Source organism: Mixophyes fleayi, chromosome 3 (genome assembly GCF_038048845.1).
Source record: "Mixophyes fleayi isolate aMixFle1 chromosome 3, aMixFle1.hap1, whole genome shotgun sequence".
Taxonomy (NCBI): Eukaryota; Metazoa; Chordata; class Amphibia; order Anura; family Limnodynastidae; genus Mixophyes; species Mixophyes fleayi.
In genome coordinates this window covers 132,937,933-133,010,021 of record NC_134404.1, presented here as the reverse complement: position 1 = coordinate 133,010,021, position 72,089 = coordinate 132,937,933, and the positions used below count along the sequence as shown (strand labels likewise).

General features: G+C 39.9%; 2 protein-coding genes across 3 annotated transcripts; both read left to right on the top strand.

Annotated features, from left to right (window-relative positions):
• Nucleotides 1–6,659: 6,659 nt before the first annotated feature.
• PRSS56 (serine protease 56) lies at nt 6,660–34,066 on the top strand. The gene is made up of 15 exons (XM_075200600.1): nt 6,660–6,799; nt 7,469–7,522; nt 7,985–8,174; nt 10,494–10,602; nt 12,566–12,725; nt 13,456–13,598; nt 17,014–17,173; nt 18,253–18,441; nt 19,925–20,086; nt 26,301–26,400; nt 27,975–28,143; nt 29,684–29,801; nt 30,002–30,076; nt 30,939–31,045; nt 32,528–34,066. Exons 1-15 carry the CDS (start codon nt 6,763–6,765, stop codon nt 32,699–32,701), a joined length of 1,947 nt encoding a protein of 648 aa, XP_075056701.1. The 5' UTR covers nt 6,660–6,762; the 3' UTR covers nt 32,702–34,066.
• Nucleotides 34,067–36,505: 2,439 nt separating this feature from the next.
• LOC142142782 (acetylcholine receptor subunit delta) lies at nt 36,506–70,444 on the top strand. Of its 2 annotated transcripts, XM_075200598.1 has the most exons (12): nt 36,506–36,626; nt 45,131–45,276; nt 46,515–46,559; nt 49,446–49,555; nt 51,486–51,641; nt 53,843–53,958; nt 54,666–54,866; nt 56,369–56,480; nt 58,148–58,262; nt 59,128–59,338; nt 65,575–65,693; nt 70,008–70,444. In XM_075200598.1, exons 1-12 carry the CDS (start codon nt 36,566–36,568, stop codon nt 70,188–70,190), a joined length of 1,575 nt encoding a protein of 524 aa, XP_075056699.1. In that variant the 5' UTR covers nt 36,506–36,565; the 3' UTR covers nt 70,191–70,444. The 2 variants fall into 2 exon arrangements, with proteins under 2 accessions (XP_075056699.1, XP_075056700.1); XM_075200599.1 differs by lacking the exons at nt 36,506–36,626; nt 45,131–45,276; nt 46,515–46,559 and adding an exon at nt 47,750–47,799.
• Nucleotides 70,445–72,089: the final 1,645 nt, after the last annotated feature.

The following is a 72,089-nucleotide window of genomic DNA, read 5'->3' as shown; positions in this document are numbered from 1 at the left end:
GTTATAGTGGCCCTTGTAATTTTACCACAATTGTGACTACCAGCAATATCAAATCACTGATCTTATCAATTAGCAGAAGAAATGTGTTTATTTTATACAAATGGGACATTGATGAGCTTGTAGCTAAGGAACTCTGTGGTGATGGGGGAGAAGGAGAGGCAGAGCCTGTCTTTCTTTTGTATTTATCTCCTGTTACAAACCTTCTGGCCGTTAGGCCGCCCTGTCTGCCCATCTGTCTATAGGAACACCATACTGCAGTAAAAGTATTGCTTTGAGGGCCTTAGCAGAAACTTGAATTCCTATATCTAATTCTTATCAAATTCATTCAGATCACATTAGCACACTATTTTTCTGACTGAACATTTTAGTTTTAGAAATAATTTGAATTACTAGTTCCTATTGCACTCAGAAGCTGCATTCTCATTAATTGGTTCAACACACAATGGCTGTCTCCACTTTATGCTACAGTTTAAGACCCCAGATATTTAGTGACAAAAGGGTCAGAGTAAAAGCAGTTTTGCAACTATTTCAAAAGTTAGTAAACTAATAATCAGCAAATTGTTAGCTCAGCAAAATAAGGAATTATACGTTACTGTATTCTGGATATCTGTAATGTAAGATAAAACATGTGCTTGCATCTCTTAATGGAACTCGGTACATGGATTTTTAAGCTGCTTATTAACAGATACTTCTTGATTGGTATGAGCAACTGTGAGATATATTTGTGCTATGTTTATTTCATGCATTGTGTTAATGTCTCCTTTCATGAAGTGCCAGGGAGCAGTTCCCCCTGACTTTGCACCGCCTGCTTTGGTTCCTGTCCCTAATTTTTATCATCTCCACATCTTCAGCTATCTGTTTTTATGTTTGTTTCAGAAGATCCGGCTTGTGGACCAAAGGGATCTGAACTGACAACATTTCACTGGAAAGGATGAAAGCGTGAAAATGATCAAGAGCAGCGGCTTTCCTCTGATCAGTAGGGCACAGCTTTGATAGAGCCGCCTGCTCTGGTCCCGACTACAATGCTCCCATTCAGGCAATGCCGAGCACTCATAACCCCTTCCCGATTTTTCTTCTTTCTCTTCCTTTTTTCTTTCACAAGCTCAGTTAGTGACAGTCAAGTCTTCCCTAGGAGCATCCTATTTGTGTTCTCTAATGTAACGTAATTAACCCCACTTTATCCACTATTTAGTACTGCTTTCTTCCGTACTACAAGTTTAAATGTTATTTCTAATCTGTCACTTTGTAAAACTCTTATGAAAGTCTATCAATTATTTATAAATGTAAAGAAATTATATTTAGGTATAATTATATGTTCCGGATATGTGAAACCCACCGACAGAATAGGCCAGTGTGCACAGAGGAAGAGCAGACAGGGCATAATGCAGACAAGACTTGCACAAAATGAGAGGACTGAACATGTCCCAGGGGCCAGACTTTAGTTGGCTGAAAGAAACTGTACAGACTCTGGGACCATTTATGGGCCATGCACAATACAAATACCTGATTGATAAGAGTACGAGACATTAAGATCCTCCAGCTTACCCTTCTATTTATGTCAGGAATAGAGTATATATACATATACGAATGCTAAATTGAGCTAAAAGACAACAGTATTTAAAACCGAGGTATTTCTTCTACTTTCTCAGCCTCCTTGATGGATTTGATTTCTGATTTTAGTATTAAAGAAGTGTGCTTTCTTCCAGCTTCTAGTCCTGTAAAAGTCGCATTATGACAGTAACAGGTACCATTTAGCAGATTACAATTATAGTAAGCAGGGGACAATGGATGAAACAGAATAACATTTTTAAAACTAATCCTATTCAATGTTTTACTAAAGTATATCACCAAAACACTATCTCTAAACACAATATTCAAACACAGTTTTTGTAAATCTACTTCTGCAACGCACAGTATGTTTAGCATCCCTTAAAAACATGAGCTCAATTAACAGAATGTCTCACCATAGAGCATAGTAGTATATCAAGTTTACATTAGGTAATGCTTTACATGGGTGAGTGCATTTACAGTAGAGTCCAAACAATTGTTCATAACGGGGGATGATGTAGTGAGGCTTAAGAACAACCCTGGTGCTAATGAACACAAACCCTTCTTTTCTCACCCCATCCAGCTTGCTCACCCCCTCCCACCGCCTCCTCCTGTCCTGGCATCTGTGTCAAAGCATTAATGAATTGAGCAGTTTATCAAAAACGCTTGGGAACTGTCCTTTCCGCCCCACAACCCCCTCCTGTGGTCCTGGACATATACAGCTTCGCTAACCATGCTGTGTATTGTTTAACTGTCATCTTCAGAAGAGGCTGTAGTGAGACAAAAGCAGAGGGGAGAGTGAAAACACACAAACAGAACATTGCCCACAGAGAGATAGAGAGGTAAAGGGAGAGACTGAGTCAATAGTGTGAGCAGCAAGTATATAAGAAGAAGAAAGAAGAATAGCGAAGGACAGATACTGAGGGAGAGGTATACACTCTCAGGTACAGTGGAGAAAAGACAAGGGGACTCATCTGAATGAAGATTGGTTCTGACATCAAGAAAGATTAAAAACAAGACGGAGACACATTAAGTTTCCATTTCAAGTGGTAAAAGTTGTGATTATACAATGCAGCTCCTTTGCTGGACTGTGCTTGCCATGTCATACCTGACACTTCAGCAGATTTACTGTGCTCCAGTGAGTAAGGAGCAATACAGACTACCAGCCAGTGTGCTGCAAGGTGAGTTCTGGACAAGTAGATACAATACATGGAGCAGCGTTTGGTAAAACACAAGTGCTGGACTTTTCAAAGTTCAACATCTGCTGTTTTGTTGATATTTCTCATTATATAATCTACTATTTCTTGATGTCTAAGCGAAACCAATGTGACTGTGCTAAGCTGAGTTCCATGCTAACCGAGGCAACACTGGGCAGAACTTGGTTATGCTGCTCAATATTAATATTTGTGGCATCAGTTTGAAGCTGTTTGCTAGATCTACCTGTAAATCTTACTGGCCTCATCACACACTAATATTTCTGTATCCTAAATCAAGGATCAGAGTGGCGTTTCGTACCTAAAAGCATGAAATTGGGACTATACTGACTGCATATTCGGCATAATTAACTAATTGAAGTACTATACGGTATAAAAGTTTGATGTTTTAATGTGTCATTATATCTCATGTTCTGTTCTTGACAGCTATTTCAAACAGAGGGACTTTAATTCTGGAAGCTGCACTTAAAACAGCACTAGAGGCTTTGGATGGGGCTGTGAAAGAAAAGAATCGCCACCAACAGGAGTGTTTAGGCTGCATCCTCTGTCTGTTCCCAGAATGTACCAGCCCAAGTGCACAGTGTAGAGGTCAGTGGTATTATTTGCAGTGTATTCTCTACCTATGACAATGACCTGCTTAAGTAGAGGTATTCAGTACATTATATCAAGGTAACACATAATACAGATAATAAACACATTTCAATTACAATTTATAGTGACCTCATGTGTATAGTAGAGAATAAGCAATGTGCTAAGGAAGACTATCTGGGTAACTGGTTAACATTGTTCTAGCTACAAAATTGCAACTACAAATCTCACAAATATAGCATCGCAAGCAATTGTTCTTGAAAACTGTGTCTTCCTCTATGTGTTTGTGTGTGTCTTTTTCTATAGTTTGTGTATTTTCTTGTATTTGGTTACATGTGTTTATCTCTTTAAACATATGACAAATGTCTGTTTCTATTCTAGTTTAAGTATCTTAGTTTGTGAATGATGTGTTAGGTCCAAGCAGGTGTGAACACTGTAGACACTGTAGGGAGCTGTCCCTTTAAATGTGAGACAGCACGGTACTACATGTGCTTTGCATTTTAAGCCATACACTATTGTATTGGGTCTGGGTGCAGATCAATAAGTCATTTTCTGATTTTTTTAGGTGGTAGTTCATGTTTAATCCTGCATCACTAGCTAATGATCCAGTTTATCATAGTTCTAGAGAGGCCCAAAGAAAAGAAAACCAATAAGAGAACACACAATGACTCTATGATATACAATGTGGGGGTGTAGAACATAGACTGAAGTAGATGTTGAACTGATTTTTGTTGTTAATATGTTCTCCCATTTGCCAGTAAATTTAGTAATGTCTGAGAGTTCCTCTATATAAAGACAAAATGTCATGAAAATTGGGCACATCCACAAACTGAGTTTATCCTGGCGCACAAACACTAAAAGAACATGGTTCAATGCAATAAAAATGAAAGAAAAAAAGGCATGGGTCTTCTCAAGTTTATAAAGTATACAATACCAAATGTCAGCAGCAATGTTTTTGCTCTTATGGTGGGTAATATCAGTTCTAGGGAGATATGTTTTCCAAATAAAGATTAATAAAGTCAGTTTTCTGGGCCAAGAACCTAGGAAAGACTAGAAAGTCGGGCAGGCTGGCAATTCCTCTCCCTCCTGTCCAGGTATTTGGCTGATCCCCAATCAGAAGCACATAGAGAAGCCATCTCTGCATAGGTTAAAAATATGCTTGAATTATGAGTAATTGAACAGTTGAAAGCTGAGTTGTACAGTCATATAGTGTTGATCCTGAAACCAAATGGTACCTGGCTCTAAAGTAATGACAATAAGATGGAAGCCTATCTCATGCCAAGGGTAGGTCACTAGAAAACTACTGAAAGGAAATATCACAACTCTTCTTCTCATAAGGTTATACTGGCAATTACCTTTAACTGAAGAGGTGAAACAAAATCTGCTTTCTGTACTCTAGAGGGTTTGCTTCAATACACCATACTGCCTATGGTATTTCAGAGGTTCTGACCTTACTGTAAGGACTTATCAATGTCATTTTAAGTCAGATTGGGAAAATCATCTCTGTAAAGTAGAACAGGTTTAACCACAAACTTAGAAAAATGTGCTATAGGGCTAAGGGGTTGCGGTACCTTGGCTACACCATGGGGGAAGCATAACTAAGCCTCAAATTCTCAGCTTCTCTGCTTTTTGGCTAAAATAAAGTGTAGTATCTGATCTCGGAAGTCTTAATTTGAGACAGTGCTAGGCTGCTCTACAACTCTTCCCATCCACTTCAATTAAACAAGCAATGATAGCCAAATGTCCTGATTCTGACGGGGCAGTCCCACTTTTATGAGATTGCCCTGCTCAATCAGGACTTCGTTCTGACTGCAAGGATAGTTGGGATGGATGTCCTGGTTCACAATGTACTGCTTATTAAGGTGAGCTTGTTGAATCTAAGGGTAGTGCATGTAGCTTGCCCTCAATAAGCAGTACAGTGTGATTAGGGACATACATCCCAACTGTTGTTGCAGTCAGGACAAAGTCCAGATTGAGTAGGGCAGTCACACAAAATTGGGACTGGCCCACTAGAATCAGGATAGTGGGCAGACAGTGCTGCTCACTCCTACCTGGTCTTCCAGCTCAGTTGCTGCTTGTCTTGATACTGGAATGTTAGAAAAAAGGGATAGATTCTGTACATAAAATATGGAGAGTCTAGTAATGAGTGAACCATTTAGTGAACCAATTTCCACCCAGCCAACCCTGAGGTTGAGTCAATAGTACATTCATTTAATAATTGAAACAAGCCCTGACATTAAATTAATAGCATTCACATTTAATAAAGTGAACTATTTCCCCCAAATAAGCCCCAACATTTAATTAATAGTATTCAAAATTAATGTAGACCTACCTCCCCCCAACATGCCCTGACATGAAATAAATGGTACTCACATTTAATAAATACACCTATTTCTCTCCAAACTTCCACAATATTAAATAATTAGTATTACCATGTAATAATTAAACTTGTTTCCCCCAAAATTGCCCCAATATTAAATAATTGATATTCACAATTAATCAATAGCCCTCATTCTCTCTGAACTCAGCCCTATATTAAATAATAATCCCAAACCACCCTAGCATTATTTAAATAATGCCACTACACCACAGTAAAAGTCATTACTATTACCCCATTATTAAATTAGATAGTCCCTATCATCAAATAAATTGCACCCCATCAATAAATTAATATTTCCCACCCACAATTAAATGACTATCACCCACCCTTATCATTAAATGAATACCCAGCCCCCATGTCTATTACAGATAGAGCCCTCCCCCCATACATACCTTCTACCATCCGGCTCTGTAGATTTCAGAGGCAGGCGCTTCTGTCTGCTTGTCTACTTCCTGCACATGTGGGACTGCACTGCCATATGTTGTCTGCCCCATAAAAGAGGGGGACGTGATGTACAGTGTAGAAGGAAGGGGTGGAAGAGATCTGTAGATCCGCTGCAGTAAAGTGGCTGGTTCCTCCCACGGGACCAAAACTATCAATGAATCCTGGATAGAGGGTGGGGGGTTTCTGGGCAACTTTAATTAGAACACAATATAATGTAATGAAGTGTCATATACACAAGAGAGAATAGTATCTTGACAGTGTTATTAATAAATGCAAACTTTTTTTCACGACTGATTCCCTTAACAGTTGATATAATTTACTCTTGAAAGATTTGTTTTGTTGAGCTCCTCAGATCCAGCTATTTTAGAAAGTCCCAAGCTATAATGTAATTGCAGATATTCACACTTGTTTCTGCCTCTTGCAGAGAAAGACATGAATGCAGATTCTGAGCCAACATGTGAGACTATCCTGAAAGCAGGAAGTGAAGCTGATCTCGTGGAAAGAAGTTGGGCTCTGAGCCATGTGTGTGGCTTTTACCGAAGGTTTTGTACTGACGTGAACCACACATCTGAAATTTGTATCAAGGCCATGGCTGGACAGTGCCATCTCAAGCTGCAGGAGTGCAGTAAGACTGAGGCTTTAACACACACCTTTTTTTTTTTTTTTACAAAAATACTAAGTAGATCTGTAGAAAAGGATTAGATAGAATAGCTGTGAATATATAGCCTATATTTTCGTACCTTTAGAACATATGAAAGTGTCCTCAGTATTTAGGGAGACTCAGCTTCACTTGAATTTCAAACTTCATGAACATATATAACAATAACGTTAAGTAGAATGAAAAGTCCCTTCTCTTCCATTGAGATGACTGTGCCCTAGTCATTGTGCGCGAATAAATCCTAAATAAGTGATTGACTTTTATTTCCTTTCTATTCCTGGATAAAAATAGACTCAGTAGCAAGTAATACACACATAAAAAGATTAACTGCAAAAGTAAATAAAATCAGCATAAAATAATTTTCAAGAGCTCTCTGCATGGGAAAGTCTTTTCCCTGCTTACCTAGACATGCCAATATGGTAAACAGAGGCCGGACAATATAAGTGATCTTTTACATTAGAGCATACTGTATTATTGGTTTCAATGTTCCTGGATTGCTATGTATGTTCATGACCTAGTAAAAAAACATTTTATCTTCACAAACTTTAGTGGATCATCTCCGATGATGCTCAGCCATCTACTCTCCATCTTTATGTGGGGTGAATATCCTACTCTCATCTGTGCTTCTTTTGGCAGAGTTGGAGAGTGACATGGATTATCTGAATACCTCACCTGAAGATGAAAATCCATGTGAGTATATTGTCCATTTAGGCATCATCTTAACATTATGTAATAATGAGAATCACCATCTGTATCTTCATTCTAATTACATAGTAATATAGTTACTCAGGTAAAAAAGGAACATATGCATAAATCCATAAACAAATGCATAAAGTTGAACTGCTTAATCCAAAACAGTCATTGTCAGTTAGGGAAAGATTTGTACTGGACTGCATGTGAGATCATACTTTACTCTTTGTTAATAGTTTTATCCGTTGCTTAAGGTTAGGTTAGTTGTAACTTTGCCAATATGTGCAGGCATTCCTTATAATGTGCGTAGAGATCAGGGCTGATGCCAAATGCCAGTTGGTAATGTCTGTCAGGGATCAAGGACGTTAGGAGGCTTGGTCTCCGGGGCTTTGGAGGTTCTATGGGATGAAGTAAAAGTAATTCAGAATGATTGGCTCATTGCTGTGTTTCTCCCATTATCAGTGATTTGTGGACAGACTATATCACCCATAGCCAATAACACAGAACCCAAAGGTCGCATTGTTGGAGGAAGCATTACAGCACCAGGGTCTTGGCCATGGCTGGTCAACATTCGACTTAACGGGGAACTTATGTGTGGAGGAGTTCTGCTAGGTGATGTGTGGGTCCTAACAGCTGCACATTGCTTCAATGGGTATGGAATAAATTACATTTGTCATGGTTCTATTACATGGTCACTACAAACATTTCTTGATTCTGTAATATTAAGGACTTTGTGATATTGTTTTCCATAGTGCCCTGAAAAAACTTCTCCAATTGATTGATGTCCCAATAGGCAAACTGAAACAGCTGCATTTTCTACTAACATCATCATTATCATCTATTTCTTTATATAGCGCCACTAATTTCACAGCGCTGTACAGAGAACTCATTCACATCAGTCCCTGCCCCATTGGAGCTTACAATCTAAATCCCCTAACACACACAGACACATAGACCGAGAGAGACTAAGGGCAATTTAAAAATGACTATGACTTTAAGAATAGCAGTATTCAGTATTATTAATATTATTTACCTTTCTGTACCATCCACATATTCAACAGTTCTGTACAGTCAGGAAGGCAAACTTAACACAAATGATATTAATACAGGGACAAACAAGGAAACAAAAAGCACGAGGACCTTGCTTTCTATATTCCTAAACAACTGAAAATAAATCCAAGCAGTGGTGAAACACATACATTCTTTAATGGATGAGACACAACATCGGGAATGTTTTGGAACTTATTTTTTACTATAGTTACAAAAAAATTCCAAAAAACAATTTCAAGAGACTACCATTGTTTGTAAATATAAAGAAAGAAAGTGACCAGGCTTCTGATCTATGGTGAATGATCCTTGAGGAGATAAACAGTAACATACAGAGCTGAAACAGAACAAGAAAGTTACTACAGAGAGAAAAATTTGGATACACTCATTAAATACAGCCTTTTGCCTTAAATGAAAGACTAGAGAAACCCGGCAGTAACCGCTTTAAATTAAAGTGAAATGTAATGACTAGATTACTTTATCAACAGAATTCAATAACTTTTTTATATACTACATTACATGTAGACATTTTAGCAATGGACTATAATGAATAAATAACTATATTATCAATCACTATATTAAAGGAACTAAAGAATTTCTTTATACACTACAATATATGTATAAGTTCTTCCATCAAAGTTACATTGCTGGGCATGGTCCCCGCAAGATACCCTGATATATGTGGCTGCAAATAACTGTCACAGTTTCCAGACCCACCCAGCAAGTGTACAGAGAGAGTTCACTAACTGTCACAGTTTCCAAACCATCCAGCAGGTCACCAAGCAGGTGCACAGTGAGAGTTCACTAACTGTCACAGTTTCCAGACCATCCAGCAGGTCACCAAGCAGGTGCACAGTGAGAGTTCACTAACTGTCACAGTTTCCAGAGCAACCAGAAGGTGCACAGGTGTATTGCCAACTGTCAAATTTTTGGGAAATAACTCAGAAATTCAGAGAGATGGAAAAATATAAAGAGGCGTACTGTTCAAAAGTATTAACATTAAAGTCCAACTGTCAATCACATTCATACCACATTTTTCATTCACAGTAAAGTACTGCTTAGTTTATTCACATTTAAAGCTTTAATAAGAGACAAGTGTCGGGGGATATAGGGACTGTTTTTATTATATGTGGCACTTTTCTGTGTGTGAAGCTTTTTAATACATTCCTCAGAAATGCGCTTCCCCACTGAAATGCATCACTGCACGTATACATATGTTTTTTTTAAGAACCTCCTCACTTCACCCAACCCCTTCCTTTGGCCTGTAAAACATGCTGCACCTCTGTAAGCATTGGACAAAATCTAGGCTTCCTTGTGCAAATCAAGGTACATAGCGATTTTCCACAGTGCATTAGACATTTTGCTCTTCCTAAATGATCTCCTATAACATTACTTTTTTCTGTTCCGTTTGCTCTGGTGTAAACATAACACCTTTTGTGTGTCTCCTACATAGTGATCTCCTACATAGTGATTGTTTGCATCAATGCTGTCAGATTCTGACAGCATTGAAAAAAGGAGGAACCCACAAAAAGATTTCTGATGTTGTATCTCACTTATTAGAGAAGTTGTGTGTTTCACCACACCTTTTCCTATGATGCTGGATTAATTTTATACAATAAGGGTTTAAAAGCAACAGGGGCTTTCCATGGTAACGGCAACCCTTGTTATCCCATGTTATTTATTATTTGAAGGTGGCTCTTCTCTGATTTTCATTAAATGCCATTTTCTTCAAGAGTACCTGTCATCTCCATGACAAGTACAAGCTTTAAATAGCTTAAGGCAACAACAACAAATCTGGAGATATGAGAGGTCCTCTTTAAATGCAGGTTGCATTCTCTGGAAGCCGTAGTTATATAGGAGTCTTAGACATTGTGATAGCTTCACACCACTGTGTTATCTAATCATCAAATACTTTGTTTACTAGAAATGTTAATGAGCTGCATTGGACAGTGGTAGTTGGACAATATGACCTCAGCAAGAAGGAAGATGGAAAAAAGGTCTTTCAAGTGAACAGGATTATAATCCATCCCAAGGTACTAAAACAAAAAGCAAAATAGTATTTGCAGTGAGAGCGGATGAATACTCCTGGTTGAATCACATTATCCAACACATTCAGCCGAGAGGCTTAGCAGGGGCCGGGAATATCTGGTTAAAAATTGCATCGCTCATGACGCTTCTTCAGCCATGTAAACCTTGCTGCTGGGCCCTCCCTGATGATTACTTTAAATAATGCAATTTGGCCGATAGTATTAATTCCCTTTAACAACAACAAAATCCCAAGCTATATAATTATTGACTGTAACAAATTTTGTGGATATACAGTTTATAAGTATTAATTAAAAGCAATGAAGCTCATGAGATTTAGGTGGTTTCGAGTGGAAGCATATAATCACTACATGTAACAGAACTAAAGGTGTTCTGCACCTTTTCATGCATTATGAATGCTCACTGAGCAGGGGCATTCTGACAAGGAGAAAGGTCTCACGTGATTGGACCAGGGCCTTAGGTAGCCAATTACAGGCCACCACAATCCCTTTGCACTCCATGGGAATACAACATGAGGGTGGAGCATCCTTTATTGATGTCACTGACATCTACATGCATATATTTATGTCTAGTAGTAATGCTAATTGTAGTGCTGATAAAACAACATTACAATTTCAATGAGAGAAATAGGGACAGTCAGAAAACATGTACAGCGATGAACAAAGGAATTTCATGGTTACAGAGAAAAACAATGCTGGGAGTTGTAGTCCTTCATTATTTACACATATAAATTGGACCTGAATCACTGGGATACACTGTATTTACCACTGGGAAAGCACAGTGTATTTTTTTGCTATTAAGCACATAAAATGAAGTTACTTGACAACATGACCAATTTCTCCAGGGATATTGGTTCTTTTTGCACGTATGGTAGAATGACAATGTAAAAAACATGAATATTTTATATAGGTTTGAAGTGTGGTAGGGACACTTTTTCTGTTTTGATATAAGCAAACTATCTCTTTAGTGCTTTCTGCCAGCTGTGTACATATAAGTGTATAATACACGTGGAATGCATATACGTAAAATATCCTGTAAATGTATCTTTACATTTGTTGAGAAGTAATATCATCACTTATATTTAGAGAGAAGTGATGTCACACATCTAAAACATATTCTTATATTTGGTCAGCAGTGATGTCACTGGTTTCACATGGCTTATTTTGAAATTATTTCATGATGTAATAAATCCCACTACTGGAAAATAAATGGAATATTACAAGTCACTTCGGAATTCAGTGACTTGTATAACAGTGTGGCCTTTTGTTATATACATAAAACCATGAATTGCTGTGTTGCACCTTAAAGTAATAAGGGTTTGCGCCGACACCTCATGGTTTTATGTATTATAATTTTGAGGCTTGTGATTGCCACAGTGGGATCCAGCAGCCTCTCCATGTGGCCATATGGGCTCTAACTTAGTATAATGCCAGGTTTCAAGTTCATTGCTTGCAGTCTACCTAAGTAAGTCAATGGTAAATGTATGTCCCCCATAAAGAGATCAACATGAAGTGGTATATTGGCTTCAATGCTTTCATCACATTGTTACCTAAGAACTTCATTTTTTTAAAGAATTACTTAGGTTAGTAATGTTGCAGCATTTCCATATTTCCTTGTTTTAGCTTATATGTATGTTCTTGGTTATGTTAGTTATGCACCGGCCCGTTTGAATGTATTATCTTTTGCATTATATATGAATATTTCTAATATATTTATATTTTAAGGGGTACATTATTCCAGTTCTAATTACAGCATTTGCATATTAATGTTGAATGCCTATAGACTTTTTTTTATCTTTGTGTGTGAGTCAGTTATACTGCTGACTGAGCTAGATATCGACAGTGTATAACCTGCAGCCATAGGAGTGTTTATAAAGTATGTCAGATATATTACCTTTGGGATTTTGTGGTAATCACTACAGACTTTTCAACCTTATATATTTTTCTACAGTTTAATCAGAAAACATTTAATAATGACCTTGCAATGATGGAGCTGACAAGTTCAGTAGTAGTATCTCCGAGTTCAATACCTGTGTGTCTACCTTCAGTATCTGTGGATCCAGCACCCACCACTAACTGCTACATTGCAGGATGGGGCTCCCTTTATGAAGGTCAGTCTAATAATGTCTTCTTCAACCACAACATGTAATAACTGTAAAGTAATCCTATAAAATATTCATCAAAAATCAAATACAGCACTTATTGTATGCAAGTCTATAGAAATAGAAATGCTAATTAGGTTCATGGGGCTATATATACTAAACTGGGAGTTTGAATAAATGGAGATGTTGCCTATAGCAACCAATCAGATTATAGCTATCATTTATTTAGTACATTCTACAAAATGACAGCTAGAATATGATTGGTTGCTATAGGCAACATCTACAATTTTTCAAACCCGCAGTTTAGTAAATATACCCCATGGAGTCATGTTCTAGTCAGAAATACCATTTTTCTTAGAATAATACTTAAATGTAGAGTGGAAACATTCTTTTTATACATCAATGGGGCAGAAATTAGTATAAATAAATGTTCACCAAGATTTTAATTTTCTGCTCTCAGAGGCGGCTTTTGGCCTTAACATCTACCACTTCCTATCTCTACAAATGAGATGAAGTATTAACGGATAATGGAAATTATATGATGGCAAAACACCTACACCTTCACACCAGATGTACAGATATATGCAATATAAAGTAACGAAGGGGCAGCCTGACACCCCTACAATTCTGCCACCCCGTCTGTTGTTTTCTACATATATAGGCCTGTTGCTGATAATTATTGATCCTGTTTCGTCCATGACATTTGGAGTTACCTTTACCTGTTCTGTTCTGAAAACAGATGGTCCTCCATCAGATGTCATAATGGAAGCCCGTGTGCCAGTTCTGAGTCAGGAATCCTGCAGGAGCACCCTGGGGAAGGACATGCTGACCAGCACCATGTTCTGTGCAGGCTATCTGACCGGGGGCATAGACTCCTGCCAGGTAATGTCCACTAACATCTCACAAAGAGCAGGGAGACTCATTTATAGAACCATTACCATGCAGAACATATAAATATAAATATAAATACATGGATTAGGAAGTCATGTGCAATGAAAAGTAAAGAGAAGCTGTATACAAGGTTGTATCATTATGTTTAGTTGGCCTTTGCCAGCCTTCTATTTTACTAGTATAAAATAATAGAGTAGGGGGTAGTGGGTATAGGGCTATAAGTTTATGTGATGCACAATTACCAATATAAGATGTATTCACTCACAATGCTTATGTCAGCATCTAAATACAGCCCTGAGAGTAAGAATAGATTTATACTAATGTGACAATTTGGGACATATCAGGCACAGCTATGGACACTGATACACCGTAATAATGCAAAAAGGCACTAGAGCAATCAGATTGTCCTTGTATAATTTAGAAAAGAAGAAAGAAAATGTCTGATTGTGACATGCTACAGTAAATTTATTCCAAAGCTGCCTTTGTATTAGGTTTCATAAATATTCCCAATAAATGGGTCTAGTGGGTGGATGGTCACCGGCTGCTACTCTCTTCTAGTCTTCATAGAGGGAGTTTAGCTAACCCCGAAACAGAGGGAAGCAGCCTCGGACTGGCCTGCCGGGGAGCAGAGCTATCCACCGGTAGGCCCTGCCACATTGAAGCCATGCCCCTTCCGTTGTTAGGGCGGAGCTTCCATGCGACTGACTCCCGACCCTTCCGACGGCGACACTTGTGCTAAACACACTACCGCACAAGTGCAGAGAGCCGTGTCTGGGATCTCTGCACTTAGCCGGTAGTGTGTTTGTCAGTTTCAGCAGGGGAACGAAGAGACTGCAAAGAGGAGGTCCTGTTATCCAGCCGCCCAGAGGAGCAAGAATGAAGGACGTCGGAGCTTTGCACAGGTAAGTGTGGCAGCAGGCATGAAAGAGGGAGAAGGGGGGCCAAGCAGCATGTCATGAAATAGAGGAGAAGGGGGGCCAAGCAGCATGTCATGAAAGAGGGAGAAGTGGGGCCAAGCAGCATGGCATGAAAGAGGGAGAAGGGGGGCCAAGCAGCATGGCATGAAAGAGGGAGAAGGGGGGCCAAGGCAGCATGATATGAAAGAGGGAGAAGGGGGGTCAAGCAGCATGGCATGAAAGAGGCAGAAGGGGGACCAAGGCAGCATGGAGGGGGCAGTGTGTTCATAAGGAGGCACAACATGGTGATGAAGGGGCAAAGTAATATTTGTGTGATGGCACAGTGGGCTTGTGGCAATGTAATGTGTGTGTGAGGTAGGTGGTGGCTAACTAATGGGTTATTTGTTTGTGGGGTGATATTGGGGCAATTTAATTTTATAGTGGGGACTATTCATTTTAGATGGGGTGGATGGGGTGGTTTGTGGTGCATGAGGTCTATTTATTAAATGTGAATATGAATTATTTAATGGCAGTGACGGTTGCGGGAAATAGGTATATTATACGCAAATGCTATTATTTTGTTGCTGGGATTGTTTGGAGGAGGGAGATAGGTTTATTTATTAAATGTGAATACTATTATTTTAATGTTTGGGCTTGGTGAAGGCCTAAGTATTAATCGTGGGTCCTATTGATTTAATGCCAGGGCTGGTTGGAATTTTCTAAATGTACCCTTTTTCTTCCAAATAGGGCCCCCAACATTCTAGGATCCAGACAAGCCACAACTAAAGAAACCAGCAGCCACAGGTGGTGACAAGAACAGGTAGGACAGTCTGTCAAATGTTCTGATTCTAGTGGGACAATCCCGATTTTTGGTGACTGTTCTGCCCAAGCTAAGGGGCAGGTCAAGACTGGTACTCTTTATATACACACTGCATTCTTTATATCCTACATTATGATGCTAGCTGTCCTTCGTGGGCTGACCACTCCCCCTCTAGTGTCTGGTCTCGCCTCTATGATGGCTGGCCACACCCCGTCTGGTGGGCCCCTAGCGTTGCAGTTCCCCGGTGGGCCCTTCATGCCCCAGTCCGACACTGGAGGGAAGCGATACACTTAGAGGAATTACTTCTATTACATGGTGCAGGATAGAGGAATTGGAAAGGGTGCATTTTGGGAAAGGGCACAAAGGAACCAATCAAAGAGCAAATTCAGTTAATCAATAAATAATTACAATTTTCATCAATTAATTGCACTCAAAATCTGGTGGATAATTAATGGAACATCTCATTTTAAAGGTAGTGTACATTCTCCCACAGATGCTTTCCCTCTCTATCTTACTCTGCCTGTCACTTCATCGCTCGCTCGGAACTTCAGCTCTGAGTCTGACTAGCAATCTGTCCTCCACTAGCCCATAGTCCTGTTATTCTCTCACCAGAACTTATCTCTTATTTTTACTGTTTTTAATATCTCCCACCTGCTCCTCATCTACTCTTAGCCCTTTTCTATTTACTCTTCACATTGTCTTTGCTTATGTTCCTCACTCATTTTTAGTAATTTCACTGCTCACTGCTCTCTGTCTCTTTCTCTATTATCCCTCTACCCACTGCTGCATTGTATCGGGCAAACCATGAAAAATGGGCAGAAATACAGTTTTCCACGATTCTTCGGTAGCTACAATGATACAATAAATGCAACAGAAATTTACCACCAAATAAATTTGTTCTCCCCAGTATAAAGGTACCAAAAAGGTGTATCAGGGTCATAACTAGGGCTGTGCGAGATGGGCGACGCCCAGGGAGCAACGCTGAAGGGGGCGCAGCTTCTGAATATTTTAGGTTAATTTGATTAAAATTGAGGGCTAGGGGGCGGCAGTTGTTCTTCTCGCCCCAGGTACTAAAATGATAAGTTACGGCTCTGGGTGAACTCATTAATGCTCTGAAGGGTTTATACGGCTAGATACAGATGTGTTGGTATAAAGGAGAGACCAGTGATGGGCAGACAACATTTGGGGATTTATTTCCTCTTTTATTGGTGTGTTATATATACTAACTGGAGTAAATTGGAGTGGGAGAATGATCACATTGAGCACTAAGGCCCAGCACACTGAACATAGATCTACTTGCATAAACATTAAGGGGTTCAAGGCACAGTGTATATTCATAATACACATCTCACAAAAATAAGTCAGAATAGGCATTCATTAATGGTGAGTACATTATACATTATTACTTATATTTATATGGCAATATATCCACACACTTTTACCTATATATGTACAACAAATCCTAATGTTGCTATAACCCACATCTTGATTCTGAGGTACAGGCTTCCTGCCAGCATATAAAGCTATCATTTGCAGACTTGATTGACAAATATTAGCTGCTGAATCTTACAGCATTGCACTGATATCAAACTGATAGCATTTATACTGTATTATGGATGTTTGCATAAAACTGAAGCACATATTTTGAAGCAATAAAATATCCATAAACCCTCTTTTTCTTCAATCACAGGGAGACTCTGGAGGACCTTTGACCTGCCAAGATCCTTCATCTAAACAATATGTCCTATATGGGATCACGTCCTGGGGTGATGGTTGTGGAGAGAAAGGAAAACCTGGAGTATACACCAGAGTAACAGCCTTTATTGACTGGATCAGAATTCAGATGGATAGTAATGAGATTCTTTAATATGTAAACACATTCTACCTAATGCACCACCCAATGCAGCTGAGTTTTCAACTCCTAAATAATGCACAGTGCAGCTTCTCGGTATATTATCAGTCAAAGAATGAAGGAACAATTACTAATATTAATTATCACATATTGTTCATATCACTCTATTGTCCTATATCATTGTAACCAGTGGTAGAAGTGGATGTGTATACAGTGGTACGCCATACCTCAATGTCTCCTACTGACTTCATTGTAAAACCTTCAAATTCCATTCACTTTCACTCCCATTACATTTTCCATACCACCACTTCTAAATGTTCACTTCGACCACTGACTGTAACCGTCACAATGCACTTAGTGTCCTGCCTTGTGTTTATTTCATGCCACATTTGTACTTACATTGGCAGGTTGCACATACACATTACTCCTGAAAGGCGAACTAGACCTTCCATGCACTGGCTGGCACACAGTCACTGCCCTCCCTGGTGACATGTAATAATTAGGTCATTCTGCAGGGAGAAAGAGACTCTGTAGCTACATGGTATCCTGGGAATGGCCCCCATAATGCACATGTGAATGTCATCACACATAACACAAACTCTCTTGTATGCATATAAGCACAATACAAGGCACATTGTTTTGCCTGCCCTCCCAACAGTAAAAGCGAGATTATTTGTAGCCCCTGCCATCTTGACTCACTAAGCACAGTGCTCACTTGTATAAACGGGCAAAATAACAGGAGCAGGACACAAAAATTATATTTCATCTGCCAGTCTTACAAATGATCCTTTACGGATTGGTATGGAATGGATCATAAAATATTTACAACATGAGTTGCCTGGCACAAGTAGGCAGAGCCTGTTATGACATATATGCATGAAAAAAACAGATACACAAGGAATGCACAACGGCTGCTTCTTGCAAAGCATAACTCAAATGGAGACGTCTGGTCATTGAGCCCCTTCTCTCCAGTTACACTGAGCATATATTACTATATAACACATCTATATAACATTAACCTAACTGTGAAGGACTTATTATGTGATCTTTCAGTGGGAAGTCTTGTTTCTTACACAGAATCCACTCTCAGCCGAGAGCCCTCATGCTCAGAACTGGGTGCAGTGACTGATATGCAGCAAAGTAATACAAAGTCAGACATTAGACCCTTGTGTTCCTTCTACAAGCAGTCCTGTCCAGCTCCCCTCAGCCCAGAAGCCTGTACACGTTTCGCAGATGAGAAGTGTAGACAGAAACAGAGGAAATGTGGTGAGTCCTTCTTAATCTGTTTTATATGCAAAAAATGTTGTCATGGTTGGTACTTTGCCTAAAATGGGTAGGCTGCTGGGGGACTTTGCTCATCATGTTGCCTTCCCCTCCCATTGGTGTGTGGGGATTCTTGAGAGAATAGGAATATTATATATTAGAGGTATTAAGTAGTGTCACACTTCTAAAACTCCTCCCAGAAAAGGGCAGCTCATTGCAAAGTTTTAATTAACTTTGCAGTGATGACTTGGACAACCTCATATACAGACAGACAACGGGCATCTAATAAGTTTTTTAATCTCATATATTTCATAAAATTAATGATTGATTAAAAATTATTAGACTTGTTACAAAGCTTTAATATTTTGCTGTAGTTGACAGAGACAGACTAGAAATCACTTTGTGTATCAGGCTGGTATATGTTTGTATTTCTAATTTCCACCCCTTTTTTCAGTTATAGGTGGAGTGCAAACATCTGTGTTGCTTTTATGTATACATTCAAATAGATTTCTATAACTTTTTATTATGCTTTATTCCTAAATTTTCAAAGATTAATACAAATCAATACATTTCAAAACATATAAACTGACCTGTGGCCTCTTTCATATACACTACCATATAATGTACCACAATGCACATGTTCATTAGCAAAGCCCAAGTGGTACCCTTGCTAATTGGCAGTGCAGCATGGAGGCCAGATTTTTATTCATTTGGTCATTTTCTATCAGTGGAATTTCAAAAGTAGTAGGAGTAAATGTTAATTTCTAATTGAGTGCAATTTTTAAAGGAAAACAAACTTAAGCAGTTTATTTGCAGAAATATAAATAAGGGTCTAAATGAATAGGTTCTATAAGGTGAAATACATTCAACTTTCTCTCCAGGAAATATATATATATATAGCGGAATTACATTAGGGGAGAATTGGCAAATATTAGCCCGGGGGGCAAGACTCGGCTCAGCAGCCTATTACCTATTAGGAACATTTTAAAGGAAAAAAAATGCAGGTAGCCCAGTGACCCAAGCCAAGGTAGCCCCTTGTGGGACTGGTCCTTCCCTGTAGCCCAGCCAACCCTATATTACATACAGTAATTGTTTGTGCTTAAGTCTTATTGGATGTTCTTGGTACATTTAATTAGGTTAATTCCCAATTTATAGAACATTTCTACCTGTAATATATGTTTGTAAAATCCTGTAGTCAGCAGAGTGAGCGTACAAGAGAATAGCTGCTATTATGAATAATTTAGGATAGCCTAGTTACAAGACCGCAACTGTAAAAGCAGTGCTAAAATTGGCTATAAATATTCGTTTCATGACCATATAAAAAGGGCTGTGTTCTTACTTAGAACTGAGCAGTTTGAGCTGAAGTAAAATCAGGCATTGAGTTTGTATGTGAGAAATGATAAAAGTATGCACATATAAAAGGCTGATATGAAGCCATAGGCATCCACCACATGTCTCTTAATTTTCTGTGTTTTTATCATTGCAGAGCTCCGTTCTTACCTACAGATCCTACTAAACTTGCTGCGAAGGGCAGAAGGCTTTGTACGTGACAACAACAATTTCTCATTCTTCACTCACACCATCCCACAGTTCATGGAACAAATGTACAGTGATATGCTTCCCTCTAGAATCCGCAGAGACATTCCAGGTAACTCACTCTGGTACACAATCTAAGATCGTCTTTTAAAATGGCCATGTTGTAGCTCTAAAGCGATGGTAGATCTACAACTCCCAGGATGCTCGCATTGTTCAATAGCTTTAAAGCCTTAGGCACTTTACAACACTGACATAACTATAGGTGACACTGTGACCTTTATATATGTAGGCGCACATGGCCTGATTAAGATTTGGTCACAATTTTGCACTCCGAATGTGCTGTATGACTATACATATGCAGCCATATCAAGGTACACCCCTTTTAGTAAACACACAACTCCAGACTGCAATAATGTGATTTGTTATACTGTGCATGTGCAATAAAAGAAAGCATAATTTTAAGTTGAACTTAACTTGCATTTACAGCCCCCTAAACCTGGAGCGGTAGCTTGGGATGTGCAAGCACAAGTTATATAACGTAATGGAGTGCACACATAGATATAATAGATTTATAATGGTGCGCCAGCCCCAGGATGGTCAGCAAAGGGTGAAATGCCCTCAGCTGAATAGAACTGTGGCGCATCCCAACACCCCTGGGCTGCTGGGAGTGGGGAATGTGTGAATGATAGAAAAACATTAATTAAACTAGCAAAACTATAAGATAAAGCAATACCTGGCAGCCATGAACTGTTTGGGCATGCTGGAGCTTGTAGAACTACAAGACCAGCATGCCTATGGCTACAACGAGAATTAAATACTCACTTAAATAATACTTGCCTACTTTTTAAATCTGTACTCCGGAAGATCCCGGAGTACAGGTCATGTGACAGAGGGTAGGAGGGGGCGTGACAACATTGTTGCATCACTATTAGAGATGTTCACTGATCCCCGTGTTCTGGTTTTGGATTTGGTTTTGGATCTGGATTAACTTCGTGTTTTGGTTTTGATTTTGGCAAAACTGCCCTTGCGTGTTTTGGTTTTGATTTTGGTTTTGGATCCCGATTTTTTCCTAAAATTCCTATTTTTTTGTTGCTAAAATCAGATAATTTTACATTTTTTCCCCCTAGATTGTTATTAACCTCAATAACACTAATTTCAAGTCATTTGCAGTTAATTTTGACCACCTCACAGGTCAAAATCTTATTTTCATACACTTTCAAACAAAGACTGCAGCGACCTGGCTGGATGCTAAGCGACAGAGCAATGACACAAACACACGGCAATTCATAGCACATCTACGAAACATTGCCAGACAGCAGTGGCAGAAAAGAAAAGTGGTGCAAGATGGGCTTCTCCTTGGGCCCTCCCAACCACCCTTATGTAAGATATTGAAAAGGACAACTACAGTTTAACAAAGCAAGCACTCCAGCAACAAGCAGTGTGTCACGCGCCGGTCTCCCGCGGCATCTGCCCGGGAGCCGCACACTTACCTGTTCCCTAACCGCCGCTCCATCCCCGCCGGCTGTCCTGTCCATCGGCGATCCTGCGCATGCGCAGTACTGCCAGTCTGTTTTAAATACTTCGTTCTTCTGTCATTTGCTGATCTGAGTGACAGCCCTATATTAGGCTCCCCCTCACCATACACTGCGCTGGTTCTATCAGTCAGTTTCTGTCTTCTGTGCTGGAAGCAGCTCCCTGGGCTCCTGCGTTTTCTGTGCTCTAGTGATTCCTGTTTACCTGGGTTCCTGTGTGCTCTGCGCCAGGGCCGTCTTTCCCATTGGGCACAATGGGCAGGTGCCCGGGGGCCCTGCAGCCCAGGGGGGCCCATCGGAGGCAGCAAAAAAAAAAACCCTGAAAAAAAAGAAGAAAATACTTACCTCAAGGTCAGCTGGCGATCCGGCTCCCTCCCTGGTCTGCTCCTCCGTGCGGCGCTCGCAGTGCATGTCGGGAGTGACGTCATCACGCCCGCCCAACATCCATTGCGGAGCGTGACAGAGGAGGAGGAGACCAGGGAGGGAGCCGGATCGCCAGCTGACCGCAAGGTAAGTATTTTCTTCTTTTTTTTCAGGTTTGTTTTTTTTTGCTGCCTCCAACGGGCCCCCCTGGGTTGCAGGGCCCATATATATAATCTTTTTTTTTTTTTTGTATATATAGGGGCCCCAGTGCACTGCTGTGCCCGGGGGCCCAAGATGTTCTTAAGAGGGCCCTGCTCTGCGCTCCTGTGGTCCTGCACTTCCTGCGCTTCTGTATGTTCATTACACTCCTCAGTGGTAACAGCTGCAGACCATTTCAGCATCCCACTCCTCAGTGCTACAGCCGCAGATCATCTCTGCATCCTACCCCTCAGTGGTTCTGGCCACAGATCATCTCAGCATTCCACTCCTCAGTGGTACAGCCGCAGATTATTTCTGCATCCTATCCCTCTGTGGTTCTAGCCGCAGACCATCTCAGCATTCCACTCCTCAGTGGTGGCGGCCGCAGACCATCTCTTCCATTTCCACTCCTCAGTGGTAACGGCCACAGACTATCACAGTTCATCAAACTCATCTATATCCCTCCGTGGGCCTCTATCTGTAAATCCTTCGCCCTCTGACTCTCACGGTTCATTTGGGAACTTCTCTAGGGGGCCGCGACCTGCAAAGTGGAAGCCGCAAAGTCCAAATTCCCTTGCGGGGATCCCTGGCGAAAACCTTCCATTTTGTTAGACTCTGCGAGTCTAGGTGAAGTCATACCAATCTCAGCTGAACTGCAAGGATCCAATCTCTCCTCATTGATAGCGTGACACATTGCCACTTTTGTGGCTGAAGTGTTTGGTTTGTTTGGGCCCCCACAATACAAGCTAACAATGGGATTAAGGCACCTAAGATAACATTGCTGTTAATGAACTCTAGTGTGGGAAGTCATGCACCAGTGAAAGCAGTTCCTGCAGTGATAAGAAGAAGGCCATTGTCTTGCCTGGGCAAAAAAAATCCACCTCTTATCTGTGGAATTATTTTTACACAAATACTGACAACAGTTGTCTAGCCATTTGTAGCATTGGAAAGCCACAGTCAGTAGAGGTAGGGACCTTAACCATCTAGAAACCTCATACATGTTACGCCATTTGAAGCGAGTTCATTGAGAGCTTTTGTGAAAATCAGAAACTTATGCTAAGAAATAACAACAAGCAGTCCAACATCAGCTACCTCCCTTCTCTCTGCTAGATCCCAGCACCTGCAATCTACACCCCCAACACCTTCAACATTAATATCCTCACTGCTGCTGCTCCTGCTGCTGGGGGTGGATCTTCAACCCAAAAGCAGACCAAGATAAAGGCTTCTAGTGGTTTACAACAATTGACTGCGAATCAATCCTTTGCAAGAGGAAGCAAGTATAAAAGCTGTCACCCAGTCGCAAAGCGGATAACAGACGCCATGGCGACTATGCTAGTATTAGATCTACCTCCAATATCCACTATTAATGCAACTGGTTTTAGACAGTTACTTGAGGTCTTCTGTCCCTATTACCAAATTCCATCTCAACACCATTTTACTAGAAAAGCTATTTCTTACCTCTACCAGAAGGTTCGTAAAAATGTAATTATTGGGCTACAAAATGCCATTCTACCCACTGTACACTTAACTGTCCAGATATGTGGACAAGCGAAACTGGGCAAACTAAAGATTATATGATTGTGACAGCCCACTGGGTTGGTGATTCGCCTTCACCAGCAGGGACAGCAGCAGCATGTACCCAAGAGCGTCACATTTTTCAGAGGGAGGCTACTCTGTGTATCATCTGCTTCACTAAGAGGCATATTATTATTATTATTATTATTATTATCGTAGATTTGTAAGGCATCACAGTGCTTCACAGCGCCGTACATTAGAGAAGACAAGGTCATACATAAAACGGGACATATGTAAAACAAGAACAGACAAGGCAGACAAAATGAATGGAGACATGAAAACAAACGGTATGGAGGTCCCTGCTCATTAGAGAGCTTACATTCTAAAGGAAAGAGGGCACAGCTGAAACAAGAGGAGCGAGTGTGGATCAGAGTGGAAATTAGGATAGTTGTGAGGGTGCATTAGTGTCAATAGTGTTATCGAGGATAAGGTCCACTCTAAAAAAGAGATGGGCTTTCAAAGAGCGTCTAAAGATTTGAAGGCTGTGGGAAAGTCTGATTGAGCGTGGTAGGGAATTCCATAAGTGGGGAGCAGCATGGGAGAAGTCTTGAAGGCGGGAGTGAGAGGTAGTTATCAGAGACAAGACAAGGTGCAGGTCAGAGGTAATACCGCTGACAACCTGTTTGAAAAACTAAGGGATGTCATTGCAACACGGCTTATCCTGCTTGGACTCTCCTGATGATATGTGATTTCTGATAACGTCACCAATATTGTTAGAGCATTACATCGGGAGGAATTCCATCACATTCCCTGTTTTGTTCACACAATCAACTTGGTGGCACAGAACTTTTAAAAAATGACACTGACATGCAGGAGATGCTGTCTGTGTCCCGAAATATTTAGGGTAATTTTCGGGATTCTGCAACAGCATGCAGGAGATTACAGCAGCTGCAAGAAGAAAACAATTTAGCGGGAATGTACTTTAGTCCAGCGCAATGGAGAATAATTTCTGTGTTGTGCAAGGTGCTGAAACCATTCACAGTAGTCACGTGTGAAGAGTGAAGTCAAGTGATTCCCCTAATTAGACATTTTGAAAAGCAACAAGAGAGATTGAAGGAGGAAATGAAACAAAGCAATTCAGCTAATTATGTTGTACTTGTAGTCTAAGTACTTTATTCGCTTCGCCAGGATCCAAGAGTTTTCAACATCTTGAAATCGGATCATTACATTTTGGCAACTGTGCTTGATTCTAGGTTTAAGAGCTATGTCTTCTCTTTCTTTCCAAATGATCCAGATCTTAAGAGATGCAATGAGCTCCTGGCCAGCAAGCTGACAGCTCAAGTAGTACATGACACAATGACGTCTCCTCCTTCAGTTTCTCTGGAAATTGCTGCTAGGATAAAACTTAGCTTTCCCAAGACACCCAGTGTTGATGCAGATGAGTCTGCACAACATTTTGACATTTGGTGGTCTGGTCTAAAAGAATTGCCCAAAAATCGTGACAAAAATGAACTAAAAATTCCATGAGGAAGGCCATTATCGGCAATTACATCAAATTGCACAGACTTCTGTGATGGTGGATTCCAGTGGGGAGGAATTAGTATTGTTTAAGGATGATGTACACACTGATGAGAGTGAATATGAAGATAGTGTAGATTGCAGGTGCTGAGGTCTAGCTGAGAGAAGGGAGCTAGCTGATGCTGGTATGATTGGTAATATTTTGAGTAGAATGGCATGTTGGCAATTTTATGTTTTTCTACAGTAAACTTTCACTTTTATTAGAGAGGTGTTTATTTCTTTAAAAGGGTACAAGCTTTTTATTTACATTTTGGTTTTCCTGACTTAAAACCACTATGATCTTGAACATAGGCTTTAGCACATGAGATAGAGGAATTAGTATCATCATGACTGAGACTGGAGAGTGACAAGAACAATGTGACTGAAGACTGGAGAGTGACAAGGACTCTGCCTCCCCTTCGTTTCTGTATGACATATGGCAGAGTAAAATGTGACTGGATACTTGTGATAACACTGCCAGCCCTATTATTTGAATTTCTGTTTCAGCACTAAACACTGTCACCTCTCCTATTTCTGGGTGAGCTATGGCACAGTACAATGTAACTTCAGATTTTGAAGAACATTGCCAACCCTATTATTTCTATTTCAGTAATGACAATTAGCAATGGAGTAATGGAGCTCTCCTGATTGTCACTGGAGACTTTGAAGAACACTGCTACCCCTCATATTTCTTTTCTACTTATGACACTGCCCAACTGCACTAGAGACTGCCAAGAAATGTGCTACCCCTTCTGTGTCCCTCTGTGAAATGGCGCTGGATCACCGTGGAGGGCGGTACTTATAGAAACCAAAACTCGCGACATCCGACGACGTAACAATGACATTTTGCCTCGGTTTCAATTCTGAGGGCGATGAAAGTACCGAGCCTGCTAAGTTCGGGTGTGTTTGGTTCTCGGGGAACCGAGCCTGAGCATCTCTAATTGTCATATATTAAAGTTACACTCATGAAAATGTGTACAATTGAGCATAGTTTTTTCAAGTCTTTAGTCTGTAAAACTGGATATCAGGGAGATAAAAAGTAAAAATAAAGCTGCTTATCGATCTGTACATTATATTGTTATATGTTACTTCTTATTCCTGCTTTGAAAGTTACAAGTTAGTTAATGGTCCTTTAATTTATTCTTATATTCTTGGAAAAAGAGCAGAATACAGAGACGGAAGCTATGAACAAAGAAAAGACACAAATTAACTCAGAAGAACCTAATGGAACAAACAAACAGATTGGAAATGACACGAACAGGTAACCTGCAATCTCATGGGAAGTATTTAGTGAACAGTATGGGTCTGTGTTTTTAGAAGCAGTTTTAAAATGTGTGCAGCAAAAATGGTGCATTTATGTGTTTATGTTGAGTTGTACATATGTGCATTTCAAAATGAAAATGTAAATGTGCCTGCATGAACATACATTTACGGTGGATCAAGGTCCGGTATAGATATATTATGTTGCAGCAGCATACTCAAAACACCATTCATCATCATCAACGCGATGGTGTTTAATGGCATTTTGGATTTAAAAAAGAACAATGGAATAATTAAATAATTGTAAAAAAAAATGCTATGGTCCCCACCACAAAAAGAAATCCTAGCACCAGGGGCCAGCTATGATAGGCTGGACTGGCCACACTATGACAAGGCAACCGCAGCATTGGTTCCCCATGTCATAATGGGACACAGCTCCAACTTGTTAAGCACAGTGCTTAACTCCTTAGGGAAATCATGTCCACCAAAAAATACCCCCCCTGAAATAAACAGCTCCATGCTGAAAGCACCGGCGCTCCTCACACCAACAGTGTGTAGTGGTTGTTGTCATTATAGTGTGACACACAATGAAAATTTCTTTAAATAAAGACTACCCACAATCGCTCACTCACCAATTTATTATTCACATAAATCAGGAGTGATCCTCTTCTTTGTTCCAACTTTTAATCCAAATGAAATAAAAAATCCCCATATTGAAGATGCTAACCTGCTCCTTGCGGAGCTTCGCCGCAACTGATAGGTCGAAAGACCTGTCTACAACTAACCAATACAGAACAGCTTTGTTCTGATTGACCAGTGTGAGAAAACTGCTCTGATTGGTAAGTTGCATCTAGTTCTCATTTGTAGGTCTTGTCGTAATCACTGTATCAATGAGGTTCATTCATTTTACAATTATTCTACTTGCAATACATGCTGATCAATGTACATGAGCAGATAGTACTTTATCATGTACTGATATTAGTATCAGCTAAGTGGCTGAATATTTATTTCACTACTCTGTTTCACTACTGTGTTCAATTCTGGAGGATATAAATACATTAAAGACTGCACAAAGAAAGGCAACAAAAATGGTGCATGGCCTACAGCACAAAACTTACCTGGACAGACTCAAAGATCTTAATATGTATAGTATGGAGCAGAGAAGGGAAAAGTGGATATGATAGAAACTTTCAAACATATAAAGGGTTTGAACAAGGTACAGGAGGGGAATATTCTTCTAAGGACGAGAAGTACTAGAACATGAGGACATGCACTGAAAGTGGAGGGAAGGAGGTTCAGAGGAAATTTGAAAAAAAACTACTTCACAGAAAGGGTAATGGATAAGTGGAATATCCTCCCATCAGAGGTGGTAGAGGCTAATAAGAGTAGAGCAGTTTAAACATGCTTGGCGTAGACATAAAAATATCCTTATAAAGAATAAAGGTTCAAATGGGTTTAAGGTAAAGTTGGTTAATAAAAAAAAATGGGCAGACTAGATGGGCCAAGCGGTTCTTATCTGCCATCAAATTCTATATTTCTATGTTACTCTAATATCCCCCATCACTTATCTTTCAGACAACTTCAAAACACACAGTTTGCATCACTATTTCCAGACCTGGGAGCCAGTCTAGATGACTGGATCTCTCTTCTTCACAGTATAGTTGATCCTGAGTCTGTAAAGTCATTGGAAGGAAGCCTAGCAGAAAAAAAGAACTTGGATGTGGAAGAGCAGCTTTTCCTGGAGGTATGGAAATATCTTCATTTTCTTGGTGTATAAAAGGACTACATCTCTTCTATATAGACTAACTTACATGTAAAGTGTTGCTTAAATACTGAAGTAATATTTATGGTTTTCTTAACAACCATATTGCATACAATCGGCCTGATTCATTAAGAAAAATAAGGCAAAAAAATTAGTACGTTTTCTCCTGGACAAAACCATGTTACAACGCAAGGGGTGCATAATAGTGTGCAAATTAGTTTATTATTTTGCACATAAGTTAAATACCGGCTGTTTTTTCATGTAGCACACAAATACTTGATAGCATTATTTGTACACTGAAATTTAAAGATTTAAAGTTGATCTAGAACATGCCTTACCCTAACTATAAATCTGACATCACATTTTAAATTTTAAAATTACCTTCCCCTTCAATGCAACATGGTTTTGCCAAGGTGCAAACTCATACTTGCCAACTCTCCCGGAAAGTCCGGGAGAGTCTCCCGGGCTCCCGCGAGAGATGGCATTTGTCTCGCATCCCGGAATTCCCTTGTTAAAATGTCGCGATTCACAGAGAATCGCTTCATTTGACGTGATTCTCGGTGAATCGCACCATTTTGCCCCCCCCCCCCCGCGCGAAAATGTCATTTCCGTCGTAGGGGGCAGGGCCAAAATGCTGTGTTTGGCCGTGCCCCGCTCCCTCCCACCCTCCAGTCACGCCCCTCTCCTGGAAACAAGTTTCCGAGAGTAGGTAAGTATGAAGTTACTATTTTTATTTGCTTTACTTTCCTTAATGAATCAGGCACTATGTAAGTAATTGATTTTGCATTTAGAAGATTTCAAAATATATAAAATACCAAGCTGCCCCTTACATAAAAAGCTCAAATAAAGATATAAATATAACAGCTTGATAAACAATTAATCATTGCTGCCTGATCCGGAGCTCACAGTGTAGAGGAAGAATGGCAGAGCTGAAAGCAAAGGGAGTGAGCGTAGCTAGGAAAGGAGAATGACACAATTGAAATGTGGGTGCAGGAGGGTTTTTCAAAGAGCTTATACAGATTTGAAGACTGAAGGAAAGAGAAGGCTGGAGAGTAGTGAAGGCAAGGGTAGCGTATGATTGGGAATAATAGTAGTAGGTTCTCCTCTTGTTCTGTACTCCTGGTTTGGTCCTTTGGGCTTTGTTAGAAAAAGAGTGTGAAAAGCTTGAATTTTTGTCTGTAATTTTAAAAGTGCTCAAGCATCTCTCACCACATTCTATGCCTCAGCACTTCCTGTGCCCCCCTTTGGTCTCTGAGTAAAGGTTTTGCCATAAAGATATCCTATGAATCCCATTTTAGTTGAGCTGCTTAGGATTTACTGTGTTAGCTGTGTTAAATATAAAATAAAGTTTCTGTAAAGTAAATATTGTAAAGTAAATCCGATGGTGTAAGCCTGTGTTAAGAATATGACTATTCTCAGCACTTTGAAAGGTTTTATTCATCCCTTATGTGCAATGTTCCCCACAAATCATTTAACAAGACATCTTTCATAAATCTAAAATTATGCTTTCTTGACATTCTAGAAGAACGATGATGCAGTGGAAGAACTAAAAGAAGAAGGATGGCGGTTCATTCATAGCCTGAAGTCACAGCTCAGAAGTGAAGAAATCTTCACAGTTGACCCAGTAATGTCAGATCTAGGTATAAGGGCTACTTTGTCATATCACCACATGACCTTTGAAACTCTGTAGTTCCATACAGTATTTAGCGGGGTTGCAGTGTTAAAACAGCAGTATGCTGAAATTTTAATCTGGACTGTGTACATTCTGTATCAAAGTATGAATTTACTGGTACCAAACCACTGCTTTATTCACTTGTACAAATCTATGGCTTTTTAACAGAAATGATGTCAATTCCTGCTCATTCCCAGCCACAGAAGAGAGACACTAGTGTAACTGGAAAAGAAAATGTCCAAGGTACCACTTTTCAAAAAGTCACATATAAAAGTTGCACCTGTGTTTATGATTGACATAGAAATATTACCATTGTGAGAGTGCCATTCTTGTGAAGGTCAAATCAATGACATATTTATAGAACTGCATCACATAGTAAATGATCATGTCTGAATCCAAATTGTAGATTATCATTGATTGGGAGCTCTGATTATTTTTTGTTTCATCTCAATCCTTACCACTGCATGCACTACACTGCTTACATGTTAACTTTAAGCCTCAACTGAAATTGGGGACGTTTGTTTGTTGTCTCTATCAGCCACGGACCATGTAATGATTTTCATCTGATTTATTTATTATTTAATCATTTAGTATTTATTTATTGATTATTCATTATTTAATATAATATTACCCATACACCTATTACCTATATAGATTTCCTGATGCATGAGGATTGTTATCTTACGTCCACTGTCATTTCCATCATCCTCGCAACCTTTCCAGGTAGTGAACAAAGTCTTGAATTTCTATGAGATTGGAGATTTTCCTGCCTACAATGATTCAGGATACAGCCATGAGCACACTGTCTACCAGAGAAGGCAACTTCCAACACACAGTTTCACAACTCCCCCTATTTTCTTCTATGTAGTGGACAGAGATGTACTAGAATTTCCATGGAGTAGACAAATTAGTTGGATTGTGGGGTTTCCACACTTAAATACTATATGTAGAAAGTAGAAAGATTATTGTCACTTGAGCTCCTTCAGCCCCTTACTCATTCTATTGGATGGTTAAATAAGGCGATAAGGTCAGTGAAGAGTGCATGTAAACTTTGTTTCAATAGTAGTTGCTTGAACTAAATCTAATATCTAAACATTGTGCTCAGGTTGTCATCGTCTGAAAGAAGCACTTAATGGAGTCCAGTCTATTAAAGAGAAGTACAAATGGGTCCTGCAGGTACCCGAGAGAGAGCTTTCAATGAAGTTCCAGGAGGTGAGAAGAGTAGATTATATTATCATCCAACATGATGCTAGATATTGCATTATTTACATGAAGAAGAGAAGAGGTGGTTGGGGATAGTATTTATCTATACAGTATTGACAATAAGATATTGCATTGTATGTACTGGAGAAAAACAAATGCTTATTAGTCTGTTACAATATCATAAAATAAACAATGACATACAATTACCATAGGATCTTTACAGACAATAGGTCCTTTTTTAAGGCTATGGTCAGCTCATATCAAGATGACATCCACATTACAACATCCAAGGGGTACTGTGTGCCAAAGCTATAGTGCGACATTTTATACCCATAGATAGCACTGCAACATAGGATATTATATGTTACATTTTTATATTACTAGAAATATATATACAAACATTTTTCTAGTCCTATTTTGGATAGATACAGTTCACTTGTGTGGAAAGATAGTTGAAGTTTGAGTCTATAGGGCAAATTGTAGCAATACATAAAGAAGCACAGCTGCAATTTAGCTGCTCTGCCCTCCTCAACGATGACTTTTTTTCTGTTTACCGGCAAATGGAGAAAGTACTATGCTCATAACGCTTTCTCCCTGAAGAGATCCAGCAAACCCGGAGAGACTTCAGCTGAGTCCCTTTGAAATAGACCAACAATGCCATCCTAAGATGGTGTCGCTTAGTAAATCACATAATGCTGCTGTCCCCATAGAGGTCTATGGGGACAATGGTAAGTTTAGGTAAATAGGTTAATGTTGGGGAAATCTATGATTTCTCCAGAGTTAACCCTTTGATAAATAAGAAAAAATGGCGAAAGAGCCTTTTGCCGGTGTTTACAGCAGCATTTTGGCTCTTCATCACTTGTTAAATAGACCCCTATATATTTTATATGTTTATGTTATATGTATTATAAGTACAGGCATCCAGTGTTAGTTGTAGTTTTAGTAGCAGCAGTCACCACTGGAGGGCAGAGGTCCAACTAACGTCTTACTTCCACACAAGCAAAGTGTTTATTTTCTGCTAATGCTGTGTGGGAGATTTATTGTATCTTTATAATTTCAGGTTGCAGGATTAAAAATCTTTTAGACATCAAGTTAGAGGGTGGAGGCAAAGTTAGGCTCAGTAGTAAAACCTGGGCTAGGCCTAGGTTTACAATGTAGGCTTTAACATAAATTATGGCCATCAATGTTTCAATATATTGATACTAGAAATAGTTAGGTTAAGGACTAAGGGAAGATATTTTGTATTAATTTTTTTACATTCTTGCCGGCCTAAAATTTTGGACCACTTGGATTAAGATACGTTAGAGACTCTTGTCTTCCTCAAAGGCATTGTGGCGGACAGAGAGTTTATTGTAAGGAGAATACCATGCAATATCCAAGATGGGACCAGGGCAAATACCCCCTTTGGCCACATATTAGAATAGAGCATGACAGGTAATTAATATAGTATGAGAATAGGGGTAATAAATGGTTTTACTTTCCTTCACACAGATCCTGGTGGACTTGGGTTCCAAGAATGGGAAAGGTCTGTACAGAGCTCGAGTTCGTGTGTGTGTGGCTGGGAAATCCACATCATTTATCAGCCTGGTTGGCCTGGAGAACAGTTCTCTTTACCGTAGTATGCCAGGACTCATTGCAGTCGCAATGGACACACTGAAAACGTAAAAAAATTGTCAACATAAACAAATGGCAAAAATAGAAGAGATCAGCAAGATCAATACAAATGTGGACGCAGGGTCAACAAAAAATTCCTTATTGCTGTGTTGTTCATTCAAGGGAGACCCAAAGGTCTATGCCTACGTCATGCCACAATACAGTGGTAAATTGTGACCGGCGTAATATTACTAAATGCATCCGCTGTCTCAAAAGACAATGCCGGCAATGGGGCTGGCTAAAGGGCTGTGCACTTAAATGAAATATCATCATCATCATCATGTATTTATATAGCGCCACAAATTTTTCAGCGCTGTACAGAGAACTCATTCACAGCAGTCCCTGCCCTATTGGAGCTTACAGTCTAAATTCCTTAACACACACACACAGACAGACAGACAGAAACACAGGCTAGGGTCAATTTGATAGCAGCCAATTAACCTACTAGTATGTTTTTGGAGTGTGGGAGGAAACCGGAGCACCCGGAGGAAACCCACGCAAGCATGGGGAGAACATACAAACTCCACACAGATAAGGCCATGGTCCAGAATCAAACTCATGACCCCAGTATTGTGAGGAAAAAAGTACTAACCACTTAGCCACCGTGCTGCCCTGATTATTTTTCTAAATCCCTATTTTTTTTGCTAAAATCACAGATTTTTGCTTTTTTTCCCCCCTACATTATTATTAACCTCAATAACAATTTCAAGTCATTTGCAGTCAATTTTGCTGTAATGCCCTCACAATATTGGTGGCGTTATCAGAAATGACATATCTTGAGGAGAGTCCAAGAGGGATAAGCCATGTTGCAATGACATCCCTCAGTTTTTGTAACAGATTGTCAGCTGTATGCCTTTTAGTGAAGCCGGATTTTCGTTTAAATCAGAAGATACCATTGTAATCGTCATCCCATTCCATGTTTTTATCTGTTGGTATCAAAATACACAGTAACTCTTTGTTATATTGTTTTCCATTTGAATCCTGTACTTGTGAACCGTATACTTGCACAGATAATACAATGGGCTCTATGTAGCAAGGGAAATATTGAGAAAGAGCAGCACATTCCCACTCCTTCCTCCATATTTGCCTTTGGGTGGTTTCTTACATGACCGGAGGATTAGCCAGGGAAACGAGAGCGTGTATTGATATTAATTATTAGCTTGCGGCTCCATACCCTTCTTCTTGCACCAAAATCCTCAGTCACCTCTGAGATTGAGGTAGTCAGCTCTGCTCTGTATTGGCCTTAACGTCAGTGCAGATTTCTAGTGTTAGTAACAGACACCAATGGAAAGCAAAAAGAAGTCCAAAAAATGGAGCACTAGAGCTCTATGTATGTGAGAATATAGACCCAATGTGCCTAGATAAACAATGTTTTAAGATGCAATTCAATAAAGTTTTTTTATATTTATATATATATCTGTCTATTTGTATCATTTTGCACCATAATGTGGCTCTTTCCTGACAGATCTAACTGTTTAGTGCATGTGTGAATTTATTGGTTGACCTGAAAGAGGAGGAGAGGGCAGCTGACCAGATGGAATGTAGTTGCCCAGCTTAGCATCTGAACGGCCAGATCTGCACAATTTCGCCATAGACATATGTGACCAAATTTAAAATCTAACTATCACTGTAAATGTGTAATATTATATTAGACTACACATCAATATAGCATACTTTTATTTCATCTCATTAAATCACTAAACAACCACTAATTGTGTAACCCCCCCCCCCCCCCCCCCGTCCCATATACACACACTAATTTGATTGGATAATCTTATATATTTTACTATTTGTTAGTTATATTTAAAATCCTCTTAAACAGAATACTGTCCCACTAATGCCTTTAAAACGCAATAGTAAGAGAAAGAAAAAAAATCACAAATGTAAGTGTAAAACCTACCATTGATCTATTCTACTATTCAACTACTCTACTACTATTCTACTCTGTACAACTTGGCCTCCGCCTTCGCTCCCTCCCTCTTCCCTCACACCCCATCCTCTCCCGAAAGTCAGCCCAGCTGGCACTTACGTAACTGCTTCCCAAAAGTTCTGGTTTCCCTGATCGGTGGGTGCTACAGCTGTTGTCTGTTGAGAGTGACGTGGTGAATGGAAAGTGTTGTCTCTTTAATATCATTCTTTCCTGATCTTTAACACTGAACAAATACTAAACCCTGTCAGTAGTCTATTTCAGCAATACCCTGCCTCTTTCAGCTCAGAATGCACAAACATACAGTACGACAATATATCGTTGTTAGTTTTTTCAAAGAAACGTGACTATAATAGAGGTATATAAATACATTGAAAATTATATGAGTAAACAATTCCATGCCTTGCCAGAATTCAAAGATGTTTTCCACATTTCTTACACAAGCTCCTTCACCCAGGATAGATGATGTAATGGTGTAGTATAAAAATGTTAATGTAGATTATAATATCAAAGCATAAAAAACTTTTTTAAGAACAAGACACTCCAAACAAACTCATGGCTATTCTCAACACCAATGCTAGTAGTATCCTAGCTACTAGAGAAGCAAATAACTTATGCCAAAGGCAGCCAGGTCCAGTAATATATAGGGATGACCTAGATAGGTTATCAATCGTTAATTATTGTTCTTTAGTCATCATCAGTTGTTATTTAAAAGGTTCAACAAAACATTTCAGTATTGGACCAGTCAATAGAACAAGTCATTAAAAAATCATGAAAAAAGAACTTGACTGTTTAGTGGGGGAGCCACCTACCTGCTGTGGCCCCGCCCTCTCTAGTGGCTATGGAAGGGGCCCAAGAAGTTTCTCTACTGTGGCCCAATATGTCTTTCGGTAGCCCTCGCTATGATAAGGTTATTCCTGAGCTTTTGGTATTATAATTTGTGTTTGGGAGCTTTACATCTGGATCAGCTTTTAAGAGGACAATGGTCTGCCAGTAAGAAAGACCAAGGCATGCCGGCCCTGTACAATTTGTGGTTATTCAGCCGTTGTGGTACTACATGTCTCAGCATAATTTTACTGTTGTTCCTTAGTGTATAATGTCAGGGGAATTGACACTGTTTTGGCACAGGACTACATTTGGAAAACAGGAACTGAAAATAAATATACATAAAAATGAACAAAATGTACATATCCTAGGTGACATCATTTTTAATTTGGTATAATTAAACAATAATTTAACTGGATATAAGTAACTTTGGGTCTCTACAATTCTGTCTACAATACACAATGACAGGAGCTAAGTAGAAAGGACTCTAGTACACCGAGTGTGCTCACCTATCACACTTTGCCGTTGATGTATTGTTAGTATTGCGCAATACTTATTGCTCCATTCTGTCCACTAGTAGCCAGTAAGCTGCCTACAACATGTCTGGGAATTTTCCTAGTTTCTATTGCATAACATAATATTATCACTAGCACATCATCATGACATATATTTTTGTCCACCCTATGAAACAAATGGAAATCATTGTACTGTTCCTTACTGTGCTATATCACATAGAACTTTACTTTTGCAGAATATAGTCCTCTGCCTTGTTTTCCTATAAAACTCCATCCGAACTTTCTATAAATCTACCCAGGACAACTGTCACCATTTATTCTACGGTGTTTCTAACCCTCGTCTATATATCTGATGGGCTGCAGAAATGACCAAGTCTCCATTGTATAAAGAGTGACTTGTCCTTGTATCAGGCCTCTCTTCCCCTTTGATTCTTTTTTTCAATGTTTTCCTGGCATGTTTTTATTTCCTAGTGTGTTGCACCTGCTTCTGTCTGTCCACATCGCTGGGTCACATTTCCATTTTATAGTCTCTTCATTAAAGTGAGCCCGGCGGTGGAGGGAGGGCAGCAACCAGTGAGAAGTTATACTGGCTGTGGAACAGCAGTGGGAATGGGAACTATAGCGTGGTTATGGGTCATTGTCACATTGAGCTTAGTTTTCTGCTGTTCAGGTAAGATCTTATTGTACATTACGTTGTCACCTGTCTACTCTCACTGCATGATCATTAGTCTTCTACCACAGTTCTGCCATCACTCAAACTTCATCTCTTATCATCACAAGTTCAGTGAATATAATGTATGTGTTAATAGTGATATAAAGATTCCTTCTGAGCTTATTAGTGTTTGAAATATTTCTGTCATACCTCTTACAACCTTTCCTTCTTTGTATCTTTCATATATTGTTAGCTCCTTATAAAATACACCGATACTGAGTGATAAAAGGTTAATGAAAAAAAACTCCATCTTCAAACTGTTGGTCAATGCAACCCTATAAAATAGATTGTTAACATTCATCCAACTCATCTTAGAGGGATTAGTGAAATACACTGTAACTCTCAGAAGTGTTTGTTTGACTTATAAATTCAATATATGTGTGTTACCTGCCTGAGTTTTATATATTTGCTGTACTTGGGGCGTTGTATAGGGTATGTGCTAATGTGAATTAGGTAGTCTGGTGCGATGTGGGCTCTGTAACAAAAATACAAAACACGAAGACGTACAGAGTTTTGCTATTTGTGGACATGGTTTTATTTTTATCTACATAGATCTGATAAAATGTTCACACAGAGAAACACTTGCAGAGAAAATAACCTTTTTGTTTGGTGCAAAATGATTGTATTCCCATTACCCAGAAACAAATGAGAATGCTGTAACTCAGCCTGATTCATTTAGACAAACAATACACATGAATTTACACTGTGTCTATTATTGGGTTCTTACAACACATCTTCTTTGAACACCAGAGTTACATACACTATACTACAGTAGTAGCTGTAGTAAAAAGAAACAAGGGAATCTAGCTTGTTTCCACTTCTCTATCTCCTTCGTTAAGGCTCATTTATAGATCAAGCAAAAATGAAAACCTGGAGCACAAATGCAGTTTTGTTACATGCTTCCTTTGGCACAAACAAACCCAGTTTCATGAGTAAGTGCATAGTTTTGTGGCCCAAGATGGTGTCGTATAGGTGGATAATAAACTTTAGACTGCTGATTCCCTCAGCTTAACACCATACATTAATATTGTTAATCTTAGCACTGTAAACTTAACTATAATAAAGACATGACAACTTTGTAGTGGCAAATAAAATAATCTTTTTATTTATTTATCTATTTACCTATAAAGGGTGGCGGCGAGAGCAATTCAATCAGCTAACAACTAATATAGGAAAACCGAACAGTGTATGGCCCACAGGCACTAACCACTGGTCCCAGGCACCACAGTCCTTTACGATCGGCCGGTGCTAAATCTGGCGTTATCGTGACCACTCCCTTCTGGGCTCCCCAAGACGTACGCGCACAGTGCTGGTCAAGGGGTCCTCGCACAGAGGTACCAAGAGCCAGGGTGCTTCGAAAAGAGCGATTACGTGCGGCCAATCAGCAGTAGCACCGTATGAATTAGTCGCTGATTGAAAAAGCTCTCCTGCCACGCTGGAGTCCATTTAACGGACCACCAGCCCGCCACCCATAGACCCCACTAACTGACCTACTCTCCAAAAAAGCTTCTCTATAAAAATCGAATTGCCTTCCTCCGACAGGTGAACCCCATCATTCCTATACAGGTTACTCAAATCAGATCTTATTAGAGGATGATCTACCACGATCCCTCCTAATTGCAGAATTATTTTTCTTGTTGTTCTATTCAATTCTGCTACCATGTTTTTTATCTTGCGAAGAGCTATCTCCGCTCGCCAGTTAATTCGTGGTATAATATTGGACCAGCAAATAATAACTGAAGGCCAAAGCCTCTTAATACTTCTCAGGTCCTCTCTGATAGCAATGATTAAGTCCAGAGACTTACCTATGCCCACATCATTACCCCCCAAATGTATCACCAACACATCTGGAGGGCCTGCTTTATCAATCTCTGCAGACAGAAGTGGCATCAAACCTTGCCATCTCATACCTCTTTTCCCGAACCAACGAATATCAACTGGCCTTACAAAGGCATCTTTGTTGTTGGCAAACTTATATCTGGACGCCCAGAACACAAATGAATGCCCAACAATCCATATGGTTATCCTCTGAGTAGAGCAACCTGTAACACAGATAATAGGATCCGTCACCACCAGGTCGTACTCAATTAACCATAACCGCCGATAGACTCGGCCCCACCAATCCACTTTATAGCACCACTCCTTGAAACATAGGAAAATTATGTGACTTTTAAGTGACTTTAACGTGACTTTATGAATTAATTAAGTAAGGGGAAAAAAGTGTTAACCAAGATGAAGGTGAAAACCATAACCCCGGAGGCACACCACTAATCAGGCCTTTATCGGAGGAAAAAATGGCAAAAGCCCTTCATGCCCCCGTATAAAAACAACAGCGAGCAGAGAAGCCCAAGGTTAACACTGGACGGGGAGTATACTATTGCTTTATCAATCACCTATTAGGTCTAATCTACCTTTTGTATGCATCTAACTTCCAACGCCCTAAAGCTTTAATGGCGCTAACGGAAGAACCACCTTCAGCAGCAACAGTAGCCGCACCAATCCTGAAGGAGTGAGTGCCAAATAATGACGGATCTAGCCCCACGTGCCTCAGTGCACTCTTAAATATGGCCGTGAACTGAAATTTCAACAAAGGAAATCCGTCAGTATGGATCAGCCAGGGCTCAGAATTATGTGGTCTAATTCTTTGGAACTCATTGCACAGTGCCACGGGACAGATATCACAATCCCCTTGTGCAGAAATGGATATCCATTGACCACGACCCGCTTGATCTGTTTTGGATCTGAGGATTTGACAAGACAGCATGTTAACATCCAACAACATATGTTTCGCTGACAAGGCATTCCCCAAATTATGCTTAGACTGCGCCACCAACTCACTCACTCTAAACGCACCAAAGAAGGCAAGCGAAAAAGCTGAGCGAAAGAGCAAAGACTCATAAGCACTTTCTGTAATGACCGCCAGCGCAGACATAAGCTTCCTCAATACATTCTTGTCAACCGGCCTTCTCATATCCTCCTTACCTGGTTGCATCCGCAACCAGCCTTTCAAGGCCTTAGTGACTAAGAACCCTTTAGTAAAATCAGTCCACCCATAGAGTTTGGCCATAAATGAAATTCCTGCCAGCATAGCCGCCATTAAAGTTTTAGAAATGCCCTGCTGATACTTAAACCAAATAAAATCAAGCATGTCAGCGCTCTGACCTGAGTCACACCGACCGTGCGACTGTATGTACTGTCTCCATTGACGCCATGCTGCACGATATGCTCTCCTGGTGGAAGGGGCCAAGGAAGCTTCCGCCAGTTTTACAATACCCGCTCGACTACCTGCCAAACAAAAGGGGGACATGGCGTACCCGAAAAGTCTGCCTGCGGAGCCAGTTCCCTAAAACTGTCCTCGGGATAACGCGTCCGCTACCTCATTCTCCGCACCAGGCACATGTCTTGCTCTGAATGTAATGTCATTCTCAAGGCATCGCAGCACCAGGTGCCTCAACAACTCGATTGCAGGAATGGATGATGCGCTCTGTTTATTAATGCACTGCACTACGCCCAGATTATCGCACCAGAATATAACCTCCTGCCCTCTTAACAGTGATGCCCATAATTCCACCGCTACTAAAATGGGAAACAACTCCAGTACTAGCAGGTTGCCTAGCAACCCTTTGTCACGCCATGCCTCTGGCCACCGATCCGCACACCATATACCTTTAAAGTAAGCTCCAAAACCAACCGACCCAGAGGCGTCTGTTACTAACTCCAGGTGCTTATTAGAGACTGGTGCAGCCGGCCAAATACGAATCCCGTTAAAGTTCTCTAAGAACCTTAACCACATACGCAAATCTTCTCTAATCTCCTTAGTTAGTGTAACCCTCGCATGTGGGCGCGACATTCCCACTGTAGCCAGCTGCATCTTTCTACAGAACACTTTTCCCATAGGAATAATTCTGCAGGAAAAATTGAAGTAACCTAACAATGATTGTGCCTGGCGTAAGGAAACAGACCTTGAAGCCAACGTAAGCTCGATTGATCTTACCAGCTTCTCCACCTTCTCCTGGGGTAACCTACAACAACCTTCCAGCGTGTCAATCTCGATTCCCAAGAATGACAAACGAGGTAGGGGGCCTTCTGTCTTGTCGTGTGCCACTGGCACCCCCAAGACAGAAAATAAGCCTTTAGCCGCAAACAGCATGTCTACGCACTCTGACGAGCCCGCCATTCCAATAAACAAAAAATCGTCCAAGTAGTGAGCTATCCCCACATGACCCGTCCCTGCCTGTATACACCAGTGCAAGAAGGAGCTGAACGCTTCAAAGAATGCACAGGACACTGCGCAACCCATTGGAAGACATTTGTCCACATAGTACCCATCTGGCAGACGGAAACCCATAAATCTAAAGGATTCTGGATGTAGGGAAAGCAGGCGAAAGGCAGCTTCAATATCTAGTTTCGCCAACAAAGCCCCCGACCCAAAGGATCTGATTAGATCTAAGGCTTCTTCAAACGACTGATAACTCACTGAGCTATCCTCCACGTCTATGGCATTGTTAACCGATTGCCCGTGAGGATGGGAAAGGTGCTGTATAAGCCTAAATTTCCTTACCGCCTTCTTAGGTACCACTCCCACTGGGGAGATTACCAAATCCGCTATGGGGGGAGATGGAAAGGGGCCAGCCATGCGGCCTAAATCTACTTCCTTCCGTACCTTCTCCCCTAAAATATCTGGGAAAACATAGGCTGACCGCAAATTCTTTTTTGCCTTAGCCGTAACGTTACCTACTATGGGAAGGGAAAAACCTCTTTTAAAACCTGCACCGCCTGCTTCCTATCCGGAAACAAGCAAAGCCACCTGTCCAGCTGCTCTGTCTGGACCGGCGAACACGCTTTACTGAGAGGGCCCTGACTCCCCCTTGCCCTTTCCTGCCCCTGGCCCGCCTTTAGTGCAATCACGGGCCGGATGTGGTCCTTTGCATTTGGCACAAGCATGCCTGTAGCTGCATGCATTTCCCCTAGTGCACGTGCCGCTGTTAAAGGCAAAGCACCTGTTTCTGTTCTGCGTTGGGGGAGAACCACGTCTCCCCTGCATGCGAAACCTCTGCGCCTTAAAATCCTGCCCCTCACTTTCCTTCGGACGCATCATCTCCATCCACGTCTCTACATCCTTACAATCAAATGGAATGATGCGCTTTCCTTTCACTTTCTCCCTGAAGCTCTCATCATATCTCCTCCAGATGGAGCCTCCATCTCTCCTATAGATCCCCGTAATAAGGTGTAAATATCGCCAGACATCCACCGCCGCCTCAGGCCTAGTTTCCAAATACACCAAAGCAAATACGCTAAACGCCGTTACCCAATTGGGGAATGACTTATAGGCTTCCTCTCCTATTCCCCCTTTCTCCTTGGCCTTTTCCAGCTCTTTCTTGCCCATTTTAGTTATAATGAAAATATCTACATACGCTCCCTTCTTGATCCTCTCTCTGGAACTCCTCCTAATTCCCGATGTCAGCGCTGTATACGAGCAATGGACAACTGGCCTTTTACCCCCGCTTTCTTTAACCGCAGCATGCGCCGGCTTCTTCTGGCTCTTTGCCCCACTAAAATGCTCATTCAGAATCCTCAACAATTTCTTGGCACTACTTTCCTGATCCGATGAGGACCCACTGTATATAGATGACACACTCGTACTACATGAAACCGTGCGAGACAAAACTTTACTGCACTCACCATGCGATGCGACCCCCGAACATGTCGCTTCGGCTCGCCGAGGTGCCATTTCTGCTGGCGTTGCACTCCTTGTGGCTGACAGCCGGCGTCTCCTTGAAGCTGCCGGACCTTCAGATAAGCCACGAACCTCCATTCCACTGCCACCCTGTCTTTCTGGGGAACAAAGAACATCATTACCTGTTCCTCTTGCCCTGTTCGCCGCATACCTGCGCTCTGACACCACTGACCTATGAGTCCGCCTATCATCCTCTACCTCTTCATAGCTTACCGAGCCCACGCGCCCTTGCTGCCGGTTTGCATAACTCAATTGGGGAGGCCTGCGCGGTGGCTCCCCCACAACCATGGGTCTATCATGATAATACGACCCTCTAACCTGCGGGTAGTCCCTGTCAACACCTTGCTGACCACATGGCTGCCCGCTGCCACGGCCCCCCATACAACTCTGATATTGGCCTCTCCATGCACACGCCTCCCTAAACTGCTCTTCAAAACTGACAGGAGGGAAAAGATAAGGACCATGCATGTATGATTCCTGACCTGGTTGAGAATGGAACGCTGGCCCTCCCCTCCCCGAACCCAGCCCCCACGATGGTAGAGGGCGCCGCTACTGGAGAGGCCCACCCGGACCTGCCCCTTGCTCATCATACTCGTGGAACCTGTCTCCAGCCCGACCGTGCCCTGCCTGGGCATCCATAAAGTCACAGAATTGCTGCCCCCCATCTCTCACATGGCGGCCCCCGCCGCCCCTATACTCACTGTCCAGGCTATCTGCGTAGTGCCCCAAATCCCAGTCATACCGATGTCTACCGCTCCCTTGATACTCCAATCTCCTTGAATGAGTGCCAGCCGGAGAATGAGAACTTCCCCTGTCCGAGACTCGCTCCCCCCGACTACCACCAGACACTTGCCGTGCTGAAGGGCCCCCTGTACCCCCCCTCCTACTCCTACTGACAGTCCCCAAACCTTTCTCCCTGTCCTTGCCCGCTGGAGACACAGACCTGGACCTGACGGTGCGCCGGCGTTCTCCCGGTGCCCAGCCCCCAGCCGGGGACGACGTTTCCATCCTGGATCTCCTAGCCTTGCCTCTCCCCCTAGTACCTTTCACCACATGCCTCTGCTTAAAGGACCTACTGGGAGCCCGGCCGCGAATGCTCATAGTACACGCGGCCGGGGAAGCTGACTCGTCCACTGCCTCCGGGCGTCCCTGGCTAATCTCTCCTTGCTGCCCCTCCGCCTCCTCTGCCCCCGCTAGCACTACTTCTGGACCCGGACTCCGTTCTCCAGACCCTTCAGGTAAAATGGTGGCCGCCATAATGCGAGGACTGAACGAGGGATTACTCTCTGCGGGAAGCTCGGTCAGGTCACTAAAACGAGCAGGGGGACCCGCGCTGCGCCTGGGGCGAGACATCTCTCCCAACAGTTTAGAGCAAAGGATAAGAACACGTGACAGCGCTATACAGTATACCCACAATCACCCAAATGACAAGCAACAATATCCCCACTGCTAACACAGAAAGAAATCAGGCACAATGAAAACACAGTTATTAAAACCACAAAAGCAACTTTAAAAACCAAATAATTTCACTTAGCCGGACAGCGATCCATTCAGCATAAAATCCTGAAGCCAGAGGAAGTTGTCCTGCCTGGCCAGAGATATATATGAAAACCTCCTTTTACTCCTCCCCCTAACATCCGGGAGCAGGCACTTCCTAAAACATTAACCCCTAATGTCCATGTCAGCTTCGTTGTAAGCATCCCTGTTTATTTACATTCAGCTTAAGGGCTTCATTCCTAAATCTGCACTATTTAGTGGATTAGGATGTTCCTTCAAATTAGGAGCAAAATTGTGCCTTTTTTTGTACCTACCTTCAAAATAAATAAACCTACTTCTGTGAAAAATTGCATTTCTAAACACACTTCAACTAATGTTCTAATAAATATGCAAAAGTTACACATGTAAAAAAAGAGAATTCCAATGCCCCTTCACTATCATGATTATAATGATCTAAGCCGGCGGTTCCCAAACTGTGTGCCGCGGCTCCCAGGGGTGCCGCGGCACTGTCACTGGGGTGCAGCGGGCCAGACATAGAAAAAAAGAAAGAAAACAGGAACATACCAATCCGCCGGGCGCCGGGACCCAGCAGACTCCTCTCTCCCGCAGCTGTCATTGAATATCGACGTCAGTGACAAGCTGCTGCGGGAGAGAGGAGGCGGCTGGGTCCCGGCGGATTGGTAAGTTCCTGTTTTCTATCTTTTTTCTATGGCTAGCGCCTGGCGCGGGGCAGAGTGAGGGGGATAGTAGCAAAGGAGGGGGACAGCGTGACAGAGGGCAGAGGAGGGGGGCAGCGTGACAGAGGGCAGAGGAGGGGGGGCAGCGTGACAGAGGGCAGAGGGGGGGCAGCGTGCCTGGATGCAGAGGGGGGCAGCGTGCCTGGATGCAGAGGGGGGCAGCGTGCCTGGATGCAGAGGGGCATTTTTGCATACAACTAAATAAGTATTTTGTCGTGACCTAAATAGTTATTACAATTTTTGGACCCAACTACTTCTAAAACAGGACTGCTCAGTAATTATTTTGGAGGGGTGCCTTGAAAAAATTTGGAGACTCTAAGGGTGCCGCAAACTGAAAAAGTTTGGGAACCACTGATCTAAGCAATAAACTAGGTACAGTCTTATTTTTACAGGCATGGTTCCAAGGATCGGGAAGTGCATGGTGAAATGCGCTTGACATACAAAAAGGTGCTTTATGTAAACAAGCTTCAGTCTTTTTTTGCTTTTTCCAGGTTCTAATTCTGAGAGTGAAGAAGAACATCTATTAAGGTATCTGTTTGAGGAGAAAGACTACAGGAAGGATCTGCGCCCAGTTGAACATGCAGATGATACGCTAGATGTATATTTGTCACTGACCCTCTCCAATCTCCTCTCACTTGTATGTCTATCTTTTATTATTATATCTTAGTTGAGAGACTTGTATAACATATTGGGAATTAGTATGACACGTCTGTTACAACATTTGGAAGGGTGTAAAGGGTGTAGAGCAAAAACATTTTTAATCTCTATCTAATACAAAATGTATGCATTATGCAGACACAGCTATATATTTGGCAATAATGAAAAATTCTGATGACAATTCATGGTAATTTGCATCTCTGTTGAATATAAGGGGTTAAAGTTTTAGCCCAACTTGATTTCCAGCTTGAAATCTACCACTTGTGTTCAGGCCCTCCGAGGTGTAAATTGTTATGAAGTTGCTCTCAGAATTTATTACATATGACATTATGCCTGGTTAAACTTAAATTATTTAACCAACTTCGCATACAGTTTTAATAATGGCTGTCACTGCAACTTTGGTGCCCTCTAGTGGATAAGTGAAAATATCCTCGATATTAAGAGAACTTTAGGCAATGGAAATGGTAATCTATGTGTTACGTCTTTTTTCTGGTTTGGTGAAGTACAAACAGTACTAAAAAATTTTAAGGTGCTAATAATAGACTTTGTGAATATAGTGATTATCATTAAAAGGAAATACTAGCAAATAATTATGCAATTAACATTATGACCAGTTAAAAATCAATGAAGATTTGTTTTATATATATATATATATATATATATATATATATATATATATATATATATATATGTGTGTCTGTCATCATCGTCTCGCACACTTGCCTCATGTTGAAATTAATACCCCCCAATATTGGTCTTGGTCCACACTTGGACAACAAGGACATAGGCATGGTTTGTTGGGATCATGGCCATGCCACATGGGTGCCACGTCCTCCAGGGTCTTGCCTAGTGCTTCTGAAGCACTAGACCATCCCCAAAGTATATTCTCTGCATGCAAAAGTAAAATAATAATACAATAATAAAAATATGTGTTTGCACTCCCTCTATCTCAACATGGTTTGTCCAGGTCACATTTGCACCCATTAGCTGGATTTGCTCCTAGCTCTAATTGAGGTCCATCATTTTTAGGCAATCTCTATTTTGTATACAGTTTGCATAGTTTAGTCAATAATCTCCTAATTATGACAACTAGACAGTTTCCTGGAAACAGACAAATCAGAATGAAATCCCTGATTTGTAACCTACAGTTTATGTCATTCCATTTATTATACATTTTGCTAATGATAATTAACAATTTATTTTATACTTTTATCACAGAACGAAGCAGATGAAACTCTCACTACAAATGTTTGGGTTGAGCAAGTAAGTCACCAAGTTTATAAGGTTCATTTATGAAATTGCTCTCACTGTACCCTACGTATGTTTTGCATTTTTTCACCTTTTCTAGGGCTAAAAAGCAAATGGCTGTTGAAAAAAACAAAAAAATGCATGTAAGGTATAATAAGGGGAACTGAGGGATTGAATCAGGGGGTGCATGTTAGCACCTAAAGGCCGGCTGTACTGATCTTCTAACATGCAATACTATAGAGAGCGAGCAAGATAGGATAATACAGCTAGAGCAAGAGAGCTAATGAAACACTTGACAGTAAACTGACAATTAATGTGAACTGAGGGGGTGTAAGATAAGCAATCAATACAAGTTCACAGATTAAGCACAGCAAATTAATGAGATGTGAAATCAGTAGTGAATAAACAGCAGACAGTGAACTAATTATTAGTGTGGATAGAGGGGTGTAAGAGTAATGACTTATATGAAAGTATTAGAACATCTCAGTGTATCTATTTTCAGACTAACCAGTTGGGATTTATTGTAACAGTTACAAATACAAAACATAGATACATTCTAACAATTAGAGAAGTTTATGGTAAGAACGGGAGATTTGATTGAAGAGTGTAATAAATTTGTAATTGGGTAGAAGAGTAAATGGGAATGTGAGACTAAATATTAATAAAGTTGAATTTATATAATTACTAAAATGAATTGTAACATACAACATATAAAGGAACAACTGATTAGCGTAAATACACAATAGGATTTGAGATTCAATAAATGCTATAATTAAAATTGAGTAATTATTTGAATTTACTGTGACGTGCCCCACAAGTATTTATCTGAAAGACGTATTGATTGCCAGGAATAAAGAATAGGGCGATATGGGATTATGGGCAACATATGAGCAAACAAAGGAACGCTAAAAAAAAAACCAGTCATGATTTGCTTAATGAGCTGCAACAAAATCTGACAGATGAAGCTGAAAATGTTTAATAGCGGAAATTAATTTTAACACATGATTGTGCATATGGAGGAAGTACTGATTAAAATATACACCAGCCTCTGGTATTCTATATTATTATTATTATTATTATTACTATTATTATTATTATCATTTATTTGTTAGGCGCCACAAGGTATCCGCAGCACCGCACACAGTACTAACAGTAGACTATACAGGTTGAAACCATACAGAACAATGAAAAAAAAGTACCAATACTTCAGAAACTCCAGCCAGTCATATGCAGAAAAGATGGAGCGGAAGAACAGGTATGGAGACAGGAGGGGAGGGGGCCCCGTTCATACGACCTTACATCCTAAGGGATTATCTATACTGATAATGTTACAACTGTTTCATTACTAATTCACTGTGACACACCCTATAGTGCACATTGTTTGCTGGGAATTTAAGACCCTGGATTTTAGCAGCATTTTAGATGAAATAAGGAAACCTTTAATTAATTAATTATTTAATTAAATTATTAACGGGAGTAAACCCAAGTATAGGTAGGATTGAGGTTCAAGTAACATTTTTACTGTCCTCCCCCCGTTTTGACAGTACCCGTAAACCTTCAAAAGGTCGCTCAGAATGCTGTCATGGGGGCAGTTCTAAAATCCACAATGAATGTGCTGTCAGTGGCTGTGTTCTCTGTGTCTGGTAAACTGGACAATTAAGCACACTGAATTGCGCACCGGCATTTGTTTTTGTAAATTACCTCTATTGTGTTTATTGCTAGGTTCAGAAATACTTATTCTGGAGATAATAATGAGCAAATATTTAAGTTGTTTAAAATGTATTACTACTGAGCTAGATAATTCAACTGACGTGTGCCAAATAAGTTTGAACAGATAGTAGCCTGCACTCTTACATCCCTTCCTATCCCCTCTAATCACTGTAAGAAATAAATTAGGAGAGCTTTCTATTAACTAAGGAAACGTTGATTTCATACTTTAATAGCTTCTTTAAAGGATACTAGAATTATTGCAATAGGACTGAATTTCAGCAGCTTTTTTATCTTCTAGATGGAATTGCTACATGTAGGGTGCTTGAGTTTTAGATGTTTTGGAAACAAACTGTGTGTTGGCATAGAACAGATCCCATAGACAATAGTGATAAGAATTAACAGCAGATATCAATTGTTTTTACTGACATGAAATGCTGCTGCCAATGGAAGTTTGTGTCTGTTGCAGAACTCCTGATACTTTTATATGCTGTTTGTAACCATGAGGCTGCAGAAACATGAATACAATGTGTGCAGATACCCCTGCAGATATCAGTTGTTGAATATACATGAAAGAGCTGACATCTCTTTGAAGCTTCTTGAGAAGGGTGCAGCCATGCTTTCTTACAATTGTTGTCATGTTCCTTCCTGTATTGCTTTGGAAGTTCATAACAATTGCTAAGCAGCAATTTGTCTTTATCAATGACTGATAGACTGTCAATAGAACACATACAAACCAAATGCAAAAATGTTGTGGATCAGTATTCTATATTTAGCCCGTTAACCTTATCCTATTAAACGCAAAATATTATAAATAACATGCACTTCACAGGAGGAGCAGTATTAAGTGGTGGTAGCACTGGATTTAGAGAACTTGTATTTTGTGAGCCAGACCTTTGTCAGTATGACAGCTTAGATTAATCCATCTATATATTTAGTTGTACAATATTACAGAGATTGCATCTGTTACATACCCTAAATAATAAAGCTATAAATAATTATTTTCTGTAGCAGACCTTTCCTTTATTGTGCGGAGTTTGCAATCAGTATTGGTAGCAGGTATGACAATGGTTTCCTGCTGTCAAACATGCAATTGTGGGGGCACCAGTTAATCTACACATTGAATCGCCAAATATAGGTATTTCTTTTAGTCTAATGTAGTTACACTGTCTCACCTGCACATTCTCTTTACAGGGATGGTTTGATACAAGACTTTCATGGAATATGACAGAGTTCTATGGCATTGATATACTCAGAGTATCTCCGGACATGGTGTGGCAACCAAAACTTATCCTGGAGAACAAGTGAGAGGGGTTAACAGCAAAAAGCTTTCAAATTACTTTCTATTACCCAACGAGTTATGAATCTGAAAATATGAATATGATTAGGTGATGCTCCCATGCATGTAACATTCAACGCAGGAGATCTTCTCTCCTGCTGCAGCTGGCCTTGATATTAAAGATCCTCTTCAATTACCTCTCATGACGTACACACTGCACAATCAAAGGACAACATAACATGTCAAATCAGTTCTCAGAAGCATTTGTGTGAACACTGTCTATCCGTCCACCCCAGATCTGATCAATTGTTTTAGGTCAACTGTTGCAAGTGAAAGTTGTTTTGTAGAACTTGATATAGAGATTAACAGGTTAAGGCTTTGAGAATTAATAAGCACATTATATTTTTTGAGATGGTTTGGGGAAAGCTCTCCTTGTGTGTGGGAGGGGGAGAGGGGTTAGGATGCAGCCCTGTCTCCCTAAAGAAGGTTGTCTGTATCCTTCAACTGCTAAGGAAACATAAATAGTACATAAGTTTAAGGCAATTCTATGCTATAATTTGTCACTTATTGGTACATTTTGGATTTGCTCACTCTAGTGTGGTAAAGTAGAGATGAACTTTCCACTATACCACCTTCCCTATTCCCGTTCCAACGTCCTTTCCTTTTGTGCCTTAACCGTACGTACTTTTTACATTATATTTTTTCACACATAGGCAATAGATTTCCTAGTAAAAACAAAGTGGGATGGAAGTGTCTTTGTATAGAGGGACATATTCATCCTGTAGACCCAACAGGCACATCTCTGGGGTGTGACTAACAGGAAACATGAAGGTGGGGCTGAGAAATATAGAGGACCAACTTCCAGAAACTGGACACACAAAGTCACAATTTCTCTTATATCTTTGGTGTGGTTATAATATAGATTGACTGGGCACTGAAGTAGGCATTTGATTTTTTAATTTCTGTACTTAGTATATACCCGTATTTCCCCATGTATAAGGCGCTCCCATGTATAAGACACACCTTAATTTTGGCCCCGAAATTTGAAAAAAAATATATTACAGTAGCTGGCAGGGAGAGTGTAATGGCCGGCTGCTCTGATTGTGATCAGAGCAGCTGGGCAGCACACTCTCCCTGCAATAGCCCTCCCCCCCCCCCCACACTGTCACTGTGCCTCTGTCCCCCTCCTCCTGGATCCCCGCAGCCACTCTGCCTGTCCCCCGCCTCCTGTATCCCCGCTGCCACTCTGCCTGTCCCCCTCCTCCTGGGTCATCCCCCCCAGCTGCCCCTGTAACACTGCCCCGCTCCCCCTCGAGTCCCCCCCGCTGCCCTTGTAACGCTGCCCCCCCCCCCCTGCATCCCCGCTACCCCTGTATAAGACGCACCCAGGTTTTACACCCAAAATTTTGGGGGAAAAGGTGCGTCTTATACATGGGTAAATACGGTATGTTATGTTTCCCTTAACTTATCTCACATTACAATTAAACACTGCAGTGAAATGATTGATAGATACACTCTGCTTGATTTATTAATAGAAACATTTTAGAAAAGAATAAGAGTCACACTATATCCATGCATTGGGAGCGCTCCTGTTACCATCTTGTGTAGAATTTGTGTAGACAGACACATTTTAGACAAAATAAGGACCAATTACAATCCACAAAAAGTGCTTCTCTCTGTAGTCATACTTGTCTCCCATTCCATGGTGCATGCCAAATTCAAGGTATTTAGAAACACCCTCATAAAATAAATTTGCATCTAGCTTTTGACAATCTTAATAATTACTTAGTTACACTTTTGAGTGTTTGAAGATGTTTATTACATTTGTGCACAGAAAAGTATTTTACAGCAGAGCTTCAACTGGAAGATGAAAATGCAAGTGGCAGTAAACAAATGTAATGAAGGTCCAGTATTATATATTACATCTCACTATTATAACATTTCTTGTTTTATAGCAATGATGGCAACTTTGAGGTGGCGTATTACTGCAATGTCCTTATATCAAGTAACGGTTACATTTACTGGCTGCCTCCTGCCATATTCCAAACTTCTTGCCCCATCAACGTCAACTACTTTCCCTTTGACTGGCAGAATTGCTCTCTCAAATTTAGGTAATTACTTTAATCAGCCATTCTATAGTGGCACCAAATGTCTTACTTTTATTTTGAAAAAACTAAAATGTCTGGAAGCTGTACAGGACGCATGACCTGTACCACCTAAAAATAGATTTTGAGAGTATCATCATCATCTATTTATTTATAAAGTGCCAATAATTCTGCAGCGAACTCACTCACATCAGTCCCTGCCCCATTGGAGCTCGCAGTCTAAATCCCCTAACATGCACACACACACACACACACACACACACACACACACACACACAGACCAAGAGAGACTAAGGGCAATCTAATAGCAGCCAATTAACCTAATAGTATGTATTTGGAGTTTGGGAGGAAACCTGAGCATATCCACACAAACACGAGGAGAACATACAAACTCCACACAGATAAGGCCATGGTTAGGAATCAAACTCATCAGTGCTGTGAGGCTGAAATGCTAAACGCTAAGCCACCAAGGCTTTCCACTCTTCTGTGAAGTTGACTTAAAGAAAACATATTTATACTTATACTTATACTTATAAGATGGGCTTTGTCACGGTCGTCTGTATTTCTCGATCCGCTTCGTGACCCTTAGTTCTAGCTCGAGCAGGGCTGAAATGGAACCTGGTGACCTTGATGATCTCTCTGCTCGTCTAGAGTCCTCAGAGTAGCACAAGCGGTATTGGAGTCTAAGGACCGGAGTCTGTCCCTGAGTACTAGACTGGAATCCGGCGTAATAACCGAATGGAACTGTTCATGGGAACTCAGTCACGGCCCCTTTAGCCAGGCACACGGGACTGGAACCCACTAATAAAAACTCAGACAGAAAAAACACGGTAACTCAGAACAGAATGAACTGGAACTGGAGACAGGGACTAGGAACTCAGAACCATGACACGGAATGGCGAACACAGGACTGCGTGACAGCCACAGACCTGGAATCCACAGACAGATGCACAGAACTGGAAATAAGTCCTAGAGACTCAGAACCAGCCGTAACAACAGAACAGGTGATACTGGTAAAGCCCCTGGTACTGCAGAATAGATACTGGATGGTGCCAAGTTCTTACTGAGGTAAGCGCTCTTGCTGAATGCAGGATATTGCAGGAAGATGAGCAGCCTGAAGTGCAAATTACTTGCAGAATGATGAACTGTGGGTAAAGCAAAATGCTTAAAGAAGATATGCACTTTAGAAACCAAAGGAACCGTTCTAGACTAAATTGCAAACATTATCAGCATTTTCAACAAATAACGAAAAATATGTTGAAACAATCACTCCCTTCACAATGTGTTTCATACTATTACTATTGTATGGTTTGCCAGACAATTTGCAACTGTATAGCATGGGTTGACAAACACAGCAAGATTATTTTAAGTTATTCTTGATCAAAGAAGAAACATTCAAAAACCTTGGTGCCACCTGAAGTTCTGGAGGCTCTTGTGTGACATGGAAAGAGTGTTTCCAAATTATCAGTATGTGGTTGAAACAAATGTAATGTTCACATTTGGCCACGTGTTGCTAGTCTTCTGCAGGTAGATGCTGGTATGAAACTGTGATGGGTACACAGGAAGTAATGTAAAAATAAATATAAAGATTGTCCCATTATGCTTATTCTCTAGACATAAAGCAGATAAGGTTTTTACACACATCGATCTTTGTGAAATACTATTTAAGACATAATATTTTGAGGTTAGAGTGTCATTCTTTATGACATGGACATAAATGAAAGCCCAGTGAGTTCAGTTATATATGAAATAACAGAGGTGTTAATTCCTAATTCTGCCTATCATGCTCCCTGAGAAGCAGCCATTACTTAGAGGGGTGGTGTCACACTTTACAGCACAGCTTACATGATTGGCTAGCAAGGGACATAATTACTTTGTACAGGCTGCATATTGGAGGATTCATACATGTCACAGCAAACATAACTGATTTGCTATGCTCTGGTTTACAATAGTTTTGACCAGTTTTACAGCTTTAAAATAGTAGGGTATGGCTTTATTTATCTGTAAATGCCTCTTTACTTTTTAAAAGAGCAGCAGTATAATATAGTAAGGATGAGAGTGAGCAATATATTTTACAATAATGCTTCACCTATGATAATGTACATATGTGTTTAAATGGCCTTGTTTGGATAAGCTCTATATCCTTTATATTGTTTCTATGTATTGATGACATACACATTTAGTCACACTGTTTTGTGTGGTTACAGCTCCTTGACGTATAATGCTAAAGAGATCAACTTGCGTCTGAAGGAAGAGGAGGACAATGTAACTAAAAGACAATACCCCGTAGAATGGATTGTCATTGAAAGGGCAGCTTTCACAGGTACTGTGACCACCAAGCCATATTATATCATATTACAGAACAGGCAAAGGCTTCTTGCTATGTATAACCAGTTCCTGTTAGGTCACTAAAAGTCAATTTTTACATTTTTAAACAAAATTGCTGATGAAGTGAAAAATAAACCAATAATTTGATGCATTGGATGTCCTGCTTAAATGTATGAATATGGCTTAAGCAGTGGCGGGCTGGCCCGGGGGGCAGCGGGGCATCGGCCCCCCGGGCCGCTCGGTCAGGCCGCCATTAGGGCCGGGGGGTAGGCCGACCGGCCGCCCCCCGGCTGCAACATACAATTCTTTCCCCCGCGGCCGCATCACATGACACTATACACTGTAATCTAACTTTGATTTACAAATACTATCCTTTTTAATATAATATTTTATTTTATTTACTAATGGAAAACAGGGCTAGGGTTTTAAGTGGTGGAATCAGGGAAAAAATCAAGAGTATTGCAATTGGGAAACTCCAATTTTGTACCCATGACATAAATAAATGATTGTTAATTAACGTACCAGTTACTCTTTCCTCACATTAGGAGATCACAAAACAAAAAATTATCTCATTATGTAGAATGATTAAGTAGTCTGCACCTTTCTTATGAATGGACCTGTAAGACATGATCTAGTAAAGTTGGTGCTTGAGATCTTGGTGTAGGCTCTGAAAGTTTGATGTTTTTTTGCTTTGTTTTACAGATAATGGAGAGTGGGAGATTGTTCACATTCCAGCTAAAAAGAATATTGACAGGAGTGTGTCTCCAGACAGCACTAAGTACCAGGACATCACATTCTACCTCATTATTAAAAGGAAACCCCTATTCTACATTATAAACATCTTGGCTCCTTGTGTTCTTATAGCACTGATGGCAAACCTCGTCTTCTATCTGCCAGCTGACAGTGAGTGCCACCCTAACTACATCTAGGAGCCCGGCATAGCACAAACCAGCAGATGACCAGTACAGGGGGATCCATGGGGAAAGGGAATGTCTGTGCCAGAATTAAATGGAACCATTTTTTTGCACTACTAGATAATGTGTCACAATCACATTAGTTGATTAGTAAGAATTGAAGTGTAACATGACATTAGCATTAATAAGAGAAGTGCTAGTGCTGGCAGCTTCTCCATCAGAAATGTAATTACTAAAGTCAGTGGGAATTTATTAACAATTAAAGAGCAAATGTGCTGTAGTCTATAGCAAGTAATCATCAATTGTCTCTGTATTAGTACAGGTAAAACAGTAAAAACAAACCTCTGATTGCTTGCTATGAGTTACCGCTTATTTGAACTTTACATTATCCCCATTATCTTTCCCTGTGTATCCTTGTCATGCATCTTGGTCATTACCCATCCTGTAGTCTAATACTGACTATACATTCACAACAGCTCTTTCTCCTCTGCAGATATAGCTGTTTACTCAACATGGCTGTAATACCGGCACATACCTAGTGGATTAACATATCATTCTTTCTATTTTCAGTCTCTTCTAGCCCTTGGTTTTCTTAATTTGCCGGGTATTCAGAAGAAACTCCTCTTCGCTTCCTCTGTGTGTCATATCGTAACCTCTCCCTCTACCTCAGTCCGCTCACCTCTGCATTCTTGACACTCTTTCCAGACAGGGCACATTTAGGCCTGGTCTGATAAAACTGTCTACTAGTAATGGTCAACACGATATTTTTCAAGGATCACACAAGCAGCCTTTGTTCCCACAAGGAGACCATGCATTATCTTTGCAGAGAAGCATCAGATTCCACTATGGGATCAAAGCAGCATTCTGAAGTGCTCATCCAGCCCCCCACAGTTGGGTTCCCTACACCTAAGTAGTCATGTTGGTGACCAGACCTGCTACATACCTGTGCTAATGCTTTGTACTTTGTTACATCACAATCATTAGGAAGAGAATGCAAAAAGGGGTAAATTGCTCTGTTCATGAGGGTGACAGGTGACTACTTGGCCACCTTTTACCCACAACTGCTCTAAATCTTCACATGCCGCACACTACTAAACTCAGCTTATTACTGATTTATTTAATTACATTTCCACTGATTATTGAATATATTGTATTCAATCAGTTATTTTAAAATTGATTTGCTATATAACCAATACATATACAAGTCCATATAAATGTAAATAAAGTCTGTGCCATCAAAGTCACACAAGCAACTTCACGTGGTATGCATGTAAATATGTATATGTAAGGGCTACAGACCACCTGACAATGGTTGGTTCACTTCTATTCAGAACAGTGTTTAGAATACCTTCTTATCAGGACATGCTGCCCTAATTATTGTGTATTATAAATTGTGATCTGTTTGCTTGTAGGTTTAAGTTGCCATGTCTTTGCTCGGTGTACCTCATAAAACATAAGAGTAGTCAATGCATAACACCATATGTTCTGCAGGTGGGGAGAAGATGACCTTGGCCATTTCTGTCCTACTAGCTCAGTCTGTCTTCTTGCTTCTGATCTCACAACGCCTTCCAGAGACCTCCTTTGCTATCCCACTCATCAGCAAGTAAGTCAGTCTTGTGAAGTGTTGCCTAGAACTCGGTAGTATTAAAGTGCAGCTCACTGCGTCACTGAGGGTTATTTAGAAACATTGTTGGTTGCTGAAAATCTACACTAAAAAGATAGCATGCACCCAAAAGACCAAATAACATAATTAATAAAGTTAATAAACACAAAAGGATTTAAAATAAAAAATGTAAAAGCTATAAATCGTAATCCGTGAAAAAAAAAAAAATCAACTACACAAAAGGAAAAAATGTCAATGTCACATCGAGGCAATGTAAAACATAAAAAAAAATCGATTGCCAGTTAGAGACATTTACATGTACATGAATATGAATGTGTAGGAGTGATGATATTAATTCATACTAAAAAGTTCCCATATAAAAAATATCACTGGATATGACATTGATGGTTTGTTTTAACGGACTGTGTAGCTGTGGGAAGGGGGTATACCAATAGAGTATAAATGTTTCCAAACTAAAGAGCTTTTGTTTTGAATTGATTCATTCATTAATGTTATTTGAGATTGATTAAATAACTACATTATTTCACTAATTGGTATTTTAGTGCATGTCTGTACTTCTTCTAGCTTTTTCTATTTTGAAATGGTAAATAAATTACAATACGATAGTACAATTCTGTAGATTTAGATTGAATTGTACATAAATCTTTGCTGCTTTGGGAGTCATGCAGTCATGTTCTATCAGAAATAAATGATTGATTGCATAGAATTGCAATCAGATAAATTGGAAAATGTTTCTTAATATTATGTAGTGTTTATGCTGTAGTCACAATTATATACAAATCTTCAGTACAGTCTGTAGATCTGTACAATCAAAATATTTGTATGAGGTACCTATGACATTTCAGATGTGAACCTATTAACTTGCAATTGCATTGTGAAAAAGATATTTCCAGTGTGTGGTGACATTAAAAACAATTGATGCCATCACCAATTACCAACAACATAAATATTTTCATGTAGGAGTACCATTTGACAATGAAAGCACATTTCTAATTGGTTGCTTTTTGGGGGGATGATTTGTACCTTTATATAAAGTTATGAAATAACATGAATCAGATAATCAATCCAATAATTAAAAATACATAGAAGTCAATATAGTGTCAGCTGGTGTGATAATGAGTTTATTAGTTACAGTTGTGTATTGTAAAGACAACATAAAAATATTTATTGGATGTCATAGTAATAGTCATTTACAGGACATTAGTGACATTATTTAGCCACTTTTCAAAAATTACTGGGCAAAATTATGAATTTTTTGCCGAATTCACTTGTGACTCTAAATTCACAATGATCATATCCTTTAAAAGTAACTATGGTGATTTAAATCTAGACACACTAGTCTGTGACCGAGTGTGTAATTAAAGTTATATTATGGAATATACTGATTCCACTCACAATCATTGCAATGTCAAAAATAAGACATAATACTCCAATATAAGGCAAAGTCAGCTGTCATTTTGCATCAGATTTCCACTATTGCGACTTCTGTACTGATATTAAAAATGAATTTAGTGATGGAATAGTATTGTACTGTATGTACTACTGGAATAAGAGAATATAGTGTAATATTACTAACATACATTCTATAGCATAGTTAAATGAGGATAACTTTAGTGGAACTGAGTATTTTCCTTGCTCTTCCTCAGATACCTGATGTTTATCATGGTGCTGGTGACGATAGTGGTTGTGAGCTGTGTTGTCGTGTTGAACATGCACTTCAGGACTCCCAGCACACACATCATGTCAGATCGTTTGAAAGAGGTACGTCCAGGGAACCAGGATTTTGACTGAGATTGACTATATGCTATTATCTTAGTGAACATTATGGGCCTGATTCATCAAGGGACGTAAATGGCGTTTTTGTGCGTACAATACGCAAAATCACTCTGTTTATGTCCAGAACCGGACCATACACCACAGAACGCAGCCACGTTCAATTTATCTTCAAACGCAAGGGACACTTACTACAGCCTATGGTTTCAGGGGCAGGCAAGGGCATTTGTCCATAGTCAATGTACAGTAGGGGTGTGCCAATCTAGAGTGCAGGCAACAGCATCCGTTTCAAGCTTTTGGCATCTCTCAAGTACTTGTTTTTCAGCTGTAACTCCTGCTCCAGCGACAGGTCTAGTCTTAGTGCCCAATACTAGTGATGACAGCACAGTATGCATGCTATAACATATGTTTGCAATCAGAAGCAACAGTAAAATTATATTTTATGTACAGTAGACAGTAAGAACATACTAATAAATGTATTTCATGGAGAAAAACACTTCTTTTTATTTTATGTTTTATTAATGCCTATATTATTAGCAGGTAACATTAGTTGAATATTTTTTATCCCCTGTGCATTCTTTTGTAAGTTTATATTTCACATAGGTATTGGACATATCTTGCAGTGTCTAGTAGAGCAGAGCAGACCTACACCTGTATCCATCACCACACGTATCTTCACATACGCTCTTTGTTGAATTCCGGCATGTGTATACCTGATTTACATGTGTTTTAAGACAAGCGTGCATTGTGCTCAGTATGAGTGCTTTAATGAATCAAGCCCTATATATGCATCTGTACATTGCTTTTATTTTATCCTGACTCACAAACAACATTATTTCCATGTTGTTACTAGCTGTTTCTGAACAAACTTCCCCGTATACTACATATGTCACAACCTGCAGAACCTGATCCTGAACCATGGAGTGGGGTGCTTCAGCGCCGCAGCAGTTCAGTGGGGTACATCGCTAAAGCAGAAGAATATTTCAGTGTTAAATCTCGAAGTGAACTTATGTTTGAGAAGCAATCAGAGCGCCATGGTCTGACTAGTCGAGCTACACCTGCAAGTAAGAGACACATGAGTACCTGTCTGTACATGTGATACATGAGTGCTGAATGTGACACACAGATATTATTAAATAAACTTAGCACATATCAATAGCAAATAGCTTTACACATTAACAGCTATACAGTACTCATTCTAGTAAGATTGTAATGTTGTGAGGGTGTCACTTTAAACCATGCAAATGGTTATTAGCAAAGGGTTAACAGTTTAAATGGATTATTAGCTAAATTAAACAGAATCTCTAATTTATGTGGTCTTCTCATGACATTATAATTAATGACATTATACACCTGATGTAATGGAAATATAGCCACGTGAAGACATTTAGAATGTTAAATGAACAAAGGTACTTTTTATTATAAAAAAAAAAAGCACTAATTGATTCATTAGAGAACAATCTGACATAGTTATATAGTTTAAATAGCTCCTCCCCCATGAGGTGACAATGGGTAATATACCTTTACAAAAAACATTCTTAAATATTAGCCTACATTGTGAAATAAAAAGACACACACAGTACATGATAAACTTACCTTTCACGCAATACAAAGAATTATCATTAAAAAACAGATATATAAAGGAAAAAGGGATCTGGTTATTGCCTACCTCTTACATAGTAAGGTCTCTTGGTAGTATATTTTGTAGCTGTAATCACATCTGTTCCCTTGTGAACCAACGTGAAGCTCCTGTATAACTGTCTATGTTTATATTCACACATATCTTACAATTCTTTTAATATAAGAACATGTTTTCATTCTAGTACCCTTACTGTTTATTTAACCCTCACACTGCTCTTCAAATGGGTAGCACAAGACTAGTTTACTACTCACCTTGAATGAAAGGATTCCCCTAGTGATGAAGGGCACCAATCCTGAAATGTTGTACCCAGTCCTCCTACTCCAAAGCTTTTTCAATAATATGGGATGCAATATGATTTCATTAGCTGTCAATGAATTTCAATGTTTCCAGTTTAAGTCTGTAGTAGAGTGGTCACATGCTGACCATCAAGCTCCACACTATTGTTGTTTAAATCTAGTAGGGTGCTGATCACCAGTTCTTTAGCTGCCCATAAGCTTGTCTAGGTAACCTAGTAGTGAATAATAGGAATTGTCATCCAACCTGTCCCGGCACATTGGGTGTTCTCTCTCTCTCTCTCTCTCTCTCTCTCTCTCGTTCATTCTCTCTCTCTCTCTTTCATTCTCTCTTTCGTTCTCTGTCTCTCTCCTCTATCTCCTCTCTCTTCTCTCCCTCCTCCATCTTCTCTCTTTCTTCCATATGTACACATTCGAGAAACAGTATTTTTGATTAGCTGATTCCTCCCCTTGTTCCCCACAAGTCCTCTCTGCACCTCTAACCAGCTTTAGATGGATGAGACAAGAGCTCTCAGATGCTCAACTGGTGGCCCAAAGGCATCTGGTCTTTACTAGACAGGGGCATAAGCAAAACAGTGAACTCTACCTTTGGAAACCTCCAGCCCCGGAAGTGATGTGCGATTTACCAGAGATAAACACACTGGGCCTGATGTAGAGCTGGACGCTTTTGGGCCAGAAACATTAGCAGGAAAAGACGCACACATGATAAAGTGCATTTACGTGTATATGCCTAGTCTGATGAAGATGCGTCCAGCTGTACATTACTAGTACACACACCATGTTTACATTAGAAACAAAGTGTAGTCTACATAAAGCAAAGTGTTAGTAGTAAATGCGCAAGTAGCGCAATTTCTACACAATATAATAATGTACAACAGAGAGGTGCCTGGACAGTGTCATTAATCAATGCAAAAGCTACATTTACAATGTAAAAAAGAATTAAATATAAACACAAATGAATTTCATTTAAATTAAGTGAAATTGAACTAAATACAAACATTATTTTCTCCTTAAAAATAATTTCCTGCCTCAGTACAATCGGATGACTGCCATATTATTTTATATTTTATATTTTTATGTCCAGGTCTAACAAAATGGCAATTATGTGTACCTGGCATACGTCTGTCAGCTCCTTCCCTCCCCCATTCCGTCTCTTCAGTTGGACATATGCATAAACATTTTTGTGCAAAATGCATATTTTACGTTGATAAAAAAAACGTAGGGGCAAATACATATATGATAACCGAGCCTGAATGTATTACAATTTATTGTCCAATAGAATTAACATAGGCTAAAAAAAATGGATGTTGCTATTTAACATTATTTTTTTAATTCAACCTAAGTCGATTGGGAAATTAATGGACAAAATGGCAGTAGAGTAGTATACAATATATGTTGTGAAGGTATGATTTTACATTTTTCTTCTAAAACAGTTATAAAACATAACTAGAGTGATGCTAGGACACATTCTTTTTACTTTTGTGAATATTATTTTAGACTATTAGGTGGTCCATATTGCATAGAGACACTAATATATGTAATACAAATATTTTCATAATATTATTTTATATTATTATTAGAGATGCTCACTGACCCCCGTGTTTTGGTTTTGGTTTCGGATCTGGATTACCGTCGTGTTTTGGTTTTGCCAAACCGCCCTTGCGTGTTTTGGTTTTGGTTTTGGTTTTGTTTGGTTTTGTTTTGCTATTTTTAAAAAAATACAATTTTTTTGGTCTAAAATAACCTAATTTAGTGCTCCACCAGTTTCATGGATAAGTGAGGTAATTCTAAAGCTAATAAATGATGAAAAAACAGTTTAATACCTGGTAGGCCGTCCTTAATTCTAACACTTGCCTGCAAATTATACAGACAAACCTGGTTGTCTTCCCCCTCCATCTTTGATTATTGGCAATGTAGCCATTGTCTTTGGGTGTATATTACACCCTCCACTTGTAGTTAAATAGAAAAAAAATCAGCCTGCATAGACTGTAGAATTAGAATATAAAAATAAATGGACCAAGGTAGTTTGGTGGCTATCTATGCCCCCCGGCCCTCCACTTGTAGTTGAATAGATAAAAAGCAGCCTGCATAGACTGTAGAATTAGAATGTAAAAATAAATTGTCCAAGGTAGTTTGGTGGCTATCTATAGTGGCATCCTCAATTGGTGTATCACCGGCTACACTCAGGCTGTTAAGGCACATCAGCAGAACTGCTGAAAGGAACCTTCTTTATGGGTACACTGTCACTAACAGAATGCTCACGATTAGACATATCACTAGTGGATGGACTCTCCACAGGGATTGGTGTAATTTCTGATTCAGAGCATACATTATCCTCTAATGCCTTATTGTTATCTTGCAGCTCGGCTTTGACGCGTAACAGTAGTTGTGCACCACTTTTAGACTCCAAATTACTTGGTCTTGCTTGGTCACGAGTGATCGTACAAGAAGAAGGCTCGGTAACATTTTTGGATCTGCCACTAATAGAGAAAGGCGAAGGCCTTATTCTCTCTTTGCCACTGCGTGTGTAGAATGGCATGTTGGCAATTTTTTTTATCGGCAGTAAACTTTATCTCAGTTACACTTCTTTTTCGCTTCAACTCGGTAAAAATTTTTGGGGATGTGTTTGACATCGCCTTTCCCAGATGATGTACTGGGGTACTGGTGACAGAACCTGGTTGCTGATTCTGCTCATATGTGGACTGCTTTGAATCCATTATAATGAAGCCAAAGCACTTGTAGTGCTACAAATTTTTTTAGATACTGCTGACAAATATAACTTTTGACAGCCAGAAAAATTAATGCAAAAGAATGGGGAACACCCCAAAAGCACTTGGAGTGCTAAATATGTTTTTTTATACTGCTGACAAATATGACTTTTGATAGCCAGAAAAAAATTATGCAAAAGAATGGGGAATAAGGGACACCCCAAAAGCACTTGGAGTGCCAGAAATTGAAAAAAAAAAACCCTCCTCTATCCTCCTCTTATTGCTGTAACAATTGGTATTAAGATTAGAATTGTATTGAATAGAAACAATCATGTGTCCAATTACTGCTCTGTCCCTGCACTGATATAGCCTGTTTGACCTAACCCTGCTCTCTCCCTCTGTCAAATGGCGATGGATTGCTGTGGAGGCTGGTATTTATGCTTTTCAAATCTCGCGAGATCCAAGCTCAGAAATACGTATACGTCACGATGACGTTTTGCCTCGATTTCGAATCCGAACGGGCAAGAGAGTACTGAGCGTGCTGGGCTTGGTACTCAGATAAGCTAAATTCGGATGAATTCGGATCTCGGGGAACCGAGCCCGTCCATCTCTAATTATTATACGTTATTGTTTATATGGCACCACCTATTATGTAGCACTTTGCAGAGAAAATTTCAATCATTCACCTCAGTTGCTGTTTTGGATTGTGGGAGAAAACCAGAGCACCAGGAGGAAATAGGGAAGAACATATCACCACTCTACACAGATGGTGCACTGATCAGAATGAAATGGTGATCACTGTAACACATCTGGTATATTTTCTTACATAGACATGATAAGGAATTATCTGTCAGGCACAAAAGTAATGTTATAGATCTATGTACCAAAGCAGCAGCAGCTCTACTTACCTTCTCTATATAATATCTCTCAAGAGTCCTGATTTTGGCTGGACTGTGCCAATTTGCAGACCCCAAAAAGGGTAGAACTTATTAGAAAGTGGATGTGGATATGAGCAAATACGGGGGCAAATATATGGCATGATTTCATGAATGGGGGCTCTGTGTGGGTGGATTGGCTGATTAAGGGTGTGGCTTATTTTGTCCCTATTTTTCAATTTTAAATGTTGCAAGGTATGATATACCCATGCATACACAGGTCTTGGTTGGGTACACACTACAGAAAATTGCTCACAATGCGATAAAGTTAGCGATTTTACCAACAAATGAAAATAAAAAGTCCCCATCAGCATGCTGATTCATGTGTACACACTATACATGTTTTACACCATTTACCTTCAGACCTGGGCTCTTCATCTGCCATAACCATCGGCCGAAAAGATCGTGACTCTGCACACTCAATAGAGATCTATAGACACTGCCGGTCAGGAGTACATAAACACTGCAGAATTGGAACGACATTGTTCCATTGTTGAGCGAAATTTTTAGTCCAGTTTAAAAATGAAATGAAACGGTAATCGTCCATCGTTGGAGTGTACAAACTACGTGTGATTGGCCCAATAATCAGCTGAAAACCCTGTAGTGTGTACCCAGCCTTACTCTCTCTTTCATGCTCTACCTATCAGTAAAATCATTAGCATACAGACATTCTGTAAAAGCTGCTATTGAGGTAAGTCTATGTCACAGCTTTCAGTCATGCTTTTGTCATACAGTTCGTTCCCCTCAAACAATCCAAATGCTTAGTAACTGTAATGAGTACCATTGCGGGGCCCTTTTAAATATTTTCAAGAGCCATACAAAACCTAGTGCCTTCTATGACATATAGGTGGTTCTGTGGAGTGTCACCATGCAAGGTCACTGACAAGAAGGACTTGGAGGAAGAAGCTAACAGGGATTCCTAAAAAAGGGAGTAGAAATATAGTAAGTTATGTAAATTATACACAAAAGATTTAAAAATAATAAAAAGGAACATTAATACAGTCATTTAGCCCATACATTACAATAATATATTTTATTTGTTTCTGATGCAACCCCTTTAAAAAATTAAAAGTTGTTGTTGTTTCATTCCTTCCATCATTCCTTAATTCATTCATTCATTCATTCACAGAGGCAGACTAAAAGGGTTGAGTACGAATTATCGATGACCACAAATCTGACATCCTTCATCCATACAAAACAAAACGGATTGCACAATAAAATGAAGTAAATACAAGCAGACTTTCCTGAAAGCCAAAGATGCAGATGTCCGATGGCACCGCAGGCTGACAGGCAGTGATTCCGAATGGACGGCTCTCCGGCACTTGAGTGTGACATGTGCACGACTTAGATTAATGTTTATTTAAAGCGGCAATGTCTGGACCCCGCAGGCTAAGTGTTGGAATTGTGGTCATCGGTAATACAATTACCACCGACTAAAACTACAATGGCCCTGAACACTGTATAGTTTAGATTTCCATTATGATACAAAGCAACTTCCTCACTCCCAGTGTTTTAAAAATGAATAAAGACTTAGTACTAGTATTTTGTAATAAACCACAATAATATCTCTTCGAGTTCATTGGAATGTACAGCAAGGCCCTCACTCCACTCTATAAATGGATCATTTATTATTTTTGTCCTTTGAATTTTCCAGTTTCTCTTTCACGTTCCTTTCCCTATTATTCCCTCTTCCTTACCTTTTGCTGTTCTTTTCCCTTGCAGGAGTGAATCCATTGAGCACAAACAACTCACAGGTCCAGCTGTATGGTGAAATAAAGCCAGCCATAGACGGGGCTAACTTCATTGTCAAGCACATGACAGAAAAGAATAAGTATAATGAGGTAAGCATGTTTTTTTTTCTTATTTATTATATTTTTCTTTGCTTAGCCTTTCACTAAGGAACCACTACCATGTCTTCTATTGGGACATGCTCCTATTTTTCCACATTTCCACATGGTTTTATGGGTATACACATAGATTAGGATGTCAAAAGCAATACAATTAAAACGTGGCACAAATGTGACACCTGAAAGCAGTCCATGTCACAAGATATTTTAGACATTTATGACGCTACAAAGACCAGTGTTTTTGTAGGAAAAAAAGAAAATGAATTATGTGGTCATTCCCTCTAAAGAAGTTACGTTCTGTAATGAAACCCGTTAGGGGCATAGAGTCAACAATTTAGTTGGTCTCTGTATACTTTTTTTACCTATTGTGCTATTTTTATTTTCACTTGGCTATATGCTGTAATTGCCGTTGCACTTGGTTCAACCCACCCAGGAGTTGTACTATTGGATTCATCTGAAAGCGGACAAACAATTGCTTTTACCATCCTCTTTTCTCCGTGGAGCATTCTCATCAGAGAGCCGCGTGTGAGGCGGTCACAGATATCACTGTTATCCGCGGATCATACAAGCATTATCCATTCGATGTAACGCTTTAAGGCACTTTTGTCAGCATCCCGCTAAAGCCTAAATAGGTTTCATCTTTATTCACCTATGATTCCAGTCCGTACTACGAAGGTGTGTGATCACTATTTACAACCATTGGACACACAGTAACATCAAAGAGACGAGTCTGCAAAGGTGTAATCTATACGGGTATGTGGAAAAACGCATTATATCTACCATCAGAGACAATGAGTACTACAGTATATTCTACTCACATATGTGTCTTTTCCATCTATGGAGCATGAAGCGGAATATACATTTATATGTGGAACTTATACTATAAAACTTGTTTGAACTGAGGCTCTAGTTCATCTCTGCCCAATACGGAGTTATATATATGGCCATATAGACATTATCATTCATAGGAAGAAACTTACCACTACGTGTGGATTGATGATAACGGCAACTATCAGCACTATATATCTTTTTGTGGGGAAATCGTAGAGCATTGCTCATGTCTTTTAATTAACATCTTTGACCACACAATTGGCTACATAATATACAGCTGTTATATTTTTCTTTCATCAGTAGCGTGTGGTTCATATACGTCATAGTGCACTGTGATGTAGTTTTTGCAATTTTTCCTCACAATATACCTTTGTAAGCATATAGGTATTTACATGCATGATTTTTAATATACACAATAAACATGTTGATTTTATATACTTGACCACTTGTGATCTGCCACTCATTATTTTTATTAGCCTATATTGGAGACAGTTAGATTTGAGCGCTGCATACCGTTTTTTGCTCTGAATTATGTGGGTGTTCCAAAAGTGGTTGTAGCCAGGATTTTGAAATTACGTTTTTACCTTTTCCCATGTCTGTTTATATGGCAGACAAAAACTCGAGATGGGCGGGCTCGGTTCCCCGAGATCCGAACCCAACGGAACTTCGCCTATTTGAGTACAGAGCCGAGCAGGCTCGGTACTCTCCCGCCCATTCGGAATCGAAATCGAGGCAAAACGTCATCATGACGTAGTCGGATCTCGGAGCTTGGTTCTCGCAATATTTGAAATGCATAAATACCCGCCTACACAGCAATCCATCGCTATTTGACAGAAAGAGAGAGCAGGGTTAGGTCACAGGCTATATTAGAGCAGGGACAGAGCAATAATTGTACACCTTATTCTTTGTATTATTATTTCAATTCTAATCTATTCAATTCTATTATTAATTCCAATTCTATTAGCAATTGTTAGAGCAGGAAGAGAGGAGGATAGAGAAGGCTTTTTTTTTTTTCAATATTTTGCTCTACAAGTGCTTTCGGGTGTCCCATATTCCCCAGTGTGAAACAATATTTTTTCTGGCTGTCAAAAGTCATATTTAGCAGCAGTATTTTTTACAATTTTTGGCACTACAAGTGCTTTGGGGTGTCCCATATTCCCCAGTGTGAAACAATAATTGTTCTGGCTGTCAAAAGTCATATTTAGCAGCAGTATCTATACAATTTTTTGCACTACAAGTGCTTTGGGGTGTCCCATATTCCCCAGTGTGAAACATTAATTTTTCTGGCTGTCAAAAGTGATATTTATCAGCAGTATTTCTACAATTTTTTGCACTACAAGTGCTTTTGGCTCATTAAAATGGATTCAAACCAGTCCACATATGAGCAGAATCAGCAAGCAGGTGCTGGCACCAGTCCTGATGGTAGTGTTCCCAATACGTCATCTAGTAAAGCCTATGTAAAAGTACATAGTATTTTTAAAGCAGGGATAAAACACACACACAAAAAAAAAATTACTGTGTTGAAGCGAAAAAGAAGTGTAACTGAGATAAAGTTTACTGCCGATAAAAAAAAAATTGCCAACATGCCATTCTACACACGCAGTGGCAAAGAAAGAATGAGGCCTTCGCCTTTCTCTATTAGTGGCAGATCAAAAAATGTTACTGAGCCTTTTTGTATGGTGACCAAGCAAGACCAAGTAATTTGGAGTCTAAAAGTGGTGCACAACTACTGTTACGCGAGAAAAGGCAAGCTGCAAGAAAACAGTAAGGCATTAGAGGATAATGTATGCTCTGAATCAGAAATTACACCAATCCCTGGGGAGAATCCATCCACCAGTGGTATGTCTAATCGTGACCATTCTGTTAGTGACAGTGTACCTATAAAGAAGGTTCCTTTCAGCAGTTCTGCTGATGTGCCTTAACAGGCCGAGTGTAGCCGGTGATACACCAATTGAGGATGCCACTTTGGAATTAGAAGAGGGTGAGGGGAAGATTTGTGTAGCGCGCTAATGAGGATGATGTCAATTTCTATTTATATTCTACAGTCCATTACGGCTGAATAGTTTTCTATTTTACTCCTAGTGGAGAGGGGGTCTGCTGCAGACAGATACCAAACTGCCCATTTCTTTTAATATTCTAATTCTACAGTCTATGCAGGCTGTTTTTTTTTCTATTTAACTACAAGTGGAGGGGGGGGGGCATAGACAGCCACCAAACTACCTTGGTCCATTTATTCGTTATATTGTTCAGTCTATGCAGGCGGCTTTTTTTCTATTTAACTACAAGTGGAGGGGGAGGGGGGTCATAGACAGCCACCAAACTACCTTGGTCCATTTATTTGTTATATTGTTCAGTCTACGCAGGCTGCTTTTTTTCTATTTAACTACAAGTGGAGGGGGGGGGTCACAGACAGCCACCAAACTACCTTGGTCCATTTATTTTTAATATTGTTCAGTCTATGCAGGCTGTTTTTTTTTTTTTTAACTACAAGTGGAGGGGGGGGTCCTAAAGAGACTGACACCAAACTGCCTTTGACCATTTCTATTTAACGTACAGTCAATGCAGGCTGATTTTTTCCTATTTAACTACAAGTGGAGGGTGTAATATACACCAAAAGGCGCTGGCTACATTGCCAATAGTCAAAGATGGAGGAGGAAGACAACCAGGTTAGTCTGTATAATTGGCAGGCAAGTGTTAGAATCAAGCACAGCCTACCAGGGATTAAACAGTTTTTTTCATAATTTATTAGCTTTAGAATCACTTATCCAAGAAACTGGTGGAGCACTAAATTAGGTTATTTTAGACAAAAAAAATTGTATTTTTTTCAAAAATAGCAAAACAAAACCGACGGTAATCCAGATCCAAAACCAAAACACGGGGGTCAGTGAGCATCTCTAAAAAAAAAGAGAAAGTGGTCACACAAAACAAATGCATAGACACTATTAATTAAAAAAGTGTAATGAAGATAATTTGCATCACAAATATGGGATGAAGATTTCTGGATCATAAACGACACTCAGTATATCATTGTTACATATCATTGCAACTGTCTTTGGAAAACAAGATCATTCTATGATAAAAGCTTTAATGTGACCTTAGAGATTAAACGTAGGCTCAGGGAATGATGAAGGGTTGGGGTCTCTGAGAGGGCCTAGGATGGGGGGGCATCGGAAAAACCACCCCCCCCCACCTTTGACCCTAATAGCGGCTGCAACCACAGTAGTTCCTCCACAGATTTGTATCCTGAGTGATGCTGTTAAATACATGGAGGAGGCCTGTATATTGGTCATTAATGGAGAACCTCACCATATTCTATGTTTTAAATGATGTACATTAATTATTGTGATTGAGGCTATACTATATGTTGTCTGACTACCTGCCATAAGGGTAACAGTATATTGCTTTTAAGTGCAGTGCTTAATAACTAAAGTTCTGTCCTCCTCAGTTTCTTATTCTTCCTTATCACTGTCTCTGTAGGAGAAAGATAACTGGTACCGCGTTGCTCGGACGGTTGACCGATTGTGCCTCTTTATTGTGACGCCCGTTATGATCATTGGAACCCTTTGGATATTCCTAGGAGGGGCTTATAACCTACCTCCACCCTATCCATTTGCTGGTGACTCCTTTGATTACAGGGAAGAACACAAGAGATTGCTATAGAGATTGCTGTAGCTCGCCAACCTGGTCCAGTTGAAGATATGCTTAGTGCCAGCTGGAGAAAAAACTTAGAGCAGGGGACAAAGTGAAGAACATCATACATTCTTGTGTCTTTTATATGTTTGCCTGCATGCAGTGTCTCATTAGGAAATTATGTGTTTCGTCTTGAAGATTTGCTACTGTATTTACAAAAAAATCCTTTATTGATTCATAAATAACACAGTCTGCAAACATGGGTGGCAAGTGTTTCACATGTTTTTTCCCACACTGTAAAGAATAAATAGTCTAAAGTACTTGAATCTGAGTATTTTTTCATTACTTCTGAAAATATCTGTCTGTTTATTATCGTATATGTATATAACACCACTATATTACAAGAGTTGTACAAAGGACAATGGGGTCTATTTATCATTGACGGTACTGACCACTTGCTAGCAATAATAAATAAACCCCCTAAATAGATTTCTGCTGATCACAATGATGCAGAAAGATGTACTGCTGCTGTTCAAGAACACTTATTTGCAGTGCAATCCTCTGTGAAAAACCCTCTCTGCAATTAAACTTTATTTAGTTGCGAAAGGGACTGGCTACATTGAAGAAACTGAGTTGACTTACTGCGCACGCACTTATTTTTCGTCGCGTATGCACAGTAAAGTCAACTCTGGCATAAGAAGGGGAGGAGAATGCAGCCTGCAAAGAGAATCCTCTCCAGCGGGACCATAAGTAACGCCATCCTGAGATGCTTTCTTTAAACTATCCACTGCTTGATGAATTAATTCAGATCACCGTTCCCCCTAGAGGTCTATGCGGATAGTGCTAAGCAGCTGAAGGTTGCTTAAGGCCAGATGACTCTCTGATTTCTCTGGTGTTAAACCTTTGTTAAATAAAGCATAATAAAAAAATACAATTTTTTTTGTCTAAAATAACCTAATTTAGTGCTCCACCAGTTTCTTGGATAAGTGATTCTAAAGCTAATAAATTATGGAAAAAACAGTTTAATCCCTGGTAGGCTGTGCTTGATTTATTTGACAAAGTGGCGAAAAAGCCTTTTTTTTCTTTCACTTTTGCTGAATTTTAGTCAATTAATTAGTTAATTTTTTAAAGGGTTGCATCATAAATAGACCCTATTATATAATTCACATTAGTCCCTGTCCCATTAGAGCTTACAGAATAAATTCTATACCACACACACACACACACATAATGGTAAATTTTTCTTAGTAGCCAATTAACCTACTAGTATGTTTGTGGAGTGTGGGAGGAAACCAGAGCACCCAGAGGAAACCCACGCAAACACGGGAAGAACATGCAAACTCCTCACAGATAAGACTATGGTCAGGAATTGAACCCCAGCGCTGTGAGGCAGAAGTGCTAACCACTAAGCCTTCGTGCTGCCCTGTCTTTTGATTTTATGGTTGTTGTCTCTATCAGCCACGGACCATGTAATTATTTTCATCTGATTTATTTATTATTTAATCATTTAATATTTATTTATTATTCATTATTTAATATAATATTACCCATACACCATTACACATATATAGATTTCCTGATGCATGAGGATTGTTATGTTACGCCCACTGTCATTTCCATCATCCTCGCAACCTTTCCAGGTAGTGAACAAAATTTAAAAATTTCTATGAGATTGGAGATTTTCTTGCCTACAGTGATTCAGGATACAGCCATGAGCACACTGTCTACAAGAGAAGGCAACTTCCAACACACAGTTTCACAACTTCCCCTATTTTCTTCTATGTAGTTGTCACGAACAGCACTCACCTGAGTCTACGTGATGCCGGTGTGACACAGGGTTAACCAAATCACAACCACCTGGTCTGTTTAAAATGATTAAATCCTTCCCTATCTATGCCACACACTAGCTTTTCGATACTAATTATACCA

Coding starts and splice junctions, on each gene's coding strand:
- PRSS56 (XM_075200600.1), top strand. CDS start 6,763: ATGGCTGGACAGTGCCATCTCAAGCTGCAGGAGTGCA. Junction 20,087..26,300: donor AATCCGCAGAGACATTCCAG/GTAACTCACTCT, acceptor TCTTGGAAAAAG/AGCAGAATACAGAGACGGAA. Junction 31,046..32,527: donor TTTCAATGAAGTTCCAGGAG/GTGAGAAGAGTA, acceptor TCCTTCACACAG/ATCCTGGTGGACTTGGGTTC.
- LOC142142782 (XM_075200598.1), top strand. CDS start 36,566: ATGGGAACTATAGCGTGGTTATGGGTCATTGTCACATTGAGCTTAGTT. Junction 53,959..54,665: donor TGAAAGGGCAGCTTTCACAG/GTACTGTGACCA, acceptor TTTGTTTTACAG/ATAATGGAGAGTGGGAGATT. Junction 56,481..58,147: donor GCTATCCCACTCATCAGCAA/GTAAGTCAGTCT, acceptor GCTCTTCCTCAG/ATACCTGATGTTTATCATGG.